General features: G+C 38.6%; 3 protein-coding genes and 2 pseudogenes across 5 annotated transcripts in view; 4 read left to right on the top strand and 1 right to left on the bottom strand.

Annotated features, from left to right (window-relative positions):
• LOC143637721 (luminal-binding protein 4) overlaps positions 1 to 714 on the bottom strand; it is a 3,535-nt gene extending 2,821 nt beyond the window's left edge. The window contains exon 1 of the mRNA XM_077105042.1: positions 645 to 714. Within this exon, the coding sequence (XP_076961157.1) occupies positions 645 to 684 (40 nt within the window). The 5' untranslated portion in view covers positions 685 to 714. The remainder of the gene's footprint in view (positions 1 to 644) is intronic.
• Positions 715 to 19,546: 18,832 nt separating this feature from the next.
• LOC143637720 (protein KINESIN LIGHT CHAIN-RELATED 1-like) lies at positions 19,547 to 23,841 on the top strand. The gene is made up of 3 exons (XM_077105041.1): positions 19,547 to 20,190; positions 21,564 to 22,472; positions 23,604 to 23,841. Exons 1-3 carry the CDS (start codon positions 19,547 to 19,549, stop codon positions 23,839 to 23,841), a joined length of 1,791 nt encoding a protein of 596 aa, XP_076961156.1.
• Positions 23,842 to 30,343: 6,502 nt separating this feature from the next.
• Positions 30,344 to 32,701, top strand: LOC143637711 (uncharacterized). The gene has a single exon (XM_077105036.1). It carries the CDS (start codon positions 30,344 to 30,346, stop codon positions 32,603 to 32,605), a length of 2,262 nt encoding a protein of 753 aa, XP_076961151.1. The 3' UTR covers positions 32,606 to 32,701.
• A 4,427-nt stretch (positions 32,702 to 37,128) lies between these two features.
• LOC143637698 (embryogenesis-associated protein EMB8-like) lies at positions 37,129 to 39,935 on the top strand (annotated as a pseudogene). Its single transcript, XR_013154480.1, has 7 exons — positions 37,129 to 37,440; positions 37,935 to 38,063; positions 38,873 to 39,004; positions 39,088 to 39,230; positions 39,296 to 39,411; positions 39,488 to 39,582; positions 39,650 to 39,935. The product of XR_013154480.1 is annotated as an embryogenesis-associated protein EMB8-like (transcript).
• A 3,307-nt stretch (positions 39,936 to 43,242) lies between these two features.
• Positions 43,243 to 46,249, top strand: LOC143637697 (embryogenesis-associated protein EMB8-like; annotated as a pseudogene). The gene is made up of 7 exons (XR_013154479.1): positions 43,243 to 43,627; positions 44,939 to 45,067; positions 45,172 to 45,303; positions 45,394 to 45,536; positions 45,631 to 45,823; positions 45,927 to 45,980; positions 46,057 to 46,249. The product of XR_013154479.1 is annotated as an embryogenesis-associated protein EMB8-like (transcript).
• The last annotated feature ends 25,840 nt before the right edge of the window (positions 46,250 to 72,089 follow it).

Here is a 72,089-nt window from a genome sequence, read left to right as displayed (position 1 = left end):
CCATTCACATTTTCATACATTTCTAGCTTTTATACCTCCATTTCACGTTTTATTTATACCGCCATTTCAAATACTTGCACCTCCATTGCATGTGTGTGTGTGTGTGTATTTCATGAATTTAAACAATTAAACCTTCATTTCATGAATTTCTAAGTAAAAACTTTAGCCCAACTTTGATTTTGTTTATTAACCGAACCAATTAACAGAATACCAATTGATTATTTTGGTTGAGGCTAATAACCAAACGAACCGTGCGTGTTAAATATCGAACATCGACCGTCATATACAATAATCTCTTATCATCTCACTATAAATTATCAACTACTGGAGTAAAATCATATTGACATCATCACCAAAAATATCTTAATTCTTAAATTTAAGCTAGTGAGCATAATCAAAACGCACCTAAATATACTACAACAACGTATCGAATACAGCGTATAATTAAACAAGCTAAAATCAAACAGATATAACAGATCGGCGTTAATTATAACGCTTTCATCACAAATTAATCAGTGATCTTCTTCAAATAACAAACGCAAAACCCTAGGGTTCTCAGATCTCAAACAAATTCAAAAACAAGCTAAACATTCATCAGATCTATACACAGACTCCATAAACAAAGGTGTAATGAGTGCAATTACCGATTAATATGATCGCTAACGCGACGCCAGAGCGGCCCATGGCTTCTTCGTCAACCGTCAATCAAATCCTGCGTAGTGAAATGAAATGGTGTGTGGTCTGTTAGTTTAATTCAATTGGAGACTAGACAGTGTTGGTTTAATAATATATATGTGTAAGAGCGCGTGAGAAGTGGGGGTTTATATACAGCGAGTGGGCTTTGTGCGGATCTTCAGTGCGTGTCATCGATGGTGACGTGGACCAATCAGGTGTTCTGACCAATAACAATGGATCTCGTGTAGGTCTGACGTGGTGTGTTCTCATTGGTTCTCGTTACGTCGAAGGTTTATGAATTTGTGATTTGTGAGGATATGTGGATTTGAAGACTAACCAATTTTGTGTAAAACTTTTATACATTTTTATTTACTACCAATTAGTTACACAAAGTTTATAAATATAGTATAAAAATTATGGAAAGTTATTACTATTTTGTTTATTTAATAATCTTATCATGTATTTGAAAGTTAAAAAAATGAAAGTCACAACTTCAAAATGAAAGTTAAAACAATATATGCTTGTTGATGGCAAGTATATAGTTATTAGAGTGTTTTTTCTCTAAAAAAATAAAATACTATATTAAATTTTATAGCTCTAATAATCATGTTCTAAAAACATAAATCAATTAATATATCTTTATAAAATTAACAACTTTTTATAGGTGTACGGTTATCTTTTCTGACTTTCTATAAAAATCAAGTAAAGCATTTGCTTGGGCCCCGTTTTTCTAGCGTCACAGACTCATTCCATTTTTAGTAAGCGCGTGTCCATAAACAATGAACATGAGACATTATAAATCTAGCGTGTGTAAGTCACGAGGAGTCTCTAGATTTCGAAGCATCCGTGAACAATAAAAAGTTGGCATGTCAGTTACATAAACGTTTTATGCATTCATTGAGATAATTGTTTCTCATGAGTCCTAATTAAAGCCTTAAAGAATGGTAGATCTTGTTTTATATCCTAATTCAAGCATCGAATAAACTGCTAAAGTCCAATTTGTTGATCACTTGACAAAAGTAGAAGTCTTGTAGACAACTTCTTAAGTCCAAAGTTATTTAAGCCCAAAAATCGTATGTGCTCTAATTTAGCCATAATCGATTTTGTTATATGTTCATGCATGCCGCTGGATGTTTAGATCTTCAAATTTGTCTGCTGGTAAAAAAAATCTCTTCTCTATTGATATTGATTTTTTGGTAACAAAACGGATAAACAAAGTTGCTTGCTAAAAGACAAATTTGTTATGCTATGAAAAGGCAAACTAAACCTCATTCAGGCATGCAACATCAAGTTCTCACGACTCTCATTAGCTACTTTGTTATTGTTCTTCAAAGTTCAAGTTCTCGATACTCTCGTCAGCTATTGCATTGTGAATCTAGGTTAGGGGATAAACGTCATTTATATAATTGGGATAAGACATCATCCGTATGATTAATAGTAATAGTTGTATATAGCTATTTATTAGATTACATTTAGGTCAAGCTTGCGCTTATGATAATGGAAATTTAAAAGAAAATGATCTGAAGTTATAAATAATGGAGTTTGTATTAGCCAAGCATGATTTAATCACCCAAATTTGGATGGAAATTATCATAAGCATAACATAATTGGTGTCTGAATCAATAATAATAGTGATAAGAATTTGATTTTGGTTTTGGGAAAATATTTTCAAAAAATCATTTACTATATTGAAGTTGCTATTTGGTGTTTTATTGAGTTTAATGGTGCTATTCAAAATGCTATTGGTGTCATTTAGTTTATTTTTAATCCACCAAAATCACAACATATTTAATGTTGTATTTCCGGCTTATGAACTTCCTTCATTTCTTGGTTTTCATATAACACTTGATATGCCATAACTACTTAATCGCTATGTTTTTTATGTAACAATTGTGTTAAGCTGTTGTTACGAGTTATGGCTTGCGACTTAAGATGGTTTATTAAGTGTTTATGGACATATATACATATAATAATCATTAATGAGCAAATAACATTACAAATCATTTTAATCTAGATCATATTCAAAATCAATTGATTATTTAAACTTTAAACGCTGTTCTTCCAACATAATGAAATCAATTCAAGTTTCAATTCTATGGAATTCACGAAACAAATAGACCTAATAAATTTTATGGGCTGAGATAACGAAGTTACATTATTACTATTTTTTTACAGTAAATACCATGAAAAACCAACATACTTATGGTTTTTGCTTAAAAAAGTACCTCCATTTTTCTTTGCACAATAAAGTCCCTTGTTAATTTTGAGCATAATTGTGATCATGACCTACAATAGCAGGTTTCATGTCATAAATACGTTATATATAATAAAGAAAAATAATAAATAGATATTTATTATAAATAACATACATGAGAAATAAATAAATTAGAAGTTCATTGTCTCCTACCTATAACACAATCACATAACTGCATCTCTAGACCTCCAAATTCAACCTTACATTCAAGAAATCATCATGCCAGGTTACATTCTACTAAGAAAATAAGCTATATATGCACCACACAAATTGATCCACTGGTATTGACAAGTGCACTTCTGGATTCATCACGCATGCTCCGGTCGATTTTCTGCATTCTCTCCATTCGGACCAAGACATCGACTCTATGTGGTCTGCCAGGCCGACGCTTAACCTCTTCTGATCAGCCGTGGTGTTGTAAAGGATCATAAGAGGACTGTAATTGGTTGGATTTTGTGGTTATTGTGATTGTTTTGAGGTAGAAGTTGAGACGAATTAGGTTTAGTGTCCATGATTTTGGGTATTTTTTAAGTTTGTTATCTTTGGATTGAAGTAAGGGGAACATGAATTAACAGAGAAAAGAAGGTTCTAGGGTCCATGATTTTGGATGACGTTGATGTTTTTGCGGTGTCAAAAGAATGTTTATGTCTGTGTATGTGTTGGGGACGATGAATTTGATGAATTGAAACCAATAATGTCTTTTAATTTAATTTATTTATTATATATAATATATATCTATTTATTATTTTCTTTATTATTTATAATGTATTTATGACATGAAACTTGCTATTGTAGGTCATGATCACAATTATGTTTAAAATTACCAAGTTAAGAGACTTTATCATGTAAAAAAAGTGGAGGGACTTTTGTAAGAAAAACCAAATATATTAAGTTTTTTCATGGTATTTGCCATTTTTTTTACAAATTAATTTAGCCTTTGTTTCTCAACTTCTCATGTAACACACCTATCTGGACTAGAAGTCTATGACTAAGGTGTTACTATGCCAATAAAGACCACTAACGCAATCTAAATCAAATTCCCTACATAAGTTTAAAACCCGATATTAAATGTCTAGAAATAAATTCTAAAAGCCGCATTATTTTTTCAATCATTTCGCTTCTTCATTTATGGTTACCTTAATTTGCGAGTAGTAACCTTTTTAATCAACTTTTTAAAGTGTATTGGCTCTTTAACTATTAATAAATACAAGTTTGAACTCTAGCCATAAATGAGGGGTGTCGATTTTCTAATGTATTTCATTAGAAACTTTCTATTTATGGCTAGAAAATGTAGACTTCTTTTGGATGGAATTGAAGCGAGTAGTATTCTTGTTTAACAGACGACGACGCAACATCCTTCGTAAACAAGTGATTGTTGTGTAGCTGCAGTACTTTTGACAAAGAAGAGCAGGTGGAGTATCTCGTCAAAGAAGGAGAAGAAACCATAGGAGTTTTGTGTGTTTAAGAAGAAAACAAAGAGGGTTACGATTCTATGCTTTTTTTACTAAGACTTGTTACAAACCTAATTACATTTGTTAACAATACATGCTACAATTTTTCAGTCCATGTTAAATACTGACACATTGATCTTCAGTTACCTGATGACCTATATAAAAGCTCACTTTCACAACATTGAAACAAATAATGAAAATCTAAGTTTTTTTTTATGGAAAGTAGCATAAGTGAGATTAATAAAATATTTAAGAAACTTTGTTAGAATTGAATGGATTTTTTACATGACCATTTTAAATTTACCCCATGTGGGCATGTACGTGTTGAAATTAAAGGAAAAAATTCTGAAAATATTCTAAGTAAAGAGAGAGTATGAAAACAATCATTAAAATTTTCAACTTCTCAAAACTATCCATCAAATCCATCGGCGTCGATGCATTTGGATTCCTGCCGATGGTTTTCATCTACCAATAAGAGAGACATGTGTAAAGCATCTTACCTAACCTGATAGTTGTTTTGTCAAATCTATCTACCCCGGTTCTTTTGGACTGAAAATCATCTCCACCAAAACCATGTTTTATAATGAAAGTTATCCGACCCGTAAGATTTCAAAAAAAGTTGAATTTTGTGTTTTTTGAAATTCATTTTCTAATATGAATTTCAAGTGAATTTCGTCTTTTAACATAAAACCCATAACAATCTTCATCTTCATCTTCTTTGTCTTCATCTTCCGGCCATGAACATAAAACCCACTTTCCGGCCACCGGCACTCCGTCGCTGGCAAAGCCACCTCAAAAACCCACCACCACCACCACTCCACCCGCGGGCAAAAACCCACCACCACCACTCTACTCGCGCCGTTGTTGGTGTGGTTGGCGCAGCCGGGGATGCGACGGATGTAGAAGTCTTTGGCTTTGCAGATGGCTCGGTATGGTGTTGTGATGATTCTCATCATTAAGTTCTTCTGGTTGTTCTTCATTTTTGTGATTTGTGAATAATAATAATAATAATAATTAACAGAAAGTTATGTATGAATGGATGAAGTTGTAGAAATGGTGATGAACTGGTGATGTAATAAGTGTGTGTGGGTGAGGTGGAAAAGGTGTTTATAGGTGGTGATGTTGGGTTTTAGTGGTAATCAGTCAAAATTTTATTTATTAAATCCGGTTTAATAAATATGACAAATAATAATTAATCATATTAATTAATAAATGCGTAGCGGAATATAAACAAATAACCAGCACCGAAACTAAACCCGACAGGATCCGGTTACATAACCATACGAGCACGGTAATATTAAACAATATATTATTAACTACCGATGAGATAATATATACCTCGGTTAATGATTAACCGGTCGAGACACCGAGGTTCAACGAACCGAAGCTTGTTCACGAACCGAACAACAAGCGGCGACAATGGCGTACGGACAGCAGCGGCAGCAGCCGGGTGGCGTACGGCAGCAGCCGGGTGGCGTACGGGCTGGATTACGACGGAATAGCACGACAACGGCTGACGCGGTGGCGGCTCGATCCGGCGAATTTGGTTGCGGCTGTGTAAAAGAGAACAAAAGCTTGGTTGCTTTTTGTTCCTCTTTTCTTTTTTTGTATCAAGAGAGAGAGGCAGGGAGATATATATATAGGAGAGATTTCAAATGAAAACCCCTTTGAGTTTTAAGAACTCGAAAGAACTCAGTGTAATATATGTAAGTTACATACACGTAAAAAAATTACATAATTTTTTACGCGCCAAGTCGACTTATTACACATGTGTAACGAACGTAAAAATTAGTGTAATCACTTACAACTTTATTCTCTCTCATACTTTGACTTTTTAGTCAGATTTAATCTCAACCACACAATCCAATCCATTTAATAAAATGTGTGGCTAAGAATTGAGTTCTTAAGTTCTTAAAACTCAACATGGTTCTCAAAATATCCCTTAACCTAAATCATAATATTAATGATTAAGTTATATTCTTAACCTAAATCATAATATTAACCTTCTCGGCCCGCAAAACCCAAACCGCACAACACACGTTTAAAAGCCCGTATCATTTTAAATAATAAACCACCTTATATATATAATTATATAAGATGATTATATAATCACAATCTGTTTCGTTAACGGTTCGTGTATACCAGTTAATCTCGTTAAGTGGATTTTATGTTCGTTGCCCAAGGTGTAACTCTTATGGGTCAAAACTCAGTCAGCTGCGTTGACTTTACCGAACCGGTTCATAAAATCCAATAGTCTCCCACTTGGACGGTTTCTGGTTAAGTTTCTCAACGCTGACAGCCAGCGGTGCTCTAGCTACACATGGCTGCCCCCAACAAGTTATGACATTTTAAAGTCAATAACCAAAACATCTTGGAATACTCTATTGCAAGATAATGAGGTTACGGTAATCGTCGTCATCTATCATTTCCGTATAAGACATCAATTGAACAATGAGACATGGATTATATTCAATCTCATATGGCGTTCAATCATTATTGTTCTCGATCTAGAATCAAAGTGGTCCAATCAAACACATAGTAAGTTTGGGTGAGGCCTCACACTTCACCAGTTTGAATCAACGAGGACGCCAAGATGTCTAACTGTTACATATCATGTAAGAGTACAGAATCCCATCTTGAATACATACAACTCCCACTGAACTTCAGATCATTCCCAACCAATGCCTTTATAGCTGGCAGTTACACGACAGCGGTTGACACTGATCAAAGAATAGCCTTTAGTAAACGAAAGTTCTAATATGTATCTTAGGTCTAAGGATACTAAATGAGTATACCGGTATCAAAACATCTTATGACTAAGATCCATGAAGATGATTTGATGCGAGTTACGTCCAACGTCATTCATAATGAGGTATGTGAGTTTGGAAGTCAACTTCTTGAGTCTAAAGTCAGAATAGTCTTAATTCAGAGTCGTTCCCACGAGTCTGACCGACTACGAATAATTTAGAATACAATATTCATGGATTAAACGTATTAAAATCGAACACAGTTATATTATTCAACATTTGCATTTAACCATTAAATCAAAAGAGAACTCAAAAGTATAACTGTTTTAAATGTTCACACATCCAAATACTAAATCAAAACAAACTACTAGCTAATCTAAGACCGATAGCATCTTTGTGATGATCATGCTTGTCCTGAGTCAATGGTTTAGTGAACGGGTCAGTTAGGTTTTGATCTGTCTCCTTTATAGTGGAACTTACTTAGAATGTGCTTAGCCCTGTGATGAGATCTAAGCTCTTTGGCTTGAGCAATGGCTCCTGTGTTATCACAGATTACGTCAATCGGTTTCCGAAAACTTGGAACCAGGTCGAGGTGGGCTATGAATTTCTTCATCTAAGCAAATTTTGAGCGAGAAACATCTCGGTCATTCTGGAAGCTAGCATCAGTGTAACACCTTATAGTGAGTTCATCTTTCACTCCTCCAAATACTAAGAACATGTCCTTGGTCCTTTTCAGATACCTTAGAATGTTCTTTACAGCAATTCAGTGGACAATGCCAGGATTCAGCTGAAAACGACTAGTCATGCTCAACACATATGAGACGTCAGGTCTAGTACATAACATTGCATACATGATAGAACCAATTACTGAAGCATATGGAATTGCTTGCATGTGCGTAGTTTTAATATCCATTGCCGGAGATTGTGATTTGTTCAACACGGTTCCTTTAGCCATGGGGACAGCTCCTTTCTTGGAGTTATCATTGAGAAGCGTATCATTACCTTGTCTATGTATGTACTTTGACTTAGCCCTAGAAGCCGCTTAGACTTATCTCGGTAGATCTTTATTCCAAGAATATAAGCAGCTTCACAAAGATTTTTCATTGCGAAACAAGATCCTAACCAGTGCTTAACTTCATTAAGCATAGGAATGTTGTTTCCAATGATCAGTATATCATCCACATACAAAATGAGGAATGATATAGTGCTCCCACTAGCCTTTCTGTAAACACAAGGCTTATCTTCATTTTTGATATAACCAAACTCTTTGATTTTCTCAACAAAATAAAGATTCCATCTGCGAGATGCTTGTTTGAGTCCATAAATGGACTTATTTAGTTTGCACACCTTGATTGATTTCATCATAGCAATGGATGAGAAGGTTTCACCAAAGTCAACACCTTAAGTTTGAGTAAAGCTTTTCGCTACTAGCAGTGCTTTATAGGTGTATACATTTCCATGCATGTTGGTTTTCGTTTTGAAAATCCACTTACTCTCTACTGCCCGACATTCGGGGGGTAGCTCAACCAAGTTCCAGACTTCATTGTCACGCATAGATTGCATCTCGGCGTTTATGGCATCTTGCCATTTCCCAGATTCCAGATCTAAGATAGCAGATTTGTAATTAGTAGGTTTGTCGCTACTCGGCTACTAAGAGGACTTCGGGACCATCTAGATGCCACAGGTATTTAGAATTTGGTACGCGAGTCCTATTACTTCTGCGAACGCTTGTGTTTATGTCTGATGTATCGGCAACAACAACTTGTTGATCAGACGTTCCAACTTCCTCAGCGGTTGTTTGTGGTTCTTGAATTTCTTCAAGATCGACAATATTATTTCCAGTTCCTCGATCGAGAATTTCCTTCTCGAGGAAGTGGCCCTTCATTTTGATAGAAATCTTATTTGTATCAGGATTGAAGAAATAATATCCGCTTTGGTTATAGTATCCGACGAAAACAACTTTTACGTCGCGAGGATCGAGCTTATCGTCAAAATCACTAGTGACATAAGCATCACATCCCCATACTCTAAGGAAAGACAAATTGGGTTTTCGCCCATGCCATATCTCATATGGCGTTTTTCTTACCTTTTTAGTTGGATCCAGATTGACAATGCGGCGACGGTCAAAAGGGCAAAACTCCAAAAGGAGTGAGGCAAGTTAGTTCTACACATCATCAATCGGACCATGTTTAGCAAGGTTTGATTTCTCCTCTCGCTCACGCCATTGTGTTGGGGTGTGCCGGATGGAGTGAGCTGTGAAACAATTCCACGCTCTTTCAGATGATGTATGAATTCTGAGCTGAGATACTCTCCGCCTCAATCTAATCGAAGCATTTTAATAGTTTTCCCGAGTTGGTTTTCTACTTCGTTTTGAAACTCTCTGAACTTTTCAAATGTTTCATGCTTGTGTTTCATGAGATACACATAGGCATATCAACTGTAATCATCAATAAAAGAAACGAATTATCTTTCATGATTCCTAGACATGGTTTTGAAGGGACCGCATACATCAGTATGTATGATTCCCAGCAGATCTTTTGCTCATTCATTCTTATGAGTGAAGGAGCCTTTGGCGAGTTTGCCAGCTAAACAAGATTCGCAATCATCAAAAGAGTCTGGTCATGTGGATTCAAGAATACCTTCGGATTGGAGTCTCTTAACTCGTGCCTTGCTTTTGTGGCCAAGTCGGCAATGCCATAGAAATGTATCATTAATGCCAGATCTGATACGCTTAGAAAGATTATATACATTATTTGATTTGAACATCAATCTCATAAATACCATTTCAAGGTTTAGCCTCAAAATAAAAGATATCATTCAAGTAGGCAGAAATAGGAATACCATTAAAAGCGTACTTAAATCCTTGTTCAAATAGTAAAGAAACTGAAATAATGTTTCTGGTCAAACCATGTGCAAACAAACAGTTATCCAAAGTAACTACAAGGCCAGACAGACAAGCAAAACGATATGTGCCAGTTGCAAGAACTGGGACTCTCTTCCCATCACCAACGATGAGTTCCATGTTGCCTTGTTTCAGCTTCTTCCAGTTTTCAGGCTCCTGCAAGACGTTAACGATGTGGTAACCACATCCGGTATCAAATACCCATGTGTTGCTAGAGACAGTGAAAAGTTCAATAACGTAAATGGAAATGCCTTTAGAGGAGCTTTCACCATTGTCCTCTGCATTTTCAGCTCAGCAAGGTAGCCGGGACAGTTACGTTTCCAGTGTCCCGTTTTGTTGCACTTGTAGCACTGGCGCTCCTCAGGAGGCGGCGGTGGTACCTTTGCAACACCTTTATTAGTGTTGGTGGCAGTCCTGGCAGCAACAATAACTTCTTCTTGCCTTTACCGTTATGACCTCGGTTCTTGGGTTTAGGCTTGACGATACCAGTAGATCGAACCATAAGAACTTAATTGTTTTAGCGGGAATATTCATCTCAGCCGTCTTGAGCATTCCATGAGGCTCCGGCACCGTCTTTACCCAGCCATTCATATTGAAATTCATTACGAACTGGTCATAAGAGCTGGGAAGAGAGTTCAGGATGAAATCCGCTGCCATTTCATCTGACAGGGGATAATCAAGTTTCCTTAGTTGTTCTATGTACCCTTTCATCTTGACAACATGCGCACTAACAGGTGATCCCTGTTCCATTCTGCAGCTGATAAGCTGCTTCATGGTGTCATAGCGTTCTTAACGGGCTTGTTTCTGGAACATGCCCTTGAGTTGCTCAAGCATCTCATAGGCACCAAAATCTTCCAAGCCTTTAGCAAGCTCGTAAGACATGGTGGCTAGCATGATACAGGCGACTTGAGTTGAGTCATCCCTATGCTTGTCAAGAACCCTCTTGGCATCAGCAGTATTGTTTTCAGGCTCGGTTGGAACAGGTCCATCGAGAACATAATGCTTCTTTGCCATCTTGAGAACAAGTCCCAAGTTGCGGTGCCACTCAAGAAAGTTGGTGCCATTCAACTTTTCTTTCTCAAGGATAGCCTTGAGGGTGAATGAGGAGTTATTATCAGTAGACATCTGTTTAAATAAGCAAAAGTAAATTTTATTAGTATTTTCGATGTTTTAATCCTATTATTAATGACCCAATAACATTAGTAAATAGGAACTTGAGAATCTGGCTGCCAGTTACTAATGGCAGCTGTAGCACACAACATTAGTAAGTGGTTAGGCAGACAGACAACGATTGCCAATTGTGAATAGAGCACAACTCTCGTTTATGAGGCCTATTAAGACAACATTTGCCTAAGTAGATATGTTTAGCCTCATCTATGCCCACCTTAGTCTCTAGACAGCTGTAGCACGTAACAAGAGAGTAAAGTAATAGTCGCGCTAGTATAGTCACTTGTGAAAGGGCCGGATGTGTCAACGAAACCCTTTCACCTTGAAGGGATATGCTAGAAATCAAGTGCGGTGCTGTAGCTCCAAACACTTGAAGTTTCGCAGTATGCCTCAAGTGTGGCTTATAGTAGGATGGCATAGACCATTGATTTTAAAATTGGGATTAATTTTAAATATTACCAAATAGAGTAAAATTCCAGTTTTACTATATTAATCGGGACAAGTTGATGAACCCTTTCATCTCTCAGGACACTTAGTTTTATATAACCTATTAAAACTAAGTTTGTCGTGATGTAAATAACCAACTTTAAGTTAATAGTTACCTCTTAAGTTATTAGTTTTGGAAAATCAAATTTAGTTTAATTTTGCAAAACATGATTGGTTATAATTTGTTTTAAATCAAACTTTGTTTTAAAGACAAAATTTGACAAGTTGTAAAACCCCTTTTAGGACTTGTTTTATTATGATTGTTTTTAATATTTTAAAACTCCTTTTAAAATATATATATTGGTGTGAGGTTGGTTATTATATAACAATTATAAAAATAAGCAACCACAAAAGCAATAAATAAATATGCAACTCTATATGGCCAATAATTGTTCGATCTTGCTAGAGCCTATTAGCAAGACCGAACGGGTCACGGGGTCATAACACACAAACAACCACAAGGATGGACTTGAGTGCATACAATCGTCGTCTTGAGCAACTACCACTGACTTCGTGATTCACATTTAGTTTCCATGGTCTTTGTCTTCGGGTCTTCGTTTATTACAATATTTATAAATGAAATACAATATTACAAAAATAACTATAATAAAGGAAAAACCCTAACCATTACAAATTTGAACCATCCATATGGCCAAAACCAAAACATCACAAACAACCACAAAGACGGTCGGGCCAAATTTACATATTGCAACAAACAACCAAAATTCGGGCAAGCTTTTGGTCAAATAAAACAAAATAAAATTTTGACCAAAATATAAAGTTGCCCTAAAATTAATTAGACCAGAAACTTTAAAACCAGTTAAAGTTTGTGTTCTAATTCCGGTTAAAAGACCGGTACTGACTCGTACGTTGTAACCAAGACTCTGATATCACTGTTGGATTTCAGTGGTGCGTAGTCAAAATTTTATTTATTAAACCCGGTTCAATAAATGTGACAAATAATAATTAATCGTATTAATTAATAAATGCGCAGTGGAATATAAACAAATAACCAGCACCGAAACTAAACCCGACAGGATCCGGTTACATAACCATACGAGCATGGTAATATTAAACAATATATTATTAACTACCGATGAGATAATATATACCTCGGTTAATGATTAACCAGTCGAGACACCGAGGTTCATCGAACCGAAGCTAGTTCACGAACCGAACAACGAGCGACGACAGTGGCGTACGGACAGCAGCGGCAGCAGCCGGGTGGCGTACGGCAGTAGCGACAGCAGCCGGGTGGCGTACGGGCTGGATTACGACGGAATAGCACGACAACGGCTGACGCGGTGGCGGCTCGATCCGGCAAAGTTGGTTGCGGCTGTGTAAAAAGAGAACAAAAGCTTGGTTGCTTTTTGTTCCTCTTTTCTTTTTTTGTATCACGAGAGAGAGGCAGGGAGATATACATCCACATATATATATATATATATATATAATGATTAAGTTATATTCTTAACCTAAATCATAATATTAACCTTCTCGGCCCGCAAAACCCAAACCGCACGGCACATGTTTAAAAGCCCATATCATTTATAAATAATAAACCACCTTATATATATAATTATATAAGATGATTATATAATCACAATCTGTTTCGTTAACGGTTCGTGTATACCAGTTAATCTCGTTAAGTGGATTTTATGTTTGTTGCCCAAGGTGTAACTCTTATGGGTCAAAACTCAGTCAGCTGCGTTGACTTTACCGAACCGGTCCATAAAATCCAGCAGGTGAGTGGTTTGAAGTCATGATTTTCAAAAACACGTTGTTTTCCGGTGGTGGTGGTGGTGCCGGTGGCCGGAAAGTGGAAATCATGATGATGGTGGTGGTGGTGCATGTTTTTTTGAAAATCGTCTCCGGAGACGAAATTCATCTGCTCAGATGAATTTAAAAAACACGGATTTCAATGATTTTTGGAGATGTTTTTCATAAAGATGAATTTCATTCCAAAATTATTGGTCCAGATGGATTTAATAAGAAAACCATCGGGTTAGGTAAAGATGCTTTACACGTGTACTTCTCTTATTGGGTGACGAAATCCAACATTGGGAAACCCAATCTCACGGCGCCGACAGCTTTTGAAGGATTATTATTGAAGTTGAAAAACTTTTGGCCTATTTTAAGTTTCTCCTCTTCTTTTAGACTATTTTCAAAACTTTCCCTAAGATTAAATATGATTCAAAATTCCAAGCTACCCCAGGTTCAGTCACTGATTTTGAGGCCTAGTGGCCTACTGATTACAAGTTACAACAAGTTGGAAGTAATGATGGATTTTTATGGGTCCGCTTCTTCATGCTGTCTTCCTTGTTTTTATTGATCCAGCCCAGCCCATGCGACCCCATCTCTCATGGGTTACTCTAGAGGTGCACAAATCGGGTTCACCTTGAAAACCCGAACCGGTTCGGAACTGGTTTTTTTCACACCGGGTAGAAAATGAAATCAGTTTCAGTCAGGAACCGGTTCGGTTCCCGACCCGAACCGATGCCCAGAAATGCAAACTTTTAGGAACCGGGTAGGTTGGAACTGGAACCGGTTTTTACGTAAAAACCGGTTCCACCGGTTTTTTTTGAAATTTAAACATTATAGCCGTTAGGAACCGGTTCCAACGGCTATATAGCCGTTTTAGACCGTTGGAACCGGTTTTTTAACTATAAATAGGTTATCTTCTTTCTATAAATAGCAAGGTTTGTTTGTGTACTTGTTAAACAACTCCCAAAACTATAAAACACACTTCAAACCACAATTAACCTTAAACCGACAACAAATGGCAACCAATGATGACGTTGTTATGGTGATCGAAACAACAAGATGCCCCGATGTTTGGGTTCATTACGATTTGTGTCTCATGACCGACTCACATGAGTTGGCACGTTGCAAATATTGCTCGAAGTTTCTTAAAGCAGCGTCCAACTCGACATTACGAAAACATACGAATAAGTATTGTCGAGAGAAAAGAAGAATGGAAGCTAAAAAAACGGAAGTGGGAGAGTCGTCCGGCTCTACAACCCAAAAATAATTATTCCCGGGTTAAAACGACGGACTTAGTTTTTTATGTTTTAGTTGTTATGTTTAGTATCGTTTATGTTTTTATGAACTTGTCATTCGCTTCCGTCGACAACTTCGGGTCAATCTCGTGCATACCTAAGTTGTCGAATATTTCCTCAATCGTTGTTTCAACCCCATTAACATTCCAATAGGGGTTTAATGCGGCGGCACGAGTGAAGACCGGCGGTATGATTTCAAAATATTTTATGAACTTTTCTTTCATCACCGCAACAATATTTTCGAAGAGTTTGTTCTTCTCCGCAAAGCTTTTAAAAACACAAGACATATAGTACAATTCTTGCAAAACCCAACAACTAGTAGGGTAATAGAATCTCGATAATTTTGTTGTTGACTTTTTGAACACATCAAGATACTCCAACAAATAACCGACTTGGACCCAAACACTTTCCGGAAACATATCGGCCTCGCGTTCTTCAACAAGATTGTTATGAAAAGCTTGTAAAGTTTGGCGTTGGGCAAAAGCACACTTTAACATATGACAAGTTGAGTTCCAACGGGTTGGAACGTCCCAATTCGGCCCCAAATACTTTCTTTCAACCGACTTGCAATAGTTCTTATATTCAAGATGTCTTCTTTTACCACTTTTGAAGACATCTTGTAACATAAGTCTAAAGTATTTTAAATCATCACAAATGTTTTCATTGTCAAGACCTATTTGGACAACCAAGTTGATGATATGTGCAACACATCGGACATGAAAAAAATCCCCGAAACAAGGTGGTGAATATTTAATGATAAATTTTTCAGCCGCCTTAGTATTGTTTGAAGCGTTGTCAAACGAAATCGAAAATATTTTATTTCTCAAGTTGTAAGTCGTTATAACTTCATCAAGTAATTCAAACAATTTTTCGGCGGTATGTGGGAACGGGAAGTTTTCAAAAGCGATGGTGCGTTTCATCAATTGCCATGTCACCGGATCAACCCAATGAGCGGTGACACATATGTATGATTCGGGCAACCCGTGTGGTGCCGACCAAACATCGGTAGTTAAACTAACCATGGCTTCTAAAGAATGAAAAGACTCGATTAACTCATTTTTAGCACACTCCCACAACCTGATACAATGACGTCTTAAGGTAGTACGACTTACATGTGTGTATCTCGGTTGTAGAGTTTCGCGAATCAACGACGTCAACTCCGGGTCATCAAAGTGGTTAAACGGCAAACCTCGTTGAATAACGAACTTTGCCATTCTATCTTGAACATGAGTCGTGTTGTAACGAAATAGTGTACCATCTTTACCCAAGTCAATTTGATCGGTCGCGCCAATCCCTTTCAACGCCTTGCAATATGGCTTCTCGATGTGCTTTCTCAAAGTAGAGTTGGAATCGTGCTTTAATATTGAACCACATAGTTTGCAACGAGCCTTTTGATAACCTTCGTCATCCACAATCAAATCCCAATTCTTCCATACGTCTTGGTTGCGGTTATGGTTGACTACCGTAACAACCCTTGGGTCCTCCGTAACAGGAACGGGGGCAACAAAAACACTCTTCTTAGCCTTGTTGTTAGTTTTTTTGATGGGTGCCATAATAATATTTAGTTGGATGGTCGGGTAAAGGAACGGGTTTGCTAAATGAGTAGTATTGTAGTTTGTTTTTGAGTTTGGTGGTGAAATAAGTAATGGAAACAACTTATATATAGGTTTGGCCCAAAAACCGGTTCCAACGGCTATATTACCGTTGGAACCGGTTCCAACGGATCTATTGTCTTAAAAACCGGTTCCAACGGCTATATTACCGTTGGAACCGGTTCCAACGGCTAATTGGTGTCTAAAAAAACCGGTTCCAACGGCTGTATTACCGTTGGAACCGGTTCCAACGGCTAGTTTGACTTTTGTTTGACCCTTCAAAAAAACCCGTCGGAACCGGTTATTCCGGGTACGAACCAAACCGGTTCCAATTAAGAACCGGGTAGGAACCGGTTTGGAACCGGTACTGACATATAAATATTAGAACCGGGTACGATTTTCGGGTACAAAAATACCCAAACCGGGTATTGTTCCAACCGGGTTGGAACTGGAACCGGTTCCGGTTCGGTTCCACCGGTTAGGTTCCGGAACCGGTTTTTTTGTGCACGTGTAGGTTACTCTATAAGATTCTCAGGTTAGAAAATTGGGTCGCTTGTCATATTTGGCAATTTGGCATTATGGTTTTGTCCTTTGGAATGCTAGATCTTAAGTGAAATATGAGATTAAACGAGTGTTGTCTTCAGGTTTATAAGAAAATGATCAAACTACAAAATGCCAATAAGTTTTCATCTATAAGAGTTTCTAAATAAAATGATTAAAGCTTGAAACCATTTCAGTCGATTCAAATTTCTTCCAGTATTGTTAAAGAGTACCAAGTTATACGGTACTCATAAGTCATAACCAGACGCTCATACGAATAGAGTTTGTTTTATTTATATTTTTGTAAGAGGCATATTTTCGTATAAGATATTTCATGCGTCTGTGTACACTCATATAGTCATATATAAGCTTTTTTTCTATATTACTTTAATATATATGTCGAGGTACATGACAATATTATGTTTCATGATCGCATATAAGTAGGGATGTTTATGGTTAGGTTTGAAACCGTAAAACCGTCTAAATCGGTCATCGGTTTGGTTTCACGGTTGGTTTTTTTCATTAACTATCGGTCGGTCGGTTTAAAAAAAAATTCAAACCATAGCGAACGGTTTGGTTTACGGTTTACAACGAAAACCTACCATATAATACCGGACCGGACCATGTGATTTAATTATTTTAAATTTTTAAATATTTATATTTTATATGTATATATATGATCAAATTTATTACTATACATAATTAATTTAAAGTGTATAAATTGAACAATAATGGTTAAGAAAAATATGGGCAGAGCAAAAATCCATACAGGTTTACTACTTGGCAGTTTGTGGCTTAAACTTGTGTTTGTTTATTTCTTTATGACGTGTTTATACTTGTTAAATTATACAAATTTATGACAACATTACTAAACGTATATCATGCATTAATTTGGACATCTTGTACAAAAATCCAACAAGCCCAAACCGTGAAATCAAACCGGAACCAAGCCGTTGCTAATGGTTTGGTTCGGTCCGGTTTAGGAGTTCCACGGTTCGGTTTTGGTTTGCAAAAATCAAAACCGTTGCCAACAGTTTGGTTTATAGTTTGACTCAAAAATCACGAAAACCGAACCTTAAACACCCCTACATATAAGTATCTAAGTAGTTTGTATATTCACTTACACATAATGAAAAGAAGCATACATAAATGTAGATTTATTGCACTTTGTCCAAGTGGTCTAGTTGGGCTATAGACCATATTAAGAAAAACATCCTATAATCCGTGGAGTTGTTTGGGATTGTGTTAGTAAAGGTAAAAGGTATGCGTCAAACCTGATTTTTCAAAACTACCAAAATCATTTTTTCCCAATAGTTTATCAAATGGGATAATATTATGTCAAAATACAATCTCAAAACACTCCCTTAGAAGCTAAAATGCAACACATTATCCATGCTTAAGTTCATTTACCTAAAACCAAATTTGATTTATTCCCTTCACCTTGAGGGTTAAATTTGTTGCGGAAACTTTTTACACAAAATCTAATACTAACAGGGAACGTAATTCATTCAACGAAGTGTATAAATAGGCTTCAACGAATATGTATAACGGTAATATACACTCAATTAGGGAAGAGTTCGGGATGATACCTGTACCGGTACCGATCCCGATCCTGAAATTCGGAAATATTCTGCTACTGGTACTGAAATGTTCGGCTCAGTACCGGCATCGGTTCGATACGAGTATGATGCCGATATTTCATGCAAAATTCGGGAAATACCTGTACTGAAAAATTAATGCCAACGGTATTAATCGGTACTAGGGCTGTTCACGAGTCGAGCTAGGGTGGTTTCGAGCTCGAAATTAAACGAGGCAACTTAGCTATTTAGCTCGATTTTGAAGTTAAACGAGCTTAAGATCGAGCCAACGAGCCGAGCCATGACTCGAGCCTAGGTCGATTTTGGCTCGGTTACAAAAATGATCAAAATCAGTTTAGGATGTTTCAAATTAACTTTTTATAGCTAATTTTATTCGAGCTTTTATCGAGCGAGCCACGAGCCCGAGCTTCGAGTCTCAAGTTTTTTGAGCAGCCCTAATCGGTACTCCTCACCCATACAGCCAATTCATTCAAAACCAAAGTGATACATCAAAATAAAAAAATGAAAAACATTTTAAGTTATTTTACTTTGGGCTTAAAACTCTTAATATCTTGCATACCTTTTTTAATAAGATTTTAGGTTGTTAATTTGATTAAATGAAACCCAACCTTTCACTTTTAATTTAAAATCCAAAAAACCAGACATGTTAGTTTGTTCCAGTTTGGAACTTGCAAACTAAATCCAAATTAATCAAATTTTTAATATCCAAACCTGATTTCCAATTCAAACCAATGTATGGTGAGTTGGTAACCCCAAGACTTTAACCAAACCCAATCCAAACAAAACAGGTTGTGCTATGCCATCTCACCCTCTGTGGGCCCATCCACTTTCTTTGAGCTGTGTGGGTCCCACTCCACTGATTTTGTAGTTGCCTTGCTTCATTCATTTTTTTTTTATTTTTTTTACCATCCCACCAAAGTGGTGATGGCCTTGCTTCATTCATACAATCACACAGCTACCAAGTAACACTCACACCAACAACTATCAAACTTTAAACAATATCTATATTCTCCATTGTAAATTATAAGATCTAAATATCCTTAACGTTTTCCGTTAACCTCTCACTTCTCCGTCAATCATGCCTGGCTTAGTCTCCGTCAAAACGCCGCCACGTATCACCGTCCCCGACGACACCACCACCAACCACCAGATCCGGCCAACTCCCGACCCTTCATCACCGGCGCAACGCCGTCCACCATCACCATCTCCGTCATTCTCACGCGCCAAACCCTCGCCGGATCGGAGCTCCGGCAAGAAAAAGTCACCGGAGAAAAATAACCTCCTACTCGACGAATCATCTCTCGACAATCCGGATCTCGGTCCGTTTCTGCTAAAGCTGGCGCGTGACACAATCGCGTCCGGTGACGGTCCGACGAAGGCGCTGGACTACGCGCTGCGCGCGTCGAAGTCGTTCGAACGGTGTGCGGTGGAAGGCGAGCCGAGTCTGGATCTGGCGATGTGTTTGCACGTTGTGGCGGCGATTTATTGCAGTTTAGGGAGGTTTGATGAGGCGATTCCGGTGTTGGATAGGGCGATCAAGGTGCCTGAGGTTGCGAGAGGTGCGGATCACGCGCTTGCGGCGTTTTCGGGGTATATGCAGCTAGGGGACACGCATTCGATGCTCGGGCAGCTTGATCGGTCGATTGAGTGTTATAAGGAAGGGTTGAAGCTTCAGATGGAGGCCTTGGGGGATACGGATCCCCGAGTTGCCGAGACTTGCAGGTGAATTTGTCAATCCGGATCGGTTATTGTTTGGTTTATTGTGTGAATGAGTTGAGCTGTTTGTGAGTTAGTTGAGATTGGCTTGTTAAAAACTTGAATAGAATTGAGCTTAAATGAGCTCTAGCTTTTATTGAGGCTCATTTAATAAACAAGCTTGATAGACCTAAACCTCTCCGAGGACATGGTTGAGGATAGGAATTCGTGGAGAAGTAGAATTAAAGTTAAGGATTTTTAGAGAGAATTGAATACCTTAGGGCTTAGACTTAACTTATTTAGGTCACATACCATAATGGTATTTCCCTTACATATTTTATTATTATTATTATTAGCTTTTATATTGCGGTTAAACTGTGACCTTTTTATTAATATTATTATAATTAGTAGTAGTTTTTTATATAACTGTTAAACTTTGATTTCCTTTTTTGCTTCATACACATGTTCTTAGAGCCGAGGGTCTCTCTGGAAGCCACCTCTTTATTCCTTTGGATAGAGGTACGGTGTGCCTACATCCCACCCTCCCCAGACCCTACCTATAGCTCGGCTGTCGGTGGGATTTTACTGGGTATGATTGATTGATTGATTTAATAAACAAGCTTGAGTTTGAGAGTTAATGAACTCGGGTTTGGATCATTCTAAATGATTATTTAGGGGTGTAAATGGGCTGATCTGATTGTGAGGTTACTCAAATTGAGCCGAGCTTGAGCTTTTGTTGAGGCTCATTTAATAATCGAGCTTGGGACATCTTAAGTTAAAACGAGCGGATCCACTCGTGAGCTGCTCGAGATCGGCTTGTTAAAATTTTGAATCAAGCCGAGCTTTTAAACGAGCCCGAGCTTGAGCTTTTGCAAAGACTCATTTATTAAATGAGCTCAAGCCGGGGCCTTAATAAGCTCTGGACCTCTTAAGTTAAAAAGAGGCAAGCTTGAGCTTATGTTGAGGGTCATTTAATAAACGAGCTTGAGCCTGGGCCTTAATGAGTTCGGGACCTCTTAAGTTAAAACGAGTCGAGTCAAGACCGGCTAGTTACAAATTTGCATCGTGCCGGGCTTAAAGGAGCTCGAGTGTTTGTAAAGGCTCATTTAATAAATGAGCTCGAGCCCAATCCTTAACAAGCTTGGGACTTCTTTAAGTTAAAACGAGTCAAGCTTGAGCTTTTGTTGAGGCTTATTTAATAAACGAGCTGGTGCCTGAGCCTTAACGAGCTTGGGACCTCTTTAAGTAAAAACGAGCCAAGCTCGAGCCTTAACGAGCTCGGGCTCGGCTTGTTTATTATTTATCAACTTGCTTGTGATCTAGTAATACAATTCAATTGGGATTACTTTACAGAACGAGAAATCTGATCTCTGTTTATTCATGGTTCTTCATTTCTGTAGATACTTGGCTGAGGCTCATGTGCAAGCAATGCAATTTGATGAAGCAGATACTTTATGCAAAAGAACCCTAGAAATCCACAGGGTCCACAGTCCACCTGCATCACTTGAAGAAGCAGCCGATAGACGATTAATGGCTTTAATATGTGAGGCTAAAGGTGACTATGAATCCGCCTTGGAACACCTTGTGCTAGCCAGCATGGCAATGATAGCTAACGGTCAAGATAATGAGGTAGCTGCGATTGATCTCAGCATTGGCAACATTTACTTATCACTCTCGCGCTTTGATGAAGCTGTTTTCTCTTACCAAAAAGCACTCACTGTTTTCAAAGCCTCAAAAGGCGATAACCACCCGGCAGTCGCCTCGGTTTTCGTTCGCCTCGCTGACCTGTACTACAAAACCGGGAAGCTACGTGAGTCACGATCGTATTGTGAAAACGCCCTTAGAATATATGCGAAACCGGTCCCTGGAACCACACCAGAAGATATTGCTAGTGGAATGACAGAAATATCTGCAATTTATGAATCTTTTAACGAGCCCGAGGAAGCGTTAAGGTTGTTACAGAAGTCAATGAAGCTGTTGGAGGATAAGCCAGGTCAGCAGAGTACGATTGCGGGTGTGGAAGCGCACATGGGTGTGATGTTTTATATGGTGGGGAGATATGAAGAAGCAAGAGGGGCTTTTGAAAGTGCTATTGGTAAACTTAGGGCTAGTGGTGAAAGAAAGTCAGCATTTTTTGGTGTGCTTTTGAACCAGATGGGGTTAGCTTGTGTCCAGCTGTTTAAGATAGATGAAGCTGCTGAGTTGTTTGAGGAAGCAAGGGAGATTCTGGAACAGGAGTGCAGTCCGTGTCATCAAGATACACTTGGAGTTTACAGTAATCTTGCAGCTACATATGATGCTCTTGGGAGGTAAATAATCTCTCATTTGGGGTGTCAATCGTGGCGGGCTGAATTATTCAACCTGAATGGGAACCATAATTTTATTCGTGTCAAAAATCAATTTGCGAAAGGATGGGTTAAACGGGTCATAAATGGCCCACTAACCCGTTTATGATCCATTTAACCTTTTTTTTACAACTCACCAACCCGAATAACACGATTACAAGTTGATTATTACCTGTTTAAGCCATTTATTTACAACCCTTACTGTGTAACTCAAACATTGTCTGTTTAATCCATTTATCTAAATGCGTCAAATGGGTTGACGGGTAATAATCAAGTTGTAAATGTGTTATTTGGGTTGGGGAGTTGTAGAAAAACTGAGTTAAATGGGTTAGTAGGTCGACCTATTCAACTAAATAGGTTGGCAGGTCGCCTGTTTAACTAAATGAGTTAAGCAGCTCAACCCCAACCCGAACACAGACCCGTCTAACCCATTTATCCAAGTGTGTCAAATGGTTTGACAAACTTGTTAGTGGGCCGAGTTGTTTAACTTAACAGGTTAAGCAGATCAATCTAAAGACGACCCATTTCCCATTTTCTAAAAGTGTCAAGCAGGTTGACGGTAATAATCAAGTTTTAAGCGTGTGTATTTGGGTCAGTGAATTGTAAAAATGGGTTAAACGAGTCATAAACAGGTTAGTGAGTCAACATGCTTAACTAAATTGGTTGGCGGGTGGACCCACTTTACTAAATGGGTTAAACAAATCAACTTGAACACAAACCATCTAACTAAACGTATCAACCCAAAGACGACACACTTAACTAATTTATCTAAACATGTCAAACGGGTTGGCGGGTAATAATCAAGTTCTAAGTGTGCAATTCAGGTTGGTGAGTTGTAAAAACTTGTGTAAGTGGGTTGACCCGTTTAGCTTTTCAGGCTGACGGGTCAACCTGTTTATCTAAATGGGTAAAATAAGTCAACCGAGACACTTAACATTTAATTAAACAGATCAACCGAACACAACCCGTGTTTTAAGTTGGTAAGATATGCCAACCCAAAACTTGATTGTTTTTGTATCGTGTCAGAAATTGCCACCTCTTATTATCATATATAGTTCTATAATAATCAAAGTAATATTATTATTTTTTACGCAGAGTTGAAGACGCGATCGAGATTTTGGAATATGTTCTAAAATTAAGAGAAGAAAAACTGGGAACAGCAAACCCGGATTTCGACGATGAGAAGAAAAGACTGGCAGAGCTTTTGAAAGAAGCCGGAAGATCAAGAAACAAGAAAGCAAAATCACTTGAGAATCTTATTGATCCCAATTCAAAGAGGACAAAGAAAAAGACTTCATCAAAGAAATGGTCTGCATTTGGTTTTAGAAACTAATACAACAAAATATGTTACTATTTACTCATTAATCATAAGTAGAAATGGTTTTATTATGTGTGTAGTGTTCTTTTATTTGATTGAAAGCCTTCTCATTTGTTCTTGTTATTAAGGCTTTGAGTTTGTTTTTTCATTTGTTGTATGGAATGAATATATATTATTTTTATTTTATTTGTGATTGCCATGACTTGTTACAAATGTGATATTTCTGTTTTAAGATTCAGAAAATTTCTTGAGTATTCTTGAGCTCTAAGCAGTTAATGCGGGAAAATATCGGATATCGGTCAAGGGCCGACATATGAGATATCGGTTATTGCAGCGAGATATCAGTGGGATATCGGTAATTTTAATATCATGTAAAATTCATATATATAGCAATTTAACACTAATAATTCAGTACAGTTTCCAACAATTAACAAATTAGCCTGTTGCAAAACACTAACAATCTTAACAAGTAAGTATTGATTAAGACTTAAAATAATAACATTGAACACTAAAAGTTGATAATTAAGACTTAAAACACTGATATCGATGATGCATCAGTCAAATATTAGTCCAATATCGGTCAATATCGTTGATATTATCGGTATCAATATTCTAAATCGATATTCTGACTGATATATCGCCAAGGGACCGATAACCGATATATCACTGATAAATCGGTGATATATCGGCGATATCGACTAATCAAGCTATTAGTAAAATCATTGTTGAACATATAATTTGTTTAAATTGATAACTAATACATTAATAAAGTGTTTAAATCATTCTGATAAGCATCAAATGTTACAAATAAGTGACAAAATTAAATGAAGTATTGATGAGTGTCTAGTGACTTTGTAAAGATAAGTACCAATTGCCGAATATGTGAAAAATATTAAATTTTTATACCAATTTAAGGCAAAGAAGTTGGCAGACGTGATATTACATCTTTCATGTTATTATGCAAATTACATTGAACAAAGACTTGTTATAAAAAATAGAAAGTCTAAATTGTACTTTAATTTGTGAATGTGACGATGTTTTCATAAGGAAGCCATCGAAGGCTTTCCACAAATTGAGATTTGGCCGTAGAAGGATCGAATTGTATCCGAAGAACAGGAGCGATCCTGGTCAGGGAAGGCTAAGACGGCGCCTCGCATATGGGTAGCAAGAGGGCGACTAACCAACATATATTTGTATTTGTTGCTCTTTTATGTTGTACTTTAATTTTAGTTGCCTGGCTAACTGGCTTTGTTTCATTTACCTTTATGGCAATATTCAGTAAATGGGAATACATTTCTTCATTGCATTAATGCTGTTTAATTTATATTAACTACTTATCTACCCAGGGTATAATAATTTATATATGCATTTTTTTGAACAAATTATATGACTATTGGAAATAAAATTAATGCATAGCTAGCAACATTGAATATTTTTCTAGAAAGAATAATAAAATGTAATTATAAATACAAACTTGATCTTTGCTGATATGCATATGCAACCTCTCTCTCTCTCTCTCCCCCCCCCCCCCTTAGCACACACACATAAACAAAGATAGTTCATCATGGTTTCTGCCGATTTAGCTCGCAATGCACTTGGCGTCATCGGTAAGCACTTCTCTTCATTTTTTTCCCTTATGAATAGGATGTTTGTGATTCCTTATTTTTACTTTCTTATAACTTATAACTTATGATAAGTTAAAAGAAAGTGTTTGAATTTTCTTATTATGTGAGAGGAAATGTTGATAAGTTGCATATTTCTAACTTATGACTTCTTCATATAAGTTCTAAGAAGGTAAAAATAAGGACTCCCAAACGCCCCCGAAATGATAAAGTGTCAATGGTGTAAGATTTGGTGAATAATTAAAGTCTAATTTACATTAATATAACAACAATATTATGTATTATTAATGCATTTTTTTTTGTTTCGTTTTTCTTTACAGGAAATGCCATTTCAATCATTTTATTCTTATCAACAGTGTAAACTTATCATTCTCTTATATATATATATATATGAAATAACGAATGTATATATGTATATGTATGAATGACATAAGTCTTTAATTAGTTATATAAACTCACATTAAATGAGTTTATTTTGATTTTTCGTTGTTTTCAGGCCAACGTTTTATAAGATATGAAAAAGAAAATCGGTTGAGAGTTTTTCACCGGTGCCATATTTGGTCACTTTTGTGAATTGTGGCCTATGGATCTTCTATGGTCTACCCTTGGTGCACCCTCATAGCTTGTTGGTCACAACCACAAATGGGTTTGGAATCGTTATTGAATCAGTTTACATATTACTTTTTATTATCTACTCCGATCATAAAAAGAGAATAAGGGTATTACTAACATTGGTCGTTGAGATTATATTTCTTGTTATCTTGGTTATATTGGTCCTGTCACTAACACACACCACAAAGCTCCGATCAGCTATCGTTGGTGGCTTTGCTGTGGGAGGTAATATCGTGATGTATGCGTCTCCGCTTTCAGTCATGGTATGATCTCTTTCTAGTAAAATAATAAATACATACCTAGTATTAAATTTTTAATCATTATCTTTAAAAGAAATATTATAAGATTATATATATCATATTCCTCCATTATTAAATGTTAGGAGTTAACAGTACGAATCATCATTGTCTAGTATGTCGGGGAAAACATAAGGTGTGGTTTGTTCGTATCATCCTTGTTAAGGATGTCTTGGGAGGTTAACTAAAATGCCTATATGGCCCAACTTTATAATTCAATTAATTAATTAATTAACTATAATATTTGTTTTAAATTACTTATTTTCAAGCTGATTTATATTTACCTAATAATTGCCTATGCAGAAAATGGTGATCACGACAAAAAGTGTCGAGTACATGCCGTTCCTGCTTTCTTTGTTTTGTTTTGCAAATGGCATTTGTTGGTTCTCTTATGCCCTCATACGTTTTGATCCATTTGTCGCGGTAACAATTCTTTCTCTATCTTAATTGTGTGCTAAACATGAATTATTGAACCCCGGACTCGAATATGCAAATTTTCGTTTAACGGTTAATACCTTCTTTAATTTTAGGTGCCTAATGGAATCGGCGCACTTTTTGGATTGGCACAACTGATTCTATATGCGACCTTTTACAGATCAACACAATAGATGATCACGAAAAGAGAAGGCAAGAGTGAATTAGCCTTGACGAACATGAATTCATCGACTAGCCATGTTAACAATCAATTAGATCAAGTCTAAAAGAATTTAGTATGTACAAGGCATTATCATTTAAATCATCCAAGTAGATCATCATTATTGAATGAGATGATTAGATGGGTAATAGAGTTGGTTTATGAGTAAAGTTAATCAACTATGAACTATATTATTATATGTTATTTTCATACTGGCTATAGTTTTAAATCTAAACAAAAACTATTTTAGTAAATTATAAACTTTACAATGAGAAAGATTATATGTATTGTGTTTTTATTTTAAAAATTCAGTGAAATGTCACCTTTTAATTTAAAGGCACGTGAAACCTTCGGTATGTAACATGTTTTTCTGGTTGTCACATAACTATTTCATTCGACTTAATACTAAAATTGAATTTTGTACACTGAAAATTCAGTTTATAACATCAAATACAATGGATCAGCCAATAATCCTAGGTTCAGTTGGCAAATGCTAGCTGGGCTAAGTGTGAGGTGAGGGGATGTACCGGATTTGAACCACACATGTGGTAAGAATTATGTAGGAACCTTCTGAGGTCTCGGTTTGATTTCAACAAAGGAGAACACTAAAATTCTAGGTTTCAAACTAGGGTAAAGTGGGTTGTATGCGGATGGTAAGGCTTTCAGAGTCTCCCGGTGACCCGTTGCACTAAAGTAATTAAATAAAACTACCATGGATCATTTTTTAGACAGATTTAGAAATCTATTCTTATCTATAATTGCAAAACTCATCTCAAACTCGTGGTCTCGACCCCTTACCTGAAACTAGGTCTACATTTTAAGAACCGATTTATGCACTATTGTTCTCAATGAAAACGGATGCTGATGAAATGTATCTTTCATTATTCCCAAAAGGTTCAACAACTCGAGTTTGTTAATCAAAACGATCCTGGCAACCGTGTTTCAAGGCCTAGCGCTAGTAGACCACTCAACGGTTAAAAATAGACGACAACAAGATGCACCCACAATCCTTCGAGACTGTTGCCGAAGCTATATTTGTGATTTCATGTTGGTATGCAGAAAAGCCCGAACAAGGAAACCGCAAAATGGATTTACGGGTCGGAAATCAAAAATGTAGTTACATACTTACAGGCCGGGGTATAAATGAGCCAAGCTTGCTCACGAACTACTCGAGATCGGCTCGTTACAAGCTTGTACTGAGCCTCAGCCCGAGCTCGGGCCTTAAAATATGTTTTTTAATAAATGAGCTTATTATTAATGTAACCGAACTTATTATTTAATGTATTAAACACACACATATATATATATATATATATATATATATTTATATAAACAATATTCATTACGTATAAGGGTAAAGTTTAAATGCAAAGGGAAACAAAAATGAGAAGTTTGAGGAGGATTTGTGGTTACACAAAAAACCTTAAAAAAGTTCAAAAAAAAAAAGTAATAAAAATAAAAAATCATAACTCAGTATATAAAAAAGATTGAGAAAAAAAAAACAAAGTGTTTAATCTGTCAATCCCGCTAAAAAAGGACAAAAAGACACGATGGCAAGAAAAAAAGACACAATGCTGAAAATGAATAAACAGCACAATGTTAAACAAAAAAGACACAATAGATTGCAAAATATAACACAATGCCGAACAAAATATAATATAATGTTGAGTAATATAGCACAATATCAAAAAGAAATGGCACAGCCAATGACGAAAATAAACACAAAACGCAATGATAAACAAAAAAACATAATGATCTTTTTCACTCAACATTGCTTTTTTTATAAAATGAGGAAGACGGTGGAAACATTTTTGTGTTTTTACATTTTTTTGTTTTTGTATTAAAATTTGAGTTACGATTTTTTTTTATTAATTTTTCATTATTTTTAAAGGGATTTTTTTGTTATAAATCATTTCCATCATTCACATTTATGTCCCCATTTATATAATAACTTGACCCTAAGTATACAAATAACTAGTAATATATGTTGTTATATATAGAAACTATAATAAACAAATACATAAAAACAATTAAAAATATAAACTAATTAATAGATAAAGAATGAGTCGAGTTCGAACTCGGACATGAAAAAAACGTAACAAGCCGAGCTCAAGTTTCTTTCTTTTCTTTTTTCAAAAAGGATTTCGAATCCAGCCGAACTCAAACTCAAGCTCTCGTAAATCAAATCTAGTCTCCTTTCTCCTTCTCCTTCTCCTTCTCCTTTCTCCTTTCTCCCACCTCTTTCACTTTTCATAGTTGATGCTAGACTGTCGTTATCTAGTCAAAAACTATTAAATCAGTGTTCCTAATCACCTAAGCAAGCTAGGGTAAGTAGGGTGTCGAACCACGAGGAGTATGTGGTCAGTGTGCGGTGACAATGATTCCTAACATTATGAAGATATTCAATTAACTAAGTGCTGATCACACTAGCAAACAAGTTGGTTTTAATATTAATTAAACAAGCAAACTACTTTCAACAATTAACAAAAGCAAATCACACCCGGGAATCCAAGCAGTTAACCTAACAGCAAACTCATGCAACTTAACAGATTAACAATCAATGATCAATACCGATTGACTAACTAGATAAACCTTAGACATCCACGCTTACTAACACACGGCACCGGTTATCAAACAGTCCCTGCCAGTGTGACTCAACTAAGAGAAAGCATATGCTTCATCACATTCAACTAGTCAAACAATCCTATAAGCAACTATCATAGCAACTGGCACAATAATCGTTCTGATCGAAATAAACCTAAACTGACTGAGTGCACAATAATGCTAGACATCAATACTCATAGATTAATCAAAGATAGTTACAATCAATTCGTTCTTAATACATGAGAAAAACTGAAATATACAATACTCTACATCCCAGGTATGACTCGTAGGAACTAGCCGTGCATCGGCATCTCTCGGGCTTCGATATGATCTGGTAGGCCATGTATGATGCTTAGAGATGATTGGAAGTGATGGGGGCTCTCTCTTCTGCTCTGAAAATCGCCTGGAAGGTGAAGAATGTCGTCTAGGGTCGTCCAAATGTGTTATATAATAAAACCCTAACTTTCACGATTCTGGGGACCATCGCGTAGCGCGATGGTCTCCTCTCCAGGTCCATCGCGATGGGTCACTTCAATCAGCAAAGTTCATATGATTGCCTTGGTAAGCATGCTGGACATCCCGGGTCTTCATTCCATGCTCGTATAGGTCCAAATTAAACGCGTTAAGTACTTGTGACCTGAAACACAATAAACATGTATGAAGTACCATAGTTCCTAAACTAAACGAGTAAACCTTAGTAAGTTAATACACATAAATACGTACAAATAAACCCAACTATCAATAGTACAATGGCCAAAAGAACTCTCGGTCTTCGTTCTCACTCTAAGCTCTTCTATTCCACCGTTGCAGAACCCACTAACCCACACGAACACTTCAATAAGCTCGACACACTACTTCAACAAGGCAAAATCCAACCCGCCAAGGACCTAATCAAAACCCTAATCACTTCCAACTTCCCAAACCAAGGTATTGATCTCTACGCATTAATCAAACAAAATAACATAAACCCTTCACTCGGGTCCTTCAATTTACTCCTGGATTGCTGGGTTTCCGTCGGTGAGTATTATAAAGTACTGGGTTCGTTTGATCATGTTGTTGGATTAGGTAATATTAAGGTTGATCAGTTTACTTATGCGAAAGCCGTGCAATCGGCTGTTAAGATTGGGGATTTGAATAGGGGTATGGAGTTGATGGGTTACATGAAGAGAGGTGGAATGAGGGTTAGTAAGTTTGTGTATAATTTTATTATTGGTGGGTTGTGTAAACAGAAGAGGTTGGCGGATGCCCGCCAGTTGTTCGATGAAATGCCTGAGAGAGGCGTGATGGCGGATAAGGTTACGTATAATATAATGATTGATGGGTATTGTAAAGCGGGTGATGTAGATGAGGCGTTTGGGGTTTTTGAGCGGATGAAGGGGAGGAATGTGGAACCGAGCCTTGTCACGTTTAATACGTTGCTTAACGGGCTTTGTAGATCGAAGAGGATGGATGAGGTGAAGAAGGTGTTGGAAGATATGAAAGGTTGTGGGTTTGTTCCGGATGGGTTTACTTATAGTGTTTTGTTTGATGGGTTTTCGAGATTGGGTGATTCGAATGCGTTGGAGTCTTTGTATGCGCAGTTGGATAAAGATGGCGTGCGTTTAAACGCGTACACTTGTGGCATTTTGTTAAACGGGTTATGCAAAGGCGGGGATGCTAAAAGGGCTGAGGAGGTTTTGGTCAAATCACTGGAAAATGGGCTTGTTCCAACCGAGGTAATATTCAATACGATTGTTGATGGTTATTGTAGGGAAGGTAATATAGAATCCGCTCTTTCGACAGTCGAAAGAATGAAATCCCACGGGTTAAACCCGAGCTGTGTCACTGTGAACTCGGTGATCAACCGATATTGTCAGACGGGTAATCTCGTTGAAGCTGAAAAATGGATAAAAACGATGCTAGAAATGGGCGTTTCACCAAACGTGATGACATACAACATACTACTTGATGGATTTGGTAGGAATCTTCAGTTTGATAAATGCTTCCAACTACTCGAAGAAATGGAGAATAACAAGTTAACTCCGAATGCCATTAGTTACGGTTCACTCGTGAATCATTTATGCAAAGACGGAAGGCTTCTCGAAGCTCAGGTCGTTTTCACAGATATGACAAGCCGAGGCGTTTTACCAAATGCAAATTTATATAATATGCTGATTAGTGGGTACTGCAACCAAGGAAAGATAGAAGACGCATACAAGGTTTTCGATAAAATGGTAAGCAGTAATATAGTTCCAACTTTGTACACGTACAATGCACTCATAAACGGGCTTTGCAAAAAGGGTAAAGTTGAGGAAGCCGAAGAACTCGCTTCAAAAGTTGAAAATAATAATAATATCAAATGTGACGCGGTAACATATAATTGCTTAATATCTGGCTATTCGATGAAGGGAAACATTGAAAAATGTTTGGAGTTATACGAAAACATGAAATTATCGGGAATAAAACCTACAGTCTACACATATCATCCGCTTATTGCTGTATGCAGAAAGGAAGGCGTAACACTTGTGGAAAAACTCATCGGTGAACTGTCGCAATTGAACTTGAAACTTGACCGTTTGTTATACAGCGAACTTATTCGTTGTTATGCAGAGCACGGTTTTGTTGAGAGAACATTTGAGTTATACCATGAGATGAGTAATAACGGAATTGTTCCTGATAGGATGGCGTATAATAGTTTGATTGTAGGGTGTTTGAAAGAGGGAAAGATTGGTGAGTCAAAGGATATTTTTGACCAAATGAAGGCGACAGGTTTGGTTCCAAAAGCTGATACGTATGACACGATGATCAAGGGTTTGTGTGATATTAAGATGTTTGGTGAAGGGTATTTTTGGTACCGGGAAATGATTGCAAACGGGTTTTGGCCGAGTGTGAGTGTTGCGCGTGAGCTTGTTACAGGTCTGAAAGGGGATGGGAAGTTGCAGGAGGTTCAAATAATGTGCTCTGAACTGGGTGCTAAAGGGTTGGATTATTCGGGTGCAGATGAGGGTCTTCGGGTTGCTGCAAAAGTGTAGATAAGAGGTAATGTATTATAAATTTTCCAAATGTGAGTTAATTTATTTTTGGTTTTGAAGTTGTTTTTAACTTAATTCTATATCTTTTAGTTAACTTTTTATCAAGTGGTTGCAAGATATTTGTATGTCAATTTCTGCCTGACATCATTTGGATGTGGATGGCAATTTTAATTTGATCTCAGTGGATTTTCACAGCTTAAAGTCAACAAAAAGGCATACTGTTAATACCATGCTCAGTTCACAAAAAGTTGTAGAAATTTCAATCAAGACAACCAAAATATTAAAATAATGTAACGTTATATATTATGTATATAAGCTAGATTTTGTAACTAGATTTTAAATTGTTATATATTATGTATATAAGCTAGACTTTGTAACTAGATTTTAAATTGTAGAATAGTGTTGTTAATGTATTGAACTAGTTCAGGAACAGGAACCGGTTAGGAACAGAACCAAACAGCTGGTGTGTAATCGGGTTGGGGACCCCACCATTGAATCTGGTTAAAATCGAACCAAACAGCTGTACTGGTATTAAGAGAAGAAGATATAGTATGAATGGCTTATTGCAGTTAGGCAAAACAAGCACATTGATTAAAGACTGTATCATCGTCAGTCCACACAAAATCTTCTTGAAGCTGAAATGTTGAACACAAACAAGGCATTTCTTTTTTGTTATTTACCAGACTTGGTAAATAATACATTGCTTATTCTCTTTTATCAATCAAAAGAATTGGTACTATTTTTTGTGATTCAGGATATAGTTGGACTTGTCAATACAAATTAGATATAACATCCAAAAATATCAGTTACGGGTATGATTTAAACTGGAAGCGACACACTGTAGGTCTCTAGCCGGATCTTTACGAGACTGAAACGTTGTACCGGAGGTGCGAAATCCCTTTGATTGCTAACAAGATGTAAACTGGTAGAACAATAACGGGATCACTTTTAACTCTTTCTTCTGTTGATTATAACAAATACAATCAATCAAAGACACGAGAACTCGAACCTAGTATGTTCGTTTTCTTTCTGGACGGCTTGGAACGGCTGGGATGAACAACCCTAAACACCAATCAAACTTATGTTTATATACATACATAAGTATGACTGACCCATGCCAATCAAACTTGCTAAGTTCGCTTGGCAAGTTCATTAGCCCATCAAGTTTGTTTATACAAAACATAACCATGCACGCATTACAGACTCGATCACAAACATGGCATATCTATTCGGCCATTGTTACAAAGAATGTGCACCAACACACATGTTCTTCCCTACGTACACAAACGTGTTAACATAACATGAAGTAATTATAACAACAATGTATACACACATTTCCACTTTTCATTTCAATCTTAGTTGCTTATATAATTTTATATAATCTACCTATCTCTCTAATATCTATATCTACCTATCTATCTACCTCTACCTATACTATTAAAACAAGCAATCTTTCCACATGTCATTTAACTAGGTTATCCGTATAGAATGTCAAGTAATACAATTTCTATAAGCAAATTATCCACCTAATAAATAATTTAATTTTAAACATTAACTTCTAAGTTGGAGAAAGTTTCAAAATAAATGGTTATAATCACCATTTATTGAGTAATAAAGGCAAATAATTGTTTTCATTGCTATTTTTTAAAATTTTGAAACTTTGTTATTTTATTTTGAAAAATTATTTATGAGCGTTTGGACTGGATGCATGGATGTTTGAATTGAAATGGTGGTTTAAATCACGAGGTTTGAATTTTATTGTTGCTTTATTAAACGTTTTAACAAAAATTATAATTGTTATATCTCATTGTTATATTCATATTTGTAACATTCTTTATGTTGTGTACTTATATGTTTTATAATTTCAATAAAAATAATTTTTATCACACAACTTATGTTACAACTCTACATGTTTACGCTTCATAGTTTATAACATATGACTTTATTGGATGATGAAGTTTTAGTTAATATGATTCTTTTGTCTCATGGTATAAGTTAGAAATATGTGGTATAAGTTAGAAATATGTTTTAAAGTTGCCATTTTTTTGTTTGTCTTTGTATGTTTAATTCTTTTAATTAAAACAACAATGTGATATCTTATAATAATAATAATAATAATAATAATAATAATGATGATGATGATATTAGATTATCTGACATTTACAGTTCATTAAAATGTACAACACACACACAAATATATACACACACACATATATATGAAGTTTTATATATATTCGTCCGTGTGTAACACGGTATCTAACCTAGTAAATTAATAGAACATAACGGTGTAATACCTTAGAAAATTTACATCATTAAAAAGTATATGAATAAGTTTTAATTAATGTGGTTAAAGACCAGACTGACACCTAAAAGGTGGATTGGTCTTGTTAAGAGCCTACGAATCCGATCACAAAAAACCAGCCTATTTTCTTTAAAAACGGGTTTGTTAACATTTTAGTGGAAATTATAACGATTAACATCAAAGAACTTGAACTGAACACATATTATGACTTGAAGATTTACACGATTAAATCCAAATTGAATTAGGATTAACACAACTTTATTGATTATGAAAGTAATGAAAGACACAAGAATGATTGATAAATAAATGAAATCTAATTGAAAATGAACCAACTGCAACGTTTTAAACAAGCCATTATATATCTAACCGCATGTTAACAAACTATATTTCAAGAAGTACAAAAGTACCCCTTTTAGGTTGTTCCCCGTGGTGACCTTTACGTAGTACCCTAAACTACTTCAGAGAAATAGCTCCCTCGTTGTACGTACTCCATAGAACCCATATTTGTAGCACTTCCAAGAGGGTCCCCATTCGTTCAGAATGTTGTTTTTATTCTAATAGTTGTGTTCTCGAGTTTCATTGTTGCCCGCTTGCCTTCTGTTTCGATATAATCACTACCTTACTTATTACAAATGGTAGATAACAATAACATGTATCCTTTTTCCCCATTAACGAGAGAAATGAAAGAAATGAAAAACTTTTCTTTCCTTTCCATTCCTTTTATTTAATTAAATCTCTTTTCCTTTCCATTCAGTACTTTCCAAATTGGAAATAAAACATCCACTCATTAAAACATCATATTTTCTCTTCATTTCTTTTCTTTCTCCCATTAAAATGAAACTTGAAAACACAAGGTTTTATGTTTTCTTTTTTTTCTTTCCAAAGATAAAACTTGGGAACACAGGATGCGCATGACACCCAGCTCACAGAAAGTGAGCTAGTGTGGATTGTCCTAGCACACCGCCCCATGTGACTTCATGTTTCGGGTTCTACTACTCGGGCCTTGGTGATGAACTTATGGGTGTAGAGGAAAAGAAAAGTAAAATGTTATATAAAAACTTTGATTCTAGTTGAACAAATGCTCGCATATTTGTAACGTTTTACATTGTATTAGTGACATGAAAATAAAAAATTAAGCAACCTTACATCTCACCATGTAGTCAGTGGCGGACCCAGGATTTTTTTCCACTGGGGTCCCCTTTTTTCGGTGTTCAGATTTTCACAACCAAAGGTTAAACTTTTCGGGTCGGACATAGCTCGGGTCGGGTTGGGACAGGACGATGAAAACATAACGAAATACAATATCATAACAAATATATATGTAAATAACTCACAGATTTTAAGTCAGCCTAAAATTGAAGTTTCGAACTTTATTTTTAATGATCCTTGCTTAGTTAGCCCTAAAATTCAAGTTTTAAACTTTATTATCAATGATCCTTGTATAATTAGCTCAAAAATTCACGTTATAAAATGCTCTATAGCATATTATGTAGTGTTGAAGTAACTAATTTCTTACAAAATTAACAAATTAGACAGCAGCCACATAGTTTTCATTTGGATTTTAAAAAAATGAAAGATTTGGATTGAACCAGAATTGAATTCATTTGGATTTTAAAAAAATGAAAGATTTGGATTGAACCAGAATTACAAAATTAACAAATTTGACAACAGCCACATAGTTTTCATTTGGATTTTAAAAAAATGAAAGATTTGGATTGAACCAAAATTGAACACAGGACCTCTTGGTTATTAAACAAAAGGATTTACCACTACACCTGTGTTTCTTTTAACATTATGGGGTCAAACTAATTTTTCTTATGGGGTCCTTGCAAAATTTAATATGCCGAATCTATTAATTTTTTAAAAAAAATTGGTGTCCGGGGACCCCGACCCACTCCATGTGGGTCCGCCCCTGCATGTAGTTGATGGTTGATTCTGCCTGGTAAAAACATGAAAACATATAAAGACATCATCAGGATAAAAATAAATAAACAAAAAACATCTTATATTGTCATCAAATGCCTCATCATGAGTGGAGCCAGTTGTACTGTAATGATAAGGTCCGTCCGTCCGTCGTCACTTACAGAATCAGAACTACACGACAAAACCCGAGTCTGTGGGCTGAACCCGAATGGCTTGGATCGGGTCAGCCACCAGATCCTCCTTATATTATTATAACAACCCCATACCCAAACGCCCCATTGCCACCACCACCAAACGCCTCTTCTTTCCGGCCAAACGCCACGTCACCATGTCCGCCACACAACCCCACCAATCTCTCGACGTCATCGGCGGCGCCGTCAACGCCTTCCTCCCAGGCTTCACCACTCTCCACCGTCCGTACGACTCCTACTCCGTCGTCGGCTCCAACACCCACCTCGAAACCATCTTTGCATTTTACTTCCGATCAACCCCTGACGTCACGCTCCGACGTCAGTGCCTCCGGACTAAAGACGACGGCACGGTTTCTCTCGATTGGGTCGCCGGAGATGATCGGAACTTGTCACCCAATTCGCCCACTCTCATTTTGCTGGTAATTTATTATTATTATTATTATTTTTATTATTATTATTATTATTATTATTTTGTTGGTTAAAACTGCTAAGCACGAGAAGGCCTCAGAGAATCAACATGCGTCTATTTCTTTTGCCTTTGCTCGCTTACCCGTCTCTATATTGTAATTGGATATGTTTTGAAATTTTATAAAATATAAAAAATATAAAAAAATTGTTCTTATTATTATTATATGATTAATTTGTTGATAAAAACTGCTAAGCACGAGAAGGGCATTCTTTTGTTTTTGAAACATTTGGGTCGTGCACGTGCACGGTAGCATATCCACCCGAAAGAACCGTAACTATGTTTTTAGTAGGAGCGGATTTGCCATTCAAATGGGGTTGTGGCGTAGCTTGTTGCCCGATTACTGTCTCTCTACTATTGTCATTGGATCATTTTTTGAAATTTTATAAAATATAAAAGAATTATTGTTATGTTATGTGATTGTTTGATGTGATTATTATTATGCAGCCGGGGTTGACAGGTGGAAGTGGGGATTCATATATCCGGCATATGTTATTGCGAGCTAGGAAGAAGGGGTGGCGGGTGGTTGTTTTCAACAGCCGTGGTTGTGGTCACAGCCCTGTTACTACACCTCAGGTATTAATTAATATTAATTAGTGGTGTGCGAAAACTGATCCCGTTAACCGAAATTAATCATAATGAAGAAAACCGATCGGTTATATGTAAGTGAATTTGATCACCTGGTGCCAATGAACTAGTGGTGGAGTGGTAAGGAAGATACTTGACCCATATTTGATTCCCGCCACCATCATTTAGTTTCTGCGGCACCAGGTGATGATGGGAGATTAGGCGAGTTGGTGGTGTTCACTATTTGGAAGGGCGAGTGTTCATGGTCGTTGGCCTTAAGTGAGGGTTTTCTGCCGATTGAAAGGCGAGTGTATCCCGATTGGTGAATTTAGCCAGTAGCCCATTTGGAGGATTCGCTGCCGACTCAAAAAAAAAAAAAGAATAATCAACTTTAACTTGAACCAAAATGGTGTTTTTCTCAATTTTATAGCTCTATTTTCATTTTTAGACCTCCATTTCAAGCTTTGAATTTATAAATTAATGCTGCAATTGTCTATAACTGAGCTTGGAAGACCATAACCAAGCTAGGAACTGTCGTATTTCAGTTTCAAAACGTCATAGTTGAGCTTGGAATATCATAACCGAACCATTTTCAGCTGGAACATAGGAAAACATTTTTAAAAATACATTGGAAATTTAGCCAAACTTGATAGAAACTGGCCCATAACCAACACCTATGGTTAACCGACCACTCGGTTATGGTTATGGTTAATCCCCAATAATCGAACAAAACAAACTTTGCACACCCCTAATATTAATCACAAAAAAACATAAATTCCAAGAAAGATGATTAAATTTTTGAATAAAATTATTAACAGTTCTATTCAGCTTCGTTTTTGGGAGATATTAGTGACGTAGTAGAGCATGTTTCCGGTCGTTACCCGGATGCAAATTTATACGCTGCTGGTTGGTCTCTTGGTGCAAACATTCTTGTTAGGTATTTAGCTCAGGTAACCTTTTCTACACGTCTTGTTCTTGTCCAACAACATTCGATTATTCAACGTCTGTAATAAAAGCATTTCTGTTGTTGCAGGAAGGGGCCAATTGCCGCCTTTCTGGTGCTGTGTCGTTGTGCAATCCTTTTAATTTGGTGGTTGCCGATGAGGATTTTCGTAAGGGGTTTAACAAAGTTTATGACAAATCACTTTCGTCTTCACTGCGAAGAATATTCAGAAAGTAGGTTTTTTTTTTCAGTTGGAATGATCAATTTTCGGTTCATATGATATTTTATTCATGATAAGATATATGGTATTGATCTGGCATGCTCTTCTGTTTGAAGAAATGAATGAGGAGTATAATATTCCAGCAGCCGCCAATTGTAGATCCGTTAGGGAATTTGATGACGCATTAACACGTGGTACGCATTCTTCTACTCTTTAAACAAGATTATTAATCAATCGCGTTTGCTACATTAATATTTGCATATTTTCCAGTTTCTTTTGGTTTTAAATCAGTGGATGAATACTACTCTAAGTCAAGCAGTTCGGACTCTATACCGCACGTATGCAAGCCTTTACTTTGCATCCAGGTATATTAACCGCAAAAAATAAGTAAATATCTTGATTTATAGGCGTAAGTTGCTTCTTGATTTATAGGCTGCAAATGATCCTATTGCTCCGGCTCGAGGGATTCCCCGAGAAGCTATTAAGATGAACTCAAATTGTATGTAAATAGTCACACCCGAAGGTGGACACTTGGGGTGGGTTGCGGGTGATGAAGCGCCCTTTGGGTGTCCTTGGACTGATCCTGTGGTGATGGATTTTCTGGAATATTTGGAAAAAACTAAATCAAACTCTATTGGAGAAAAGACGCACACGTTACAGACAACTGTAAATTGAAGACGGCGCCGTGTAATAAGATATGTAAGACATTCATGACTAAGATTGTAATCTTGCTTCTGGTTTTAACATTCTTGAATCAGAAACAGATTGTTTTACTAAGTTACTTTTTACTTCTTTTTTACAATTTGCATAAGCTTGCTTGCTTATATTTTTATAATGCAAGTTATCATTAATCATTAAATCTGTGATATTTTACAATTAATTTACCTTTGTTTTTTAGTTCACCTTATCATTGATTGAAACTATATGGTCTTGTCCAAAGTCAGATACATATATAACACATCAAAATAATTTTTTTTAAGTGATCACATGCTACATCGATCCACCCCATATAGTGTACCTTGTACTAACTAGGCACATGCTTGTATGATGATTCATGATTGATGTACAAATGTACAGTCCCACTAAGGCACAAAGAGAAACTTGAAATGAATACAAGAGTAAACTTCGTTATTCGTTCCTGTGGTTTGTTCAAATCTGCGGGTTTGGTCCAGTAGTTTTAAATTTGCGATTTCGTTAATGTGGTTTCATTTCACTTGCAATTAAACCCGACCCCACTAATCCCGTTAAGTCTGGTCGTTAAACCCATCAGCGTGCCCTTCACGTGAGAGGCGGTTTTATCTTTTTCTCCCCAAACAAACCTCTACCGTAATTCACAAGCCCCTCACGTGAGGGGCCGGGGTGTATTTGGGAAAATAGGACAAAACTACCTCTCACGTGAGGGACACGCTGATGGGTTTAACGACCAGACTTAACAGAGTTAGTGGGGTGGGGTTAATTTGCTAGTGAAATGAAACCACATGGACGAAAATCACAAATTTGAATATATTAGACTGAAATCTCATGGACGAAAATCGCAATTCGCTCTGAATACAAAAATATTGAGTTGGTAACTTAGCATTAAGAAAAGAAATGTTAAGGCTCCCCTTGTGGATTAACACCGGGGCCGTCACCGTCATCCATGTTGGAGTCACCTCGACAAAGCCCGCCACGGCCCCTTAGCGCTGCACCCTTCACCCCTTCAATCGCCACCTAGCTAATACCCTTGGCCTTCACGCCCCTCCACCATCAAAAGTGTTGTTGAGTTGACGTCGCCAGCGACATTAAACCACAACAACCAACTTAACCGCCTCGTTACGATTATAGTTGAAAAGATCACTCAAATTTGGTAATCTAGTTAATTTTTTTTTTAACTAGATTAAATTAGCCCAAAAATTTAAAAATATATATAAAAAAAACGAGAAAAATAATTATTAAAATATAATAGTAAAATAAATTGTTAATCTGGCACATGTCCCTCTTGGTAAGGCTGAGGGGTGTGGAGCGCGAGAAAGGGCGCAAGAGGACAGCCGCTCGCGCCCCGGGGCGCGAGCACCACACCACCGAGGCGCGAGAGGGGCGCGAGAGGGGCGCGAGCGCGGAAAAAGAGGCAGGCGCAAGAGGGGTAGCGGCTGGGGGTAGCGTGAAGGAGGCTTGGGAAGCGTGAATAGAGCCGTTGGCTCATATTAATGTGTATTAAAAAAAAAAAAATTTTTTTCCTCTATATATATTCCTCTATATATCACATATATATTCCTCTATATAAACCAATACATACCACACCCAAAACCATTCTCACATACCACACCCAAAACCAATATCACATACCAAAATCACCCTATCTTCGAAACCTTTTTTTAAAAACATGGCTGGAAATTGGTACCCAAACCTAGATTCAGATTACAGTTACGACGATTTATGGTCGGCACCGGACCAAGCGATGTTTTATTCGGGGTCGCAACAATCATCCGGCTTTCAACCATCCAACATACAACCGTCTCCTAACTTTGTAGTTCTGGAGACACAAGAACCAGAAGGTGAAGCTGCGGGACAAAGAAGACGCGTCCACCGGAAAAAACAAGTTGCAACGGACGGGTCGAGTTCGGCTTCGACCGGAAGGACGAAACGGAAAATCACTCCGTGGTCATCGGATGAGAAGGAAGCCCTGTGTCGGGCTTGGATAGTCACTTCTGAGGTTCGGCGTTGCGGTAATTGTTTTAACGTTTTTAAAAATGATTTTTAATAAAAAAGTTAAATAAAAAAGTTAAATGACTTACAAATTTATTTTGCAGCGGACTACCAAAAGAGCAAGGTCTTTTGGACAAAGGTTAGGGAGACGTTCTATTCGCTCGTTGGGAGTACAGAGCGGAACGCCGATATGATTTCGGGTCGGTGGACCGAAATCAGAAAATTTGTCGGCTTGTTTACTAATCTGTTCAACAGGAACGCCGGTCGTATGAGACCAAGTGGCAGTGACGATTTGGCGGTTTATAATTTCACTGTCGAAGAGTGGAAGCAGGAGTGCCTGCGGAGGTATGGGACGGTGAAGACGTGGGACGATGTAAAGGTGTGGGAGAGGTTGAGAAGGTGTTCTAAGTGGGTTGAGCTGGTGGCGCCGGACCTTGATGCGGAAGTAGGGCCGAAACGGACTAAAACTAGTTCGTCTGGAGCGTACAGCACTTCCGCCGGGTCGGATTGCCGGGTTGGATTCGACCTAAACGTTGCGGGGGAGGAAACGTCTTCACCGCCGAGGAGGCGGCCATTGGGAAGGGACGCCAGGGGGAAAAAACCGGCTGAGGGGGAAGCCGTAAACATCACCGATCTTGTTGAATCCCTCAATAAATTCAACAAAACCATGGAGGTGGTCTCTAATGACAAAAAGGAAAAAAAAAGAATGAGATATTTGGACTTCCTTACAAGAGACTTCAGTAACCTAAATCCGGTCGACCAAATGCTGATGGAAAAACAAAAGGAACGTATCCGGAAGAGGTTGATCGAAGAAGACCAAGCCGAAGAATAAGAATAATGTTTTTTTTAGTACTTTAATTTTTTTTTAGATATTAATGTGTTTTTTTAATTAATGTGTGTTTTTTTAAATAATTTCTTGTTTTTTTAATAATACGTTTTTTTAATACATTTATAAAAAAATAAAAAAATAAACCGCTCGCGCCCTCTCTCGCGCCCCTCCACACCATGGCCCGGGGCGCGAGCACCACAACCAACACCCATCTTATCAAGTTTCTCTCTCTGCCACACGTCACAATATTATTGGCTGGCGCCCCCACTCGCGCCCCCTCTCGCGCCCCCCCACACCCCTCAGCCTAAGGACCACTAGCATAGTATGAAACCTCACTTTCAAACATCACATTTAAAACGTTATATGTTTCACTCACATGACTTGTTTTTTCAGATAACTAACAATAATAATTCACTATACTCCAACGCCACTACCGGCTACAAAAGGGAAGCTATTGTTCCTTCTTTTAGTTTAAAAACTCTTATACAATCCGATCAAAAACCCGACCATAATGTCCATAGCAGTTGCCCATCTCAACCACTCGCCAACCCGCCAACACCAATAAAAAAGTCACGCTTAAGCGTACGTCCCACCAGGGCGACTTCTTATCAATACAAAGACTCACACCCGTCGCTAGAAGTCGTTGGTGGAGCTAGCGAAGCGACTCGTTCTGTTCGGTTATCAAGACTCACTTGGAACGCCCATACAACCACTTTCCAGTCTTCGGTTCAAACCGCCACATCGAGACCATATTCGCCTCCTTTTTTCGAAACATACCCGACGTGAAGTTGAAGCGCGAGTGCCTTAGGACCCCGGATGATGGGACCGTCACACTCGACTGGGTCTCGGGCGATGCCTACAACTTGCCGGTCAACTCCCCTATCCTACTATTACTTGTGAGTATATATAATTATATACTTCTCCCTAATCATTTAATAAACGAATAAACATGAACAAATTTTTTTTATTCATGTTATTAAATAAATGAACATGAACATGCGTCTCTTTCATCTATTTAGATTCATGAGCATTCGTGTATGTTTGTTTATATTTGTTCATTTATGATTGTTTTTTTATGTTTATTTAAATATTCATTCAAATTTATTTAGTACTAATATTAGTTTAAGATCTCATTGCTTTGGATATTCTAAAAACAATCAAGTCCAATTTAGTTATATACAATTAATTTTAATTTTTAGTCCTGCATTTTTCTATCAATACTGTGGACATAAATTTTTTAGATTGATGATAGTTAGGGCTGTCACTTTTACCCGAAACTCAACCCGAAAAAACCCGTACCCGAACTAACTCGACCCGAAAAACCCGAACCCGAGAAAAGACTAACCCGAACCCGAACCGAAGTAATTCGGGTTGGTTCTCGGGTTCAATTTATAAGTTTCGGGTCAACCCGAAATACCCGAATAACTTTTAGTTTTGAAATTAAATATATTTTTAGGTATAATAGGCTTAGTCTTAGTCACTAAAGATATTAGAATCTGAGCCCTGATTGTTTATTGTTAATTTATGTTTTCCGTTTATTACTAATAGCAGACGTAATCGAACAACCAAATCAAGTCTGATTGAAGACGATTATGGTTCGAGTTAATTACTTAGTTTTACTCTTCTTTTGAATTGTTTTATGACTTTATCAAGTTATGTTAGTTTATTATTTGATTATTTGCGTTACGAGCAAAGAAGAATATGTTGTTTTAATTTTAGCATTACAGTTTTTTAATTTTTTTTGTTTTTTGTTTCATTTTTAGGATACCCAAACCTAATTAACCCAACCCGAATTACCCAAACCCAAAAAATCCGTGAGAGATTTGGGTTGGGTTTCAGGTTAAGATTTAAAAATTTGAAACCCGAAGAACCCGGCCCGAAACCCGAAGAGCACCCCTAATGATAGTGATTTGGGTGTTGTAAAGCTTATATCTGACTTGCTTTGGACTTTAGATTGAATAATCATCTTTACTTTAAGTGGTGTTCGTTTATGTTCATTTATATTCGCTTCTCTTTTGTTTTTGTTCAGTTATGTCTATTTGCGTTAGTGAATAGTTCGTTTAGAATATTAAGAAAACAAACATAAACAAATACAAACACCTTAATTTTCTTAGCGAATGAACATGAACAAGTGCTGTTTGTTTGGTTCATTTACACACCTGATTTTAATAAAAGAAATAGTGAAACAATGACAATAAATTTTGCAGCCTGGTTTGACTGGAGGAAGTGATGATTCGTACATAAGGCATATGCTGGTGAAGGCAAGGAGTAAAGGGTGGCGCGCGGTGGTATTCAATAGTCGCGGCTGTGCTGATAGCCCTGTTACCACACCTCAGGTTCTAGTTATTCAAACTGTTATTTTTAAAGAGTCATATAACCAATTGTTGTTTATATATTGTTTGTGCTCTAATCACGTTACACGCGGTTTACATTTATGCAGATGTATTCAGGTTCATTTCTAGGTGATCTCGACGTTGTAGTGAATAATGTTGTTACGAGGTATCCCGAAGCCAATCTTTATGGTGTTGGTTGGTCCATGGGAGCTAACATTCTTGTTCAATATTTAGGAAAGGTAAAAAAATATGTTACCATTTGTGTGTGTGTGTGTGTTTTTGTTTTTTATTTTATGATATGAAAAACATATGATTTTGTGTTTTTGTAGGAGGCCAGTGCGCGTAAATTTTCAGGTGCGGTTTCCTTGTGTAATCCTTTCAATCTGGTTATGTCAGATGAGGATTTATGCAAGGGATTTAACAGAATTTATAACAGGTCTCTTGCGAAGGCGTTGAGCGGCATTTTAAAGAAGTAATGTTTATAATAGATTAATCTCCCTTGTGTTTATAGTTTCTGCAATAAAATTTGGAGTTATTTGGATTTTAAATTTCTTTTTTTTTTCCAGGCATCTTATGTTGTTTGAAGACATTGGAGGCGATTACAATATCTCATTAGCTGCTAATGCTCAAACTATACGCGATTATGATGAAGGATTGACCCGAGTTTCATTTGGTTTCAAGTCAGTCGACGAGTACTTGCAAAATTCATGTAGTGCAGATTACATAAAATATGTTCGCACGCCTTTGCTTTGCATACAGGCAATATTTCTTTAAACGAATCTTGTTAAAAATAACGTGACATTTGGTCATATGTTATATGGTGTGTAAAAAAAATCATAAAGTTTACTTGTTTAAATTACAGGCAAAGAATGACCCGATCGCACCTAATAGAGCGATACCTCGTGAAGATATCAAGGTATGTAGCGCAACAATGTTACAAAAACGTTGTGCGATATTATTGTTTAACGATCTTTTTTGTATCTTTTGAACAGGAGAACCCGAATTGTTTGTTGATAGTTACACCAAAAGGAGGTCATTTAGGGTGGGTTGCCGGTGAGAATGCACCGCAAGGGTGCCCATGGACCGATCCTGTGGTCATGGATTTCCTTGAACATCTTGAAAATGAAAGATCGGGCACACGTCAAGGTACTGACAAGTTGTTGCAGTCGGTAGAGGCATAGACTAGATTATAGACAACCATTTGTACTTTAGTTGGCTTAATTACCGATTTTATGTAATATAGTGGAAATATAATATGATAGCGATTCAAAAAGGGGTAGCGGCGCAGCTTGTTGCCCGCTTGTCTTCTGTTTCGATGTAATCCAATGAACATGATTGTTTTAACAAAAAAAATATATATATATGATACAAAAGTGTGTAAAAGATGTTAAACTTTCTTGAATATTTGTAGAGTTTCTTGAAACTGTTTTATACAACAAAAAAACTAGCCACTCATAACGGTTAAGAAACCTTAGCTACTTCTCAACAGATATGTCGTCCTAGCCAAGGTCGTCTTAGGGCATGTGCGAGGTGTGCAGGCGCACAAGGCCCACTAACCGAGGGGCCTATAATTTTTGTAACACTATATATATTTTTTATATATAATTTGATAATTTTTTTTAATAAAAACCCTACAATAACTGATTTTGTTCAAATAGTATTGTTTTGTTAAATGTTATCACACTTATCATTTTATATATTAGGGGTCCACTTTTTTACACACAAGGCCTTTGGGAGTCCAGATTCTCTCGGGGACGGCCCTGGTCCTGGCCGATGGAACCCCTAAAGTCCACCACATGTTGTTTCTCAGTTATCATTAGATTGTCACATGCTAGAAGAAGCATCTGATCTAAACCATCGTCACGTTAAACCTCTCTCGCGACCATGACTTTACAAAGTCGTCGTCAAGTTATAGATTTCTCTCCGTACTATTCAAGCTACAAGTACTTTGTCCTTATGAGGCGTATTAGACTAGTTACGCAATATACAAAACTAGGGTACAATATACATTTTTTTATGGTTCATGTAAATTTCCAAACAACTAGGGTAACATAAAAAAGTTATTCATAGAAAAAAAAAGTTAAAAAAATGTAACCGCGCTTTAAAAATTACAGGCAATACCATCGAATTTAGTTCGTTTGTTTTTCCTTAACGGCGAACAACACTTGAAACTCTACTATTAAAATCCACATTGAACCAAATAAACAACTGATACAAATAGGCCAAGAGGCCATCGACAACGAATTGTGTCACTTATATTGATTTTGTATCCAAAAAAAAAATTCATAAATTCCTATAACTTCGATTAGTTTCATGGTAAAACTGAATAAATTAACTCTCGGTGGTAAAAATCTGAAAACAAAATAGGTTTTTAGTAATCAGTGCACTCAATGATGGGCCTTCATCAGTTCATCGAGGGACAAGGCCCAAGGGCTACGATATTATTATTATTACTACGTCTACGTCCATAATTAAAAAGACCATCATACTATCATAGTGGGGCTATGATTAATGAAATTACAAAAGAATCTCTCACTTGGGCCTTCGAATAAAAAAGCAATGCAAATGCAACAGGGCTGTCGTCTACACTCTACACCCAAACGAAGATGGGCCCAATGCCATCTACAAGGCCTACGGCTAAAAAACTACAATTAGAGGTGCACATATCGGGGTTTTCCAAATACCCGGTTCCGGGTATGACCGGGTATTGAAAAATCAGGTATTGGCAATACCCGGGTCGGGCTTGGGTTCGTGCATTGTCTTTAAAAACCATACCTTATGCATCGGGCTCCGGTCTGGTATAGAACCGGGTATATGAATACTCTATTTTCAGGTATTGAATAACCCTATTTTCGGGTTTTTTCGTGCTTTTTTCCAGGGTACAGATTGGATATTTTAAGGTGTTGCACTTTTTAGGGGTGTTTTCCGGGTATTTTTAAAGTATTTTTCAGGTAAAAATGCATTAATTTACACGTTTATTCGCTTTCTTTATTTCGATAGTTAGTTGTCAATTTTAATTTCAAGATTGAGAGTACCTGCAAAGATAAAGTCTCATATGTGAAAACGTCGATGCATTAGTTTATGCATCTATACTTAATAAATAAGTAATTATCCACTGGCATGTGTCATAATTCTTTGAGCTCAACCTACATTTTCTGGTTTCTCTTATTTACAGTTTATTCATTAATAATATATAAATTTACAATTTGCTAAATTAAAGATAAAATTCTTTATTTTACACGGGTTTCAAACATGTTACAATAATATACCAAATTCCTTGTATCAAGTATATTTTCTTTTTTTATGCTTTCTTGCTACGCGAAGATCACATATCAGCCATCTCAAACAAAGGGTACGCCCATGATGTTACCATCTGCCAAGATATTGAGTCGATAGCGAGTTCCGGCAAGCTGATGAATGTGCCGCCACTACATGCTCGTTCTTTCTTTTTACACGAGTCATCATTTTATTTTTTTTAACAATGTTTGGAACTACCCCCAATACCCCAGTGAGCATTCCTGAGACGGAATATCAACCGTTCATATTAATTTTGACGCTCCAGAGTCCAAACATGACTTACCCAAGAACACCATCAAGGAGGAAACACAACATTATGGAAAACCTCTTGAGTCAAGTTTCGAACTTGAAACCATAAGATCTCAAGTCTTGATCATCGCCCTAAGTAGACGTGCACAAAAAAACCGGTTCCGGAACCTAACCGGTGGAACCGAACCGGAACCGGTTCCAGTTCCAACCCGGTTGGAACAATACCCGGTTTGGGTATTTTTGTACCCGAAAATCGGGACCGGTTCTACTATATATATTTCAGTACCGGTTCCAACCCGGTTCCTACCCGGTTCTTATTTGGAACCGGTTCGGGTCGTACCCGGAAAAACCGGTTCCACCGGGTTTTTTTCAAGGGTCAAACAAAAAGTCAAACTAGCCGTTGGAACCGGTTCCAACGGTAATATAGCCGTTGGAACCGGTTTTTTAGACACCAAGTAGCCGTTGGAACCGGTTCCAACGGTAATATAGCCGTTGGAACCGGTTTTTGAGGCAATATATCCGTTGGAACCGGTTCCAACGGTAATATAGCCGTTGGAACCGGTTTTTGGGCCAAACCTATATATAACTTGTTTCCATTACTTGTTTCACCACCAAACTCAAAAACAAACTAAAATACTACCCCTTTAGCAAACCCGTTCCTTTACCCGACCATCCAACAAAATATTATTATGGCACCCATCAAAAAAACTAACAACAAGGCTAAGAAGGGTGTTTTTGTTGCCCCCGTTCCTGTTACGGAGGACCCAAGGGTTGTTACGGTAGTCAACCATAACCGCAACCAAGACATATGGAAGAATTGGGATTTGATTGTGGATGACGAAGGTTATCAAAAGGCTCGTTGCAAACTATGTGGTTCAATATTAAAGCAGGATTCCAACTCTACTTTGAGAAAGCACATCGAGAAGCCATATTGCAAGGCGTTGAAAGGGATTGGCACGACCGATCAAATTGACTTGGGTAAAGATTGTACACTATTTCGTTACAACACGACTCAAGTTCAAGATAGAATGGCAAAGTTCGTTATTCAACGAGGTTTGCCGTTTAACCACTTTGATGACCCGGAGTTGACGTCGTTGATTCGCGAAACTCTACAACCGAGATACACACATGTAAGTCGTACTACCTTAAGACGTCATTGTGTCAAGTTGTGGGAGTGTGATAAAAAAGAGTTAATCGAGTCTTTTCATTCTTTAGAAGCCATGGTTAGTTTAACTACCGATGTTTGGTCGGCACAACACGGGTTGCCCGAATCATACATATGTGTCACCGCTCATTGGGTTGATCCGGTGACATGGCAATTGATGAAACGCACCATCGCTTTTGAAAACTTCCCGTTCCCACATACCGCCGAAAAATTGTTTGAATTACTTGATGAAGTTATAACGACTTACAACTTGAGAAATAAAATATTTTCGATTTCGTTTGACAACGCTTCAAACAATACTAAGGCGGCTGAAAAATTTATCATTAAATATTCACCACCTTGTTTCGGGGATTTTTTTCATGTCCGATGTGTTGCACATATCATCAACTTGGTTGTTCAAGTAGGTCTTGACAATGAACACATTTGTGATGATTTAAAATACTTTAGACTTATGTTACAAGATGTCTTCAAAAGTGGTAAAAGAAGACATCTTGAATATAAGAACTATTGCAAGTCGGTGGAAAGAAAGTATTTGGGGCCGAATTCGGACGTTCCAACCCGTTGGAAGTCAACTTGTCATATGTTAAAGTGTGCTTTTGGCCAACGCCAAACTTTACAAGCTTTTCATAACAATCTTGTTGAACAACGCGAGGCCGATATGTTTCCGGAAAGTGTTTGAGTCCAAGTCGGTTATATGTTGGAGTATCTTGACGTGTTCAAAAAGTCAACAACAAAATTATCGGGAGTCTATTACCCTACTAGTTGTTGGGTTTTGCAAGAATTGTACTATATGTCTTGTGTTTTTAAAAGCTTTGCGGAGAAGAACAAACTCTTCGAAAATATTGTTGCGGTGATGAAAGAAAAGTTCATAAAATATTTTGAAATCATACCGCCGGTCTTTACTTGTGCCGCCGCATTAAACCCCTATTGGAATGTTAATGGGGTTGAAACAACGATTGAGGAAATATTCGACAACTTAGGTATGCACGAGATTGACCCGAAGTTGTCGACGGAAGCGAAGGACAAGTTCAACAAAAATCTTCAAGACCTTTATGACCACTATTTTCAAATGTACGGTCCAAGCACGAGATCGTCTTTTGTGAAAAAAACAACAAGTGGTAGGCCGTGCAATGACCCACTTATAAACTTGATGAATGGGATTCGTGAATCCGCATCTAAGAGGCAAAGAGGAAACACACCAAGTAGCGAACTTGGTCGATATAGTGGAGCAAACTATGTTGAGGGCGCAACGGTAGACGAAATTCGCAATATTGATTTATTGGCTTGGTGGAAAGGTAAACAAAACGAATTTCCCATTCTATCCGCCATGGCTCGTGATTTGCTTGCCGTACAAGCCTCAACGGTTGCTTCCGAATCGGTTTTTTCTCTTAGTGGGAGGGTGTTATCTATGCGAAGAACAAAACTAACTCCCGAGTCTATAGAGGTTTGCATTTGCCTAAAGGACCATTTGGATGCGGTGGATCGTGTACAACACAAGGCGAACTTTGAAGACGAAATACCAATAGAGCGTCATATTCATGATGAGGAGGCGGAGGACGGGGTTTCTTCCGATAACGAAGACGAGGGTGAAGAGAATGAAGACGAAGAAGAGTTGTAATTATTTGTTTTGGTAAAATTATTTGTAACTTGTTCGACTAATTATTTGTTTTGGTAAAATTATTTGTTTCGACGATGAAGAATTGTACTATTGTCTGTCAGTCACGTGTTTGAACGGTCAAACGGTCAAAAACGGTTAAAAAACCCTATTTATAGTTAAAAAAACCGGTTCCAACGGTCAAAAACGGCTATATAGCCGTTGGAACCGGTTCCTAACGGCTCTAATTTTTAAATTTCAAAAAAAACCGGTGGAACCGGTTTTTACGTAAAAACCGGTTCCGGTTCATACCCTACCCGGTTCTTAAAAGTTCGCATATCTGGGCACCGGTTCGGGTCGGGAACCGAACCGGTTCCTGACTGGAACCGGTGTCATTCTCTACCCGGGTTGAAAAAAACCGGTTCCGAACCGGTTCGGGTTTTCAAGGTGTACCCGATTTGTGCAGCTCTAGCCCTAAGCCATTTGACAAGAAGGTCAGCGGCTTTGAGATGAGGCATGTAGAAAACAATCTTTGAGCCGAAACAAAATCATATATGGTTACATATATCAAAGCAAAGTTGGTTGCGTACATCCTATTTATAGCTTAACCAAAACTATTGAAAAGTGTATGAAATTATGAATCAAGACATGATACCCGTAAAGTTACATTAGAAGGCATACATCCCTTATTTTTAATATCAAGTTCTTAAATTTGAAATTGTAGCCACTAGGGATGAAGTTTCTTCTATCCTTTATCCTTTTAAGTCGGTCATCCCATCTGGGTGGAATGGCAATGGCTAGCAGACTTTTCTTGCATCACTTCCAACCGTTTATTATGTTGCGTTTTCTTCTTTTATTTCTTTTGTCAAACCAAAACCAAAACCAAAGATGTTTATCCTTTAAATTTCATTATTTCATAGGCCCATAAAGAGCTTCTTCTTTTCCATATAACATGGATGAAGTGATATTTTAATTTAATGTAATTATTTTACTATACAATGTGATCAACTTTATTTTCAATAACTGATTACCAAACTAAGTTTGTTTATACCCAGGGATCAAATATGCACTAAGATTAAACCATATGAGTGATTTGTATAATCAATTCCGAATGTTTGAATAATTTGCAATTTTTATTTCTGGAAGCCAAAATTGCAATATGGTTAAACACTTAAACTACGAAAGTCATTTGTGCAATATACATTAGAACCTCTATAACTTAATACTCGATAAATTATAACCTTGATAAAATTAATAATTTGTCCGGTCCTCCGGTACAAAATTGGACCCCATTGATAAAACAACAAAATAAATTTTTTTTGAAATCCCAATATAAATATTTTGATCCCAGCGAAACTATAAATTAATAACTACCAAAATGTTCCAAAATTCTATGATTGTCTAATAAAAAATGAATCTATAGTCACTTGTTTTTTTTTTTGTTGACTTCAAATCTATATTTAGTTCATCTTAAGTCTCCCGTTGCACTTAAGAGTTGAGACACTGTATTCTCATATTGCAACAAAAAGTTGCGAAGAGTTGTTGCCGCTTGCAATGCTTCTTTCCGAGTGACCGGTTCCAAAGGTACTGAATCATCATCAACCGGATTTTGAACGGTATCCGCCATAATTTCTCCAATGCTTTGAACCTTGTAGCATTCATTATTTTCACCTGAAAATTTTGAAGGTCGATGCATTAATTTGAGAGTTGCTCACGAATATAAGCCAACTCTTTAAATTAATAACTTATTAATTTATCGAAATAATAATATCTCGTTAAACTAATAAAATATCTGGTTCCAATATTATTAATTTATAAAGGTTTTATTGTACTTTTTTTTAATAAGTATATTCTTAAACTTATATACTGGCTCATGTGTACAGCAAATCAAAAAATTTTGGAAAACAAAAATGAGTGATCCAATTCAAATAGGAAAATTACTTTTTTGTCTTTTATTTGTCTTTTATATAGTATAAAATTTCAATTACTTGTCGAACAAACCATAAAAAAAAATATTTTAACCTATATTTGTTTAAACAACAGTTGGTCCTATGAATTTACAATGTCCAACGGTGAATATGCCAAGATTGCATTCAACATGTCACAAAGCATGTATGGTTATTGGTTACGGATTTCAAAGCAAAGTTGGTTATTTCATCCTTTTTACAACATATAAAAACTAATGAAAAGCTAATGAATCAGGTCAAGAAACAAGTAGAGTTACATTAGAAGGCCGTACAATACCCATTTTTATTATTATTATTATTATTATTATTATTATTATTATTATTATTATTATTATTTTAACCAACGAGACCAACTTGAGATTATATCCACCACATACCGGAAGGAAACTTCTTTCGAGTAGTCCATCCCAATCCCATCTTGGTGGGTGTACTTTTATTTCATCACTTTCCATTCCCAACCTTTTATTATGTTTATTTTCTTTGTTTTCTTTAGTTTCTTATACCTTGGATGTCTATCCTTTTAATTTCATTAATAGTTCTATGCATATTGTTTCATAGGGCCGTGGGGTTAAGTTTCGCTTGAAGTATTTTATTCTGGGTTGAGCCAGGAGATTGTTCCAGTTGTAGGTTATTTTTTTGGGTGAATGGGTCCGGTTATAATGTTTTGTTTTTCAATCGAAAGGTTGATATATTTATCAGCGTAATCTTGGATATATGAATATTTGATGTTAAAAAAAAGGTAACATAGAGTAAAGTAGTTCAAGGGCCCCTTCCTCTTCCATAACACATGGATCAATTTAACATTTTCTAGCTATCAAAAAAATGATCAGTCATGGTCCACGTGTCTATGACGGTTTAGAATAATAAATCAATGTATATAGTTTTTTTAACATGTATATAGTATTTCCAAAAATTTTATTTATTTATTTATTTTTATCAAAACTCATAGGTATGATTTCATAATTTTTTTTTTTCTAGCTGTTGTCAGTTCAATTATTATAGAAGATTGATTTTCATCATCCTAAATATGTAGCATCGGATCCTGCGTACGGGACATCACATATCAACAACTTCATACATGATTTACCTATGAGTCGAATGCCGAAAGCAACTCAGAGAGTTGCCAGACATTTCCCATTGATGAACAAGGTTTTATAAGATGCGCGATTCTAGCTCGCATAAAAATCCAACTAAGATCGGGTGTTTTTCTATGTAAAAGAATGCATGTTAATTTGAGGTGGTTGTTAATTTACCGATTTCTAATTGTTTGGCTTTAAATCATATGGACCACTAAAACAAGAGAAACTCAATTGCAACACGATTAAATCTTTTATCAACATTAAAGAAAAAATATAACCTACTTTTAACTTAACACCAATATGCCCGACAATTTCCATTTAAGGTCATTGAGAAGTGAGAACAAAGCAAACACACTTCTTTAAGGATAACATGTTATACTTAGACCTAAATTTTACGATATCTTAGCCACACAAAAAATAAAACACACACAATATAACACAATTAAATGTAAGAAAAATAAATAACACAAGAATTCATGTGGTTCGCTCTATCAACATGATTGAGTTATAAATGGAAATTGTCGGGCATATTGGTATTATTATTATTATTATTATTATTATTATTATTATTTTAACCAACGAGACCAACTTGAGATTATATCCACTACATACCGGAAGGAAACTTCTTTCGAGTCTGTGACATTATGTACAAATGTATAAAAAATTTTAAAAGAAAGTAATTAAGGTATAGCTATTAAAGCACATTATGTACAAATGTATAAAAAATTAAAATTAATTGAAAAAGAGAAATTTTGTTTGGACTTAGCATCAACTTAGGTTAAAAGTTTGAATTACCATATATAAAACTAGCTTAAACGCTATCTTATAAATATTATATTAACTACTAATATGAGTATATATGTTTTTTAAAAATATTTTCTTACATACTTGTACATAAAACTCATCGAAAACATTAAAAGAAAAACTAAAAATGAATTAAAAAAACGCATATATAAAGTGTGGTGTATTGTTTAAAATAAAAATAATAATTGGGATGGATGACTGAAAACGGATTATTGGATGCGACATACAGCTCAGCTTGGCGTGGCATGGTGACGTGGCACCTTAAGCATAATAAGATATGAGATTCCTCAGCTTCACACTAAAACCCAAGGAGTTTGGAGAACAAATCCAACATATCATGTCTGCTCTTATCTTCAGAAATGTCTACATCCAACCTTGTTTCTCTTATTTCAACAAAAGCATCATCTCCTTCAAACACTAACAAAATGAAAATTGAAGATAATGCTATAAAATTAGTGACACGCCATTTTTAATAAATATGTACGTACCCTATCTTTGTTAAATCATTTTTAATAATGTTATTAAATATCTTTATGAGCATAGTGACCAAAATCTGGTGATGAAAATGGAATTAAGATGACTGATCATGGAGAATTCGGATTTCATAATGAAAATGATACCTTAAATCATTAAACACAATTCATATATATATATATATATATATATATATATAAGGGCTAAGTATAAAATGAAAATCCACTTGAGTTGTGAAAACTCTAGAAACTCATTCTCAACCACATATTTTTAATTAATGTTTAAATCTCATGGTCCACAATTAAAGTGAATAAAAAATGTAAATATAAATATAACTTTTTTCTCTCTTCTGAAAACATATATAAAAATTAGTAAAAAATAGCAAAACATTTTTTTTTATGTTTCGATGTTTTGTATTAAATGTTACAATACATATTACATGTAACAAAAAAAAACGATGTTACATAGGGTTTTCGCGGGTTTTCACAACTCAAGTGGGTTTTCATTTTAACCTTACCTTATATATAAGTTAAAAAGGAATTAAGGAATAGCATCTTAAAATTTCTGTGCCAAATTTAACAACTTTGAAAGTAAATGGGCCATTTGATTATAAAGCCAAAGTTAAAGTTCATTGTTCAAAGTGTAATTATGCCGAACTTGTGCTAGCGGATCTCTAGCGAACTTCTGATGGTCCATCGATAAACATGACTAGAAATGTAAAAGGTAGACATTTCCATGATTTAGGAACAATGATGATCGTTGTTGTCACAGCCTCAGACCCTATACCCTGGGAAGGGAGCCGTGAATATCGACAGGTGGTATCAGTGTTTATTATAATAATTTGCAGCGGAATATTTCATCAGAGTTAGGAAAAATAATCAGAGTTATAAAAACACCATGATTCTTATATCATAAATTGGGAATAAAACCCATTTTTATATAAGCATACGTTTTATAGAGTTAAACCCAAATTTACAAAACAACAAATTTTTTATTCTGGTGACAAGCTATTTATTTAACTTGAAGGCCTGCAGGCATAATTCATGTGTCTCTAACAAGTCATCTGAAACATGTTTAAAATTATTTGATCAGTAGGAAATACTGGTGGGTACGTTCATTTATGAACGACACATTTTTACAGCTACAGCATTAAGATGCTTTTACATCTGCCTGCTTATAAATTACCGAAATATACTTGTCACTCGACCGTATCTATGACTAGGGTCATATTACTTATTGGCTAACACTTGCCCAATAAGTAACGTGCAATAGCCCAGTAAGAAAGCCTTGCATACAAAAGCCCACAATACCAATAGTAACCATCCCGTAATTCTAAAACACTTTTGAAAACATTTGGACCATCGTTCATGAGTTTAATAAGTTTAAAAATCATCATGATAGTATTGGAAAACCAGTTGTCTCACGTAAATGTGAGTTGTACAAAAACTCGAATGTCTCACCTTGCAAGTTTACAAATAAAGTGCTTTCCTGGTATTAAGCACCTAGGTTAAACACAATGTAGTATCTCTGGATTAGTATAAACCGTTAATCATAACGATAATCACGAGATTAGAAACTTTACACGATGGCACAGTGTCTTGCCTTGTTCAGGCAGAGCTTTTGGATTCGTGTACGAAGCTTCTTTCGATCGGAGAGGGTATCGTTACAACTACTCGAGGTATTATATTAATATTTCTAAATATAAGAAAACGTGAGAAAAAATGAGAGATGTGTGTGTGTTGAGCAAGGAAGACAGACCATGACTTCTCCCTTTTATAGTTTTCAAGGTCGGTCGAGTATCACGATGAACCAATAATAAGGTCGTCGCGTAGCACAACGAGACCTATAGGGTTGTTGAGTCAACTCTAGCCATGCCACGTGGCATGCCATATGGCAGACAACGTGTCATGTCAGCGTAAACTCCACGTCGCATATCGCGAAGGGGGAAGCGGGAGCCCATCGCGTAGCACGATGAACAACAAATATTTTCTGGATGATTATAAGCCTTCGCGTGTCGCAACGAGGCCTATATCAACCCGTCGCGCTGCGCACGATGGAAAGAAAAATTTTGTTTTTTACCACAAAAAATATTGTGGCGGCTCTCAAGTGCAAAGTGTGACATCAAAGTGTCATGTTGCGCCCATCGCACTTCGCTAGTGCGCATCGGGTGCTTCACACCAGCCGCTAGGACCACTGAGTGTGTCTTGTCATACAAGAATATTATCATATGAGCGCTTTTTTCTTTAAAGAGCTTACAAGTTTTGTAATCTAGCGATGTGAGACAAGAACTCAATTTCTTATTTATATTACGGTGGAAGCATTTCATTTACCTTCCTCCATCAATATGGGATGAAACTCGCTTATTTTTTATTTCATTTTTCCTTTCGCTTATATTATGGTATGCTATAGTTGGATATACAAGCATTGTAGCCTTCTGACACTTATGTAGCTTGGGCCACTACTGTGCAACACTACGCCGCTATGAAAGGCACCACAAAGTTCAATCCCGTGTGTGGGGTGGTCATTACTATTGAAGGTTAAATGTGAAGGTATATGTGGCGCTAACCACACTATGTAAGTCTAGTATTCGCGGAACATCGTGGGCATGAAAGGGCACTGTGGCAGTAAGTGTGATGCAAATCGCACGAGTGGAGGGCAACGACAAGTGCATTTTTTTTAATTTATGATTAAATATACAAATTCAATCATTTATCGTCATTTTAGCCCATCACCACATATTATACTACCACAACAAATGTTCTTTAATGTGCATGATCACTTTTTTTTCCAGATTTCATATCCACCATAAAGAATGTCATTAACAGAACAAAAAATCGAATATCGAAGATGATGATGTGTAAGGGTGGTTGAAGAGGTAGGTCCCAGCAGAGGTGGTTAGGACCCGCAAGACTCCCTTAAAAGGAGACGTCTGCGCAGTTGAACACGCAAGACTCCTTAAACGGACGTCTGCGCAGTTGAACACGCAGACTTCACCATAGGGACGTCTGCGCCGCGACCTACCAGACCCGCAGGACCCACCGCGCTCAGAGTTGTGACGACCTCACATGCGGTACGCAAGCTGGTCCCGCAGGAAATGCCTCCCTATGGTTTCCAAGTAACCCGCCTGTTCCCGCAGGCGTGGGTACCCGCCATTAGGGACTGGCCACCCGCGCAGCATGGCTACACGCATAAGGCTTAACACTCATAATAATTCAGCAGTCACCTGAAGAAGGAATGAGCAAAGTCGGGAACATTCCCGCATAAAGGCGGGAGGGGGAAAACTCCCGCCTAAATGAGCCAGTCCGTATAATAATGGAGGATCTTTTGTGTGATACCTGACGAGGTATGGACAAAAGATCTGACCAAGGATACGACAGCTCACTGACAGCAGCATGGCAGACAACACGCCACAGCACTGTGACCAATAGCCGCCGCCTGCTCACCAACTCCTGCCATACCACGTGCCTAGCCTGTAGTTGGTGGAAAAGGAAAAGTGAACAGCACGCCTGGTCACTATCAGCCGCTGCCTATCCACCAATTACCAGCAGAGCACGTGTGTAGGCCACAGTTGGCAGAGTAGTAGGCCGGCTAAACCTCCTTGGAAACCCACCTTCGGCTATAAAAGACATCAAATGGTATTATCATTTCATCATCTTATATCATCTAATATCTTGTATAATTTACCTGAAAACTGCTCTAGTATTAATAATATACTTTTATAATCAAAGAGTAATATAGACTGATTCTCACGCCGGAGGGTGGTCACAAGGAGGAACCCCCCCTTTCTTAGTGACGAGCTCACGGTGTCTGTTTTGCAGGTTATCGGAAGAACCATCTTGCCGGAATTAACCCCTCGTGGGAAACGTCTATCTAACCCTCAGGTTACTTGTAATCTGACCGGGTTCGACTGGTGTTTCTTCATTGGCGCCATCCTTGCATAAAGCTAGAACTTTATTTTTCTCCAGTTTTTTCAAAATTTCTGGAAAGATGGTTAAGGATACTCCGGTCCAAAAACCGAGTAACCAAGAGACTCCGGTAGTTACGACCCCAGCTGGGGAAACGCACGAATAAAATCGCAGCTTCAACGGAGACTACATACTGCGTAAACAACGAGATCCCGAACAAGATACATGTCGGCTCGATGGTGCTCTCATCCAAGCCACGTCTAGTGGGAGCTCAATTACACAGTTTATGTAGATCAATTCCAAATTTGTAAAGAAAAGGCCTAGAGCCACTTCTAATGGAAACGATTCTCCTTCAAATTGAAGTTGATGATTTTACATTTATATTTTACGAACTTTGCACATGGAGATGCCGGTATTCGCCGCATCAAGTGAAGAATCGTTGCGCAGGGAAGGCGGCAAAACCCGCACAAACCCAAAAGCATCAAACCTTCACGCAGGTCAGTTAAAGGGGAAAGGTTCAGCCATCCCACTATGTGAAAGTGCCGGTATATCCGCATGAATCCTGGTAGAGGAAGCTGAACACTAACCTATTAACAACCACGCGTTGAACGGTCGATTCGAACACTAATGCCGGTATTCACCGCATCAAGTGAAGAATCGTTGCGTGGGGAAGGCGGCAAAACCCGCATAAACCCAGAAAACGACAAGACCTTCACGCAGGACAGTTAAAGGGGAAGAGTTCAGCCATCCCACTATGTGAAAGTGCCGGTATACCCGCACGAATCCTGGTAGCGGAAGCTGAACACTAACTCATTAACAACCACGCGTCGAACGGTTAAAAGTCATTCTGAAAGGATAAGGAAAAACCTACGCGCATGTCAGACATAGGTAAAGTTTAGCCATCCTACCAAGTGCAAGTGCCGGTCCTATCCGCACACTCTCACGGGGGGAAGCAAAACTTCAACCTACTGTCAACCACATTCAAGGTTAACTTATTCTAAACACTTGGGAAATCGCTAATATAAACTAAGTATGCAATTCATATAAGGTTTATAAAGCAATGAACCCAAAGGAAATAACAGTCTTATCCGCAAAAAGATTTGTATTTCACGAAAGATATATTACAAGAATGGCCGGGTAACTACCCGCCTACAAAACAAAATCTAGTCTATCCTAGCAGCGGGAAGGGATCTTCAGAATCAAGCTTCAGGACCACTTCCACTTGGACCCGCCCCATCAGTAGAGCGTGGCGGTTCAAGGAAAGCCTTGAGGATAGCAAGTCCATCATCAGCAGCAGCGACTTCCTTCACCTTCTCCACCACCAGATGCGGGAAGGCGGCATATTGGTTCACCGCTTGTCACACCCGGCCCTGAACGGCGGAAACAGCCGGGCGCGCGCGAGTGGGGATTGATACTTAAGCACGGGTCATTGCAAACATTCAAGATAAAATTTTCATTGCGCATGAAATGTTTAATACAAATACATTACATTGTTTAAAGATTACATAAAATCATCCAAGCATAAAAACTGTTGAAGATTTCCACGCCATATCCCCTTGCGCGGCGAGAACAACCACGCGCATCGAAGGGATAGAACTAAAATCTTCCAAAAAGCTAGTTTTAGATGTTCAGCGTGAGGTGCTCTAAGTGTGACTTCATGCGCTACCTAGTTATCTCCTGAAAGACACGTAAAACATTTGAATCAGTATAAACTGAGTGAGTTCACAAGTTTTAGTAACTTGATAAATCGTATTGCATCATATTCTTGATAAAAATCATTCTGAAACATAATTCTGATAGTATCATTAAATCACATGCTTGGTAAAACATAGATCTATCAACATATTCTGATAAAATCGTTCCGCGGTTTACGCGCGAACATTTCTGGGAACTGTGCTCGTCTGTGTAAGTGGCGCTGCCACTACGAGCGAAACAAGTAATACCGTCCCGCGGGTTACGCGCGGACACATCTGAAAAACCGTGCTCGTCTGTGTAAGTGGCGCTGCCACTACGAGCGAATAATACCGTCCCGCGGGTTACGCGCAGACGTTGTGCCGGAAAACAAGGCGCTCGTCTGCGTAAGAGGAGCGACCTCTACGAGCGGGCTCAAACCCATAGTACTGCCCCATGACCATACTAGGCACTCGTCTGTGTAAGAGGTGCGACCCCTACGAGTGGGCGGATCAAACCAGCAGTCCCTACCCTTAGAGTTCCAATGGTAAAGTGATCACTTACTCGAATCTGGTGCACTAACATTGAAAAACCATAGATAACCGTTCGCATCGCTCATCATGAAACATAACTTAAACACATAATCGCTTGCATAGCTTGTAAGTATACCATGATAAAACATTATTTAAGTACGTGTCCCTCGCCCCGAAAACAGTTTAAAAATAGTGAAAACAGTGAAAATAGGGGCTGTGAGACTCACCTGTGGTTCTTGTTAAGGGATTTAGTCGAGATTCGGGTTTTCTTGGTGTTGGTCTTTGAATTTGAAGGTCTAGAATACGATGAAATAGCAAGAAGTATATAAGAAATAGGAGAATATAAGGTTTGGAAAGTAGATCTCAAGTTTATAACATCGGCTTACCTAGTAACTGGAACGGAATCGAAAATAACGGATGCTCGGGAGATGATTAGTGCAAGTTTGCAGTTCTTTGAAGTGTGTTTTGAGTGATAATTTAGGTTACATATTTATAGGCAAACTCAAGGGAACACAATCCCTTGCTTTAGGGGATTGTAATCTTTTCATATCTAGGTGTAATGATGATAAAGTATGGAAATTATTATTGTTTATTGTTTATTTAAAAGTGGAGGAGTGGGTAAAAGATCTTGATTTGATTTGGACAGGACATGCAGGTCTGGGGTTGGTGGGAATAGGGTGGCTGACAGTTGACTTTTCATGTTACAGTGTGCTTTTTCAGGTACTTTTGTCAGTGTACAGTAAAAAGTGGAAAATCTCTGAAACACGCTACTGTTTCCTTTTGGGCGGGAGTAATCTCCTTATGTCTGGAGAATAGACTAAGTGTTCTGTGCGCATCACTTTGTGCGCATAGCTTTCTGCGTGAAGGACATTTCTTTGCTGCGGGTAGGTGCGTAACCTTCTCGCAGTTAGGGATATTGAGTTTCATTTGTAGATTCTCCAGGTGGTCTTGGTATTTCAACATAGTGATCAGTCATGTTGAAGTCAATTCCATCTTGGAGCTTCAGACAAACTAGCTCTCAATGTTCCCGCCATGCGGGGAGGTTAGTTCCCTTCCGCACGCGCATAAACGATTTAGGATGCACCCGCCTTAGCATTATGCAGGATGGTCAACCCATAGACAACATAACGTTAAGTTACATGAAAACATAAAGCCAAAACATTCGCGCATGGCGCATATAACATATGCTCACGCTGGTTCTTAACATGGTGCGCTCGCGCAGGTTGCACATAACAAATGCACGCGCTGACTAACATGGCGCGCTCGCGCAGGGCGCACATAACAAATGCACGCGCTGACTAACATGGCGCGCTCGCGCAGGGCGCACATAACAAATGCCCGCGCTGATTCTAACATGGCGCGCTCGCGCAGGGCAAACATAACAAATTCCCGCGCTGATTCTAACATAGCGCGCTCGCGCAGGGCGAACATAACAAATGCCCGCGCTGATTCTAACATAGCGCGCTCGCGCAGGGCGAACATAACAAATGCCCGCGCTGATTCTATATGGCGCGCATAATATTTACAATCACCTAATTATTAGGTTGATTACTTAGTTTAAGGGATTGGGAATTTACCGGGTGTCACATTCTCCCCTCGTTAAACGAATTTCGTCCCGAAATTTAGGAGACGTTGCTGGCAGAAGCCATGCTCTGAAAGAGGTGTGGGTATTTCTTGCGTATTTGGTCTTCTCTTTCCCAAGTGAATTCAGGCCCACGCCTCGAGTTCCATTGAACCTTTACTAACTTGATTTTGCTTCTGCGTAACTTTTGTTCTTTCCAATCGGTTACTGCTATAGGTTCTTCTACGAAGTGCAGCTGTTTGTCGATGTGAATCTCTTCCAACGGCAAAATCAACGTTTCGTCAGATAAGCACTTTTTGAGGTTGGACACATGAAACGTATCATGAACTCCACTGAGTTCGGCGGGTAAACGGAGTTTATAAGCAACCGGACCGATCCTTTCCAGGATCTCAAATGGTCCAATGAAGCGCGGATTCAACTTTCCTCGCTTGCCGAAACGGGGGACTCCTTTCCATGGAGAGACTTTCAAAAGTACTTTATCCCCTACTTGAAATTCCAATGGTTTCCTTCGCACATCTGCGTAGCTCTTCTGTCTGTCACGCGCTGTCTTAAGGCGATCTCTTATCTGAAAAATCTTGTCTGTTGTTTCTTGGATCAATTCTGGACCAGTCATTTGCTTGTCACCTACTTCAGCCCAGCACAGTGGGGATCTACACTTGCGCCCATACAAAGCTTCGAACGGCGCAGCCTTAATGCTTGTGTGATAGCTGTTGTTGTAAGAAAATTCAACCAATGGGAGATGAGTATCCCAGCTACCTCCGAAATCGATTGCGCACGCGCGTAGCATATCTTCCAATGTCTGGATTGTTCGCTCGCTTTGCCCATCCGTTTGAGGATGATATGCCGTACTCATGTCAAGGCGAGTACCTAGAGCTCCTTGTAACGATCTCCAAAACCTTGATGTGAACCGACTATCTCAATCAGAAATGATGGACACTGGGACTCCATGTTTTGAAACTACTTCTCGAATATACAATCGGGCTAACTTTTCCATCTTATCGGTTTCCTTGATCGGCAGGAAGTGCGCTGACTTAGTTAGCCGATCCACAATAACCCAGATCGTGTCGTAACCCCCAGGTGTCCTTGGCAGTTTGGTGATGAAGTCCATAGAGATTTGTTCCCACTTCCACATGGGAATTTCTGGCTGTTGAAGCAACCCTGATGGTTTCTGGTATTCAGCCTTCACCTTCGAACACGTCAGGCATTTACTGACATACGTCGCGATGGCGCCTTTAAGGTTGGGCCACCAATACAGCGTTTTAACATCTTGGTACATCTTGTCTGCGCCAGGATGTACGGAATACCGCGTCTTGTGAGCTTCGTTTAATACTTGCTCGCGCAATCCTCCCTTGAGAGGGACCCATATGCGGTTAGCAAAATACCGAGTGCCGTTCTCTTTGAGCTCCAAATCCTTAATCATACCCCCAAGGGATTCGTTTTTAACAAACTCCGGTTTCAAGGCTTCTTGCTGAGCGTCTTGGATGCGAGTAGAGAGATCTGCGTGTATGGTCAACCTTAGAGCCTTGACTCGTAGCGTTTTTATTCGCTCCTTCCTACTTAGCGCGTCTGCTACCACATTCGCCTTTCCAGGGTGGTACTTAATTTCACAATCATAATCATTCAACAACTCCACCCATCTTCGTTGCCTCATGTTTAAATCCTTTTGATCAAATATATGCTGAAGGCTCTTGTGATCCGTAAAGATTATACACTTTGTACCATAGAGGTAATGGCGCCAAATTCTTAGCGCGAAGACAACCGCTCCAAGTTCTAAATCATGCGTTGTGTAGTTCTTTTCATTGGTCTTGAGTTGGCGTGAGGCATAAGCTATGACTTTGTCTCGCTGCATAAGGACACATCCGAGTCCCTGATGTGAAGCGTCGCAGTAAACAACAATGTCATCCGTCCCCTCGGGCAGAGACAGAATTGGCGCACTACATAACTTCTGTTTTAACGTTTGAAATGCTGCTTCCTGATTTTCGCCCCAAACAAACTTCTTGTCTTTCTGAGTTAGCGCGGTCAGAGGTAGAGCTATCTTGGAGAAGTTCTCAATGAAGCGTCGATAGTAGCCAGCTAGTCCTAGGAATTGCCTCACCTCAGTTGGGGTTTTTGGCGCTTCCCAGTTTTCGATGGCCTTGACTTTGGAAGGATCAACGTGTATTCCTTTCTCGTTTACAACGTGTCCGAGAAAGTGAACTTCTCTAAGCCAAAACTCGCACTTGGAAAACTTCGCATACAACTTTTCTTTTCTCAACAATTCCAAAATCAATCTCAGGTGTTGCTCATGCTCGGCCTTGGTCCGAGAGTAAATCAGAATATCATCTATAAACACAATCACAAACTTGTCCAAGTATGGTTTGCACACGCGGTTCATCAGATCCATGAACACAGCCGGCGCATTAGTTAGTCCGAAAGGCATCACTAAGAACTCATAATGGCCGTATCTAGTTCGGAAGGCTGTTTTCGGCACATCTTCCTCATGGACCCTAAGTTGGTGGTATCCTGACCTTAGATCTATCTTTGAATAATAACTGGATCCCTGCAACTGGTCAAATAAGTCGTCAATCCTCGGTAAGGGGTACCGATTTTTGACTGTCAGCTTGTTCAGTTCCCTGTAGTCAATACACATTCTGAACGAACCATCCTTCTTCCTAACAAACAGTACTGGAGCTCCCCAAGGTGAAAAGCTTGGGCGTATGAAACCCTTATCCAATAGTTCCTGTAACTGATTGGATAGCTCTTGCATCTCAGATGGAGCTAATCGATAAGGCGCTCGAGCTACTGGCGCAGCTCCTGGGACTAAATCAATACGAAATTCTACTTGTCGCGGCGGCGATAATCCGGGCAAATCTTCAGGAAAAACTTCTGGAAATTCGCGCACTACTGGTAAGTCTTCAATTCTTCGCTCATCTCCTTTCTTCTCTACGACATGCGCCAGGAAGGCGTAGCACCCTTTCCTTAGGCACTTGCGCGCCTTTAGGCACGAAATCAGTTTTATCGCAACTCCCCTTCTTTCTCCTTGAATTACCAAGGTTTCTCCGTTCAACAGTGGAATCCGAACCTGCTTCTCATGGCAAATAACTTCCGCGCGGTTCTCGACTAACCAATCCATACCTATCACAATGTCAAAGCTTCCCAAGTCTATTGGCAACAAGTTAATATTGAACCCGTGACCTCCCATGACTATAATACATTGTTCAGTTCTTTCGTTCGCGCATAACTGCCTACCATTGGCTAGTTCTATAGTATAAGGCGTGTCTAGCTTACTGGTTGCTAAGCCTAGGGAGTTTTTAAACTCAGCAGATATAAAACTCAGGTCAGCGCCAGTATCAAATAAGACAGATGCAAAATGGCCGTTAAGCAAAAACGTACCGGTTACCACATTCGGCTCTTCTTTAGCTTCACCCGCGCTGATCACAAAAGCTCTCCCGCGAGCTTGGTTTCCCCTTTGCGGGCAATCCCGACTGAAATGCCCTGGCTTTGCGCATGCGTAGCAGTTGTCATTGGCTCCAGCTTCTTTAGCACGGCAATTCACTGTCTTGTGTCCTGGCCTGTTACATTTGGCGCACGTGACGCTCGCGCATTCACCCTCGTGGTGAAACTTGCATTTGTTGCACCATGGGTAAGGGCCACTGTATCCTTTCCTTGATGGCTCCGCGGCTTGGATCGCGTAAACCCTTGCGCTTTCCTGCTTCTTGAACGGTGGCTGCTTGGAGTCGGACCCTCGGTGGTGAGAGTTCCACTTCCTCTTGGGATCAGAGGTTCGCTGCTCGATTCCGCGCGTAGTTAACATACCCGCACGGACCGTATCCCTTGTAAGGGTGATGGCCCGCGCTACCGCCTCATCAAAGGTTGGAGGCGCTGCGGCGTTGAGCGGAACCCTAACAACAGGAGGTAACCCAAAAATATATCTCTCGATCTTCTTTTCCTCCGTGTTTGCCATGTCTGGCACCAACTGGCAAAGCTCATTGAACCGGTTGTTGTAGGCGTCGATATCCGTTCCTACCATGGTGTGGTTCCAGAATTCCTGCTGCAGACTCTGGATTTCTGCGCGAGAGCAGAACTTTCTCATCATCATTTCCTTCAGTTCCTCCCAGGTCTTGTGGAGAGCAACTTCTCGCCCCAATGTTTTCGTTTGAAGCTTCCACCAAGACGAAGCTGCTTCTTGGAACATGCAGGTCGCGTAAAGGACCTTCTGGTTCTCACTACATCCGCTAATGGAGAGAACTGTCTCCATCTTGTCAATCCAGTTGTAGAGCCCAATGGCCCCTTCGGTACCCTTGAATGGCCAAGGCTTACAGGCCATGAATGTCTTGTAGGAGCATCCTTTGTCCAAGGCTCCTGATTCGGGTTCTGGGGTCTCATTCTGACGACCCTGACTTGATTCGGCCTTGCTGGCCTCATGTGTTGCGATTGCTTGCGCGATTATTTCCGCGAGTTCCTCGGGTGTCATGGTAATTCCTTTGGCTTTAGTTGGAGGCATTCTCGCTTTAAAAGAGTGAAAATATATCAAACTTAGCGCATGTACTCTGAGCACATAATGTTATCATTATTTACTAGACACTGTGTGACCCGTGTTCCTAAGTGTGTGTATAGTTTCTTTTGAAAATATTTTCTTTGAAAAATATTTCATGCGATTTCCCCCAACGGTTATAGTCTAGGTTAAAACTTCTTTTCCTAGTTCGCTATAACCAGTGCTCTGATACCAAATCTGTCACACCCGGCCCTGAACGGCGGAAACAGCCGGGCGCGCGCGAGTGGGGATTGATACTTAAGCACGGGTCATTGCAAACATTCAAGATAAAATTTTCATTGCGCATGAAATGTTTAATACAAATACATTACATTGTTTAAAGATTACATAAAATCATCCAAGCATAAAAACTGTTGAAGATTTCCACGCCATATCCCCTTGCGCGGCGAGAACAACCACGCGCATCGAAGGGATAGAACTAAAATCTTCCAAAAAGCTAGTTTTAGATGTTCAGCGTGAGGTACTCTAAGTGTGACTTCATGCGCTACCTAGTTATCTCCTGAAAGACACGTAAAACATTTGAATCAGTATAAACTGAGTGAGTTCACAAGTTTTAGTAACTTGATAAATCGTATTGCATCATATTCTTGATAAAAATCATTCTGAAACATAATTCTGATAGTATCATTAAATCACATGCTTGGTAAAACATAGATCTATCAACATATTCTGATAAAATCGTTCCGCGGTTTACGCGCGAACATTTCTGGGAACTGTGCTCGTCTGTGTAAGTGGCGCTGCCACTACGAGCGAAACAAGTAATACCGTCCCGCGGGTTACGCGCGGACACATCTGAAAAACCGTGCTCGTCTGTGTAAGTGGCGCTGCCACTACGAGCGAATAATACCGTCCCGCGGGTTACGCGCAGACGTTGTGCCGGAAAACAAGGCGCTCGTCTGCGTAAGAGGAGCGACCTCTACGAGCGGGCTCAAACCCATAGTACTGCCCCATGACCATACTAGGCACTCGTCTGTGTAAGAGGTGCGACCCCTACGAGTGGGCGGATCAAACCAGCAGTCCCTACCCTTAGAGTTCCAATGGTAAAGTGATCACTTACTCGAATCTGGTGCACTAACATTGAAAAACCATAGATAACCGTTCGCATCGCTCATCATGAAACATAACTTAAACACATAATCGCTTGCATAGCTTGTAAGTATACCATGATAAAACATTATTTAAGTACGTGTCCCTCGCCCCGAAAACAGTTTAAAAATAGTGAAAACAGTGAAAATAGGGGCTGTGAGACTCACCTGTGGTTCTTGTTAAGGGATTTAGTCGAGATTCGGGTTTTCTTGGTGTTGGTCTTTGAATTTGAAGGTCTAGAATACGATAAAATAGCAAGAAGTATATAAGAAATAGGAGAATATAAGGTTTGGAAAGTAGATCTCAAGTTTATAACATCGGCTTACCTAGTAACTGGAACGGAATCGAAAATAACGGATGCTCGGGAGATGATTAGTGCAAGTTTGCAGTTCTTTGAAGTGTGTTTTGAGTGATAATTTAGGTTACATATTTATAGGCAAACTCAAGGGAACACAATCCCTTGCTTTAGGGGATTGTAATCTTTTCATATCTAGGTGTAATGATGATAAAGTATGGAAATTATTATTGTTTATTGTTTATTTAAAAGTGGAGGAGTGGGTAAAAGATCTTGATTTGATTTGGACAGGACATGCAGGTCTGGGGTTGGTGGGAATAGGGTGGCTGACAGTTGACTTTTCATGTTACAGTGTGCTTTTTCAGGTACTTTTGTCAGTGTACAGTAAAAAGTGGAAAATCTCTGAAACACGCTACTGTTTCCTTTTGGGCGGGAGTAATCTCCTTATGTCTGGAGAATAGACTAAGTGTTCTGTGCGCATCACTTTGTGCGCATAGCTTTCTGCGTGAAGGACATTTCTTTGCTGCGGGTAGGTGCGTAACCTTCTCGCAGTTAGGGATATTGAGTTTCATTTGTAGATTCTCCAGGTGGTCTTGGTATTTCAACATAGTGATCAGTCATGTTGAAGTCAATTCCATCTTGGAGCTTCAGACAAACTAGCTCTCAATGTTCCCGCCATGCGGGGAGGTTAGTTCCCTTCCGCACGCGCATAAACGATTTAGGATGCACCCGCCTTAGCATTATGCGGGATGGTCAACCCATAGACAACATAACGTTAAGTTACATGAAAACATAAAGCCAAAACATTCGCGCATGGCGCATATAACATATGCTCACGCTGGTTCTTAACATGGTGCGCTCGCGCAGGTTGCACATAACAAATGCACGCGCTGACTAACATGGCGCGCTCGCGCAGGGCGCACATAACAAATGCACGCGCTGACTAACATGGCGCGCTCGCGCAGGGCGCACATAACAAATGCCCGCGCTGATTCTAACATGGCGCGCTCGCGCAGGGCAAACATAACAAATTCCCGCGCTGATTCTAACATAGCGCGCTCGCGCAGGGCGAACATAACAAATGCCCGCGCTGATTCTAACATAGCGCGCTCGCGCAGGGCGAACATAACAAATGCCCGCGCTGATTCTATATGGCGCGCATAATATTTACAATCACCTAATTATTAGGTTGATTACTTAGTTTAAGGGATTGGGAATTTACCGGGTGTCACACCGCTTGGTCATATGCAGCTTCGGTGTCCACATCGAACAAAGGGAAGTTGGAAGGCGGGACGCCTTTCTCAACGAACCCTAGACCAAGCAGGAAGCCGGCCTTTTCCCCATCCTCATGAGAAGCGTTGAGGGCTGCGCTCATTGCATCATCGTAAGTAGTCTCTGAGAAGACCCGATGCACAACCTACAAAGAAAATGCAAGTGTCAAACACCTTTTCTATGTACAAAGGAAAGCGTGAAGACGTAAAGCTAAACATACCTGAGACAACGCTTCTCGAAGAAGCCATTCCTTGGCAACCAGAGCTTCTTGTAGGGCGGCTTGAGCTTGGGTGCGGGCGCGTTCGGCTTCACTTTTGTTAAGGTTGGCAAGTAGCACTTCCTTTGCAGCAGCCTCTTCAACGCCCTTAAGCTTCCGCTCGGTGTGGTCAAGCACGCCCCTCTGGTCCAGGATCTCTTGGAGCTTCTTGGCATCTTCCATCGCCAAGGCATCATGAGCACGTTGGAGAGCCTCTAATTTGGCCTTGAGCTCCTCGTTCTCCACGCGTAAAGGCTCAGCAACGGCTTCAGCCTTGGTGGCCCTCTCGGTTGCGTTCCTCGCAGTCTCCTTAGCCAGCCGAAGCTGTTCGTTAACAGCTTGGGCAGCCTTGGAGCGGGCCTCGAGTCGCGCTTGAACTTCAACCTCGAGGGCCTTGAAGGCCTTCTCCTTCTCCGCAGCAGCTGCGGCCAACTGTTGGTTCTCCTCCCGAAGAGCCCGCGCTTGAGATACTTCCTTGGCGCGAGCTGCTTTTAAATTGTCGTTTTCACGACAGAGCAGCTCGACGCGCGGCTGCATCCGGGCCTGGAGAACCCGAAGCTCATTGGTTAGCCTACCCTCCTGGTAGCTAGCCATGGCTTCCCCCAACGCACCATGGGGAGCAGCGTGGCGAGCCCATTCCACGCACTCCACAGGGGTACGAAGGGTTGTTCCTCGGCGGATGTTCCATCGCGGAACATACACTTCATTGGAATCTGACACTGCAAAAGAAACAAAGCAGTTAGGAAAAGATGAAGAAAAATATAAAGGCCAAAAGAACCCTACGCACCTGTAGGGTCGATCACAGGCCGATAGCCACCGAACCCATCACCTGAACCTAAGGGAAATCCATCCAAAAGGTCGGGCAGATGGGAAGGTGACAAAGATTGGCGAGAAGCCCCGCGCGTACCTGATGGGCCGGCCGTCGTTGCCGGTGGCGGAGGCATAGTAGCGGCCGCCGTGGTCGCCGCCGCGGTCGCCGCGGCAGAATCCGCAGCAATCGTAACCGCCGGCTCGGTGAAAGATGCTGTAAAAATCGCACTTACCACCGGCGGTGACGTCATCTCGGCTGGAACAGTCGGCTCAAGGGAGTGAGCAACTGATCCAGCGGAAGCAGGCGCAGGCGCCTGGGTCGTCGCCTCAGGTAGGCTGACCGAGCCTACCGTCATCGGCGGATGGGTACTCCTCTGCGCTCCACCCTGGAATGCGCCAACATCCACGCATGCACAAGAAGATAAGTGTTTCAATAAATTTATAAAGTGATA

Source organism: Bidens hawaiensis, unplaced genomic scaffold (assembly GCF_021521415.1).
Source record: "Bidens hawaiensis isolate Kalapana, Puna unplaced genomic scaffold, B.hawaiensis_p1.1 tig00008376_1, whole genome shotgun sequence".
Classification (NCBI taxonomy): domain Eukaryota; kingdom Viridiplantae; phylum Streptophyta; class Magnoliopsida; order Asterales; family Asteraceae; genus Bidens; species Bidens hawaiensis.
The sequence above is the reverse complement of the archived record's forward strand: the minus strand, read 5'-3'. Positions and strand labels throughout refer to the sequence as shown.

Bases quoted from the DNA above. Each gene is read 5' to 3' on its own strand.
- LOC143637720 (XM_077105041.1), top strand. From the start codon at position 19,547: ATGCCTGGCTTAGTCTCCGTCAAAACGCCGCCACGTATCACCGTCCCC. The intron at 20,191-21,563 runs GTGAATTTGTCA...TCATTTCTGTAG, and splicing joins CGAGTTGCCGAGACTTGCAG to ATACTTGGCTGAGGCTCATG. The intron at 22,473-23,603 runs GTAAATAATCTC...TTTTTTACGCAG, and splicing joins ACATATGATGCTCTTGGGAG to AGTTGAAGACGCGATCGAGA.
- LOC143637711 (XM_077105036.1), top strand. From the start codon at position 30,344: ATGGCCAAAAGAACTCTCGGTCTTCGTTCTCACTCTAAGCTCTTCTAT.